Below are 71545 nucleotides of genomic sequence, written 5' to 3' on the forward strand. Positions count from 1 at the left end.
AATGGAAAGAATTTATATACACTAAAAATGACATGTGAAAACCTGTGTGTTAACTGATAGCCTTGTTGGGAGTTCTTTTAGTAATATTGAAATTTAAGATGTGTAGAGGTAAACTGTAAAGATTTATGATAAAGTATTTAAATATTTTCAAGAACTTTTCATAAAAAGCTAATACAGAATTCCAGATTTTGTAAATCCCCAGTTAATGGGAAGGGCTACTTTAGCTCCCATGCTGGGTAAACTCAGTATCAAAGATGCAGGGAAGCAAACAGAATTCTGATGAGACTTTCCGGAAGACGCAAACAGTTCCAAGGTACAAATAGTTATTGGTACGTAAGTTTGGCTTCCTGATTTCCACACAGCAAGAAGCACTTGCTGGTCTTGTGAGCAGTGGAGTAGGATGATCAGTTACATATGTGCTGTGCTAGTATGATGATGTCATCACATCCTGAAATCCGGTTATATAAAACACATGACTGAAGATTTTCTGAATGCTACATGATTTTTAGACACATCTGTACATTCTGAAATATTTAAACATGAATTTTTGATCATTTGCCTGTAGAACTGTATGTTGCTGGGAAGGTTCTATCCTATTCCTGTAGAATCCTACAGTTGTACCCTTTTCCTCAAGGCTCAAAATCTTCATCTCAAAATTTTCTGCTTAACAGAGAAAGTTGGAGCTATCAGTGTCCAGGTTTCTACCTTCTCCTCTCCCTATTTCCGTTGCTCCAAATGCGTTGACAGCTATACTCATTTACATCACTGACGCTCCATCGAAGGTTGTCCCCTGTGTCCCTGATCCAGCGCAACCAGGCCCCTCCCACAAGTACTTTGAACATTTTTCTCCACTAGCACTTTCCTGAAAGCACTAAGGATCCCACGTAATTGAATTTAATGAAAGCAGAAGAATCACGTCCTTGGCTTTTCATAGTCATCTACCCCATTTGTAGATGACATATTTTCAAATTTATAGTTCTCAGTACAAATTTACATTCTGAAAAATTATTAAAGAAACTAATGACAAATCTCATTCATGCGAGTTTCATGTATCGATATTTATCCCATTCAAAATTAAAGCAGGTATTTTAGTAACAATTTGTTTTTCAGTTAGAAATAACCATGTACGGGATAGCTTTTGCACTAGCAATTAAAATACTGGTTGGGATGCCTATGTCCGTTATCAGAGTTCCTGGCTTGGGGCTGCGGATCCATTCCTGATTCTGCCTTCCTCCTAATGCTCACCCTAGGAGTAACAATGCTGGCTCAAGTAGCTGTGTCCCTGACAACCAAGTGGGAGACCCGGATGGAGCTGAAGGCTCCTAGTACTGGTCTGGCCTTTTTCTGGCTTATTACAAGCATTTGAAAGGAAAACCAGCAGATAAAGTCTCTTTCTCCCTCTTTCTGTCTCTATCTTCCAATTAAAATAAATAAATACATAAATAAAGCATGAAATAGCAATGTTAACATGAAGAACATATTTTATTTAAGATACGTTTCATAACACAATATCAGTAAAATGAATAATGAATATTTTTAACGTGTGGCTTGATAAAAATACAGCTCTACTCAAAACGTCTACCTTCAATCTGTTTTCATGTGTTTGCTTATTCTTTTAAGTATATGAAGAAAACTCAGCCGCATAGAAATACATAGAAGATTATTTTATGATCCCTTTGGTGATTATGTATACTCTTTCTGACAACACATCAAAATCTAAAACTTCACCAATTCTGAGAGGCTGCTTACCACATTACATCTTAAATCCTGAACAATGAATGCATGGTACCATCACACTAACATTCATTTTTAGTCTGTCTTGCATTTTGAATGGGCCTTTTCGTCCACGTGTGATTTTGTAGCATCAAACATTGGAAGTTGGGAATATACCAGCTTACTAAGCTATACAGACTTTCCAGATAGACATTATAAAATTCCAATACACATTTGTCGGTTAAGGTGTTTCTGCATGTGTGATTAAAAAAAATAACATTGAAGAAGGTAAGAATAGTTTGGCATGTTTCAGGACAATGAATAAGAAAGCAGGATCTGGGTCACATTGGTGTGTATCACTTTCAGCTTTGCCATTCTTGGAAGAAATACATGACTGCGTTTGTTATGGGTATATAGGACTGTAGTTACGTTAACACACATGACACCTGCAAGTGCTGCCACACATGAATCAGCAAGCATGACTTTTTTTGATGCCTGGGGTTCTCAATGTTCATCTGTGCCTTACATTTTTATCTCAGTTCTATATTTTTACCTTGACCCTGTTCAGGCTTCTAATAAGCGTCTGTGCGGTCTCAGGACAGACGGGAAGACATTTAAATTACACTTAAACTTTAATTAAGTTTAATCTTAAACTTAATTCAAATTGGAGAAGTAGAAAGCAAGTAAATTCATGCTTATTTAGAGATGTTAAAATTTCTACTGTTTGAGATACAAAGTAATGGAGTCCTTTCCTGTCCGGAACCCAAGTGTCATGGGTGAAATATATGACATGGGAAGGCCAGGCTGTTTTGAGGACTCTATCCACCACACCTCCTAAAAACAGTTGAGTTTTGCCACCAGGTACTCTATTAGAGGGATGAATGGTTGTTATCGGGCTCCTCGGCCATAGGAAACTACTTCATTGAGCCATTTGTGAAAAGTCTGGCTCAAATTTGGGTTCAAATTTCTGTTTTGGCTGTTATTACTATGTAACAAATTGCCCCTAAATTTAATAGTGCCGTTTACAACCACCATTGAATTAAACAAAAAGATTCTGGCCTCAGAAATTCAGACATGGCTTCACACAGACAGGTTGACTCTGCCTGGCCCTGGAGACTCAACCAGGCAGATCTCAGACAAAAGAACTGGGCAGAGCTGGAGTCATCCTGAGCCCTCTTCACTTTCACTGCTCACCAGAATATGACCACCTGGCGGAAGCTAATGCACAGCATAGCATGAGGGCCATGCCCCTTGCCCTCCAGAACAGACACTTCGGTAACTAACTATGGCAACCAGTTAAATATTTATGAGAAGAAAGACATGTTTGTGTCTTAAAAAGTTTCCCAAACTGAAAGGCTCTTCAGAACAATTTGGTTAAGAGACCGCCTATTAGAGGATTTATATCAGAGGACAAAACTATTCAGGATTTAAATTCTTGCTGAAAGTCTTAGAGGAATATAAGGGCAAGGGAGTCAAGATGTGTCATAATTAAATTCTTGTCTAAGCCCCTTTTAAAAGCTTTCAAGACGGTGTTTGAAAGGCAGAGCAACAATGTGTGAGAGGCAGAATCAGGGACAAAGAGCCAGCTTGCTTCTGCTTGTTTACTCCTGCAGGAGCAATGTCCAGGCCACCACAGCACAAGAGCCAGAAACTCCATCCAGGCTCCCGTATGTGTGGCATGAACCAAAGTACTTAGGGCCCTCACCTGTTTCCTTACAGGTGCATTAACAAGAAGCTAGCTGGATCGGTAGTGGTGATGGGTATCTTGGCTACTACATATAATAAGGGATGGGGCCATCCCCACCAGGGTTTGAACCTGTTGTGACATACACCAAACTCCATCATTCACTCTTAAATTTCTTCCCTGAAATTTAATTCCTAACTCCCCAAATCAAGCTCGAGAAGCAGCATATGGCAGCCCAAGTATGTGGGTTCTTGCTGTCTAGGCGGGAGACCCAAATGGAGTTCCCAACTTCTGGCTTTCACGTCACCAACCCTGCCTCTTGCAGACACGTGAGCAGTGAGCCAGGAGATGGAAGAACTCCATCATTCTGTCCCTCTCTCTTCCTTTAAGTTAATAAATAAAAATTTCAAAATAAAACTAAAATGTATGTGTGCTTTTAAACATGATCTTCATAGAGAACATTATACTGTTTTGTCAACACTCAATGGTATCTGGTCTGCATATATTTGGTCAGCTTGTTATCACTGTTAGAGACAGTGAACGTGTAAGATAAACAGACCCGCGAGGTCTGACTCTCACAGAATTTGCTACAAACAAACAGACAGATCATGTTTCCGATAGTGCTAAGCAGAGGATGAATTAGGACATTGAGAATGTTTTAGATAGAGGAGCCAGGACATGCCTTGCTGAAGAACGAGTAACTCCAAGAGAGGAGAAAATTAATCTTGGGCACTCCAGAGACACAAAATTTGCTTTATGACATATGAGTGGATGGAAGGCCACCAGACGATTTCAGAGGGCACTAACTTGCTTTGGTCCCTCTCTGAAGGAGGTTTTGAGATAAGCTGAGTGAGTATGGTAGCTGGTTCAACTGAGTCACAAGCTTTAAGGCACAGACAGAGTTTTGTAGCTCAGAAAATGGAGAGTTATTTCTAAAGGATGATTTCTAAAGCTGTGCTAACGAAAGAGACAGGGGCTGCCACTCACCAACCTCACTGTAACGTAGGGCTTACCAAGTACAAATCTTCTTCATCAAGGGCAGCATGTTTTTTGCCAATGTTTAATGGCATTTTTGCCATTATTCATCAATTATTTAGTCCTTGCTTCTTGTTAATCGCTATGCCTCTCATAAACAATAGGAATCTATATATGCATATGTATCAACCTTTATTTCTAAAACACGTTGACTAGATGTTGACTATGTGAATCATACTTAGACAGACAACATGTTTACTCACATTTCATTCTTTTTGCAAAAGCAAAGCATATTAGTTCAATTGTTCAGGAAAATTGCAATAACATAATTTAGAGCATCTTTACATGATTATATAACCAAAGATAGAGGAACCCAAATAATGCAGTCTCTTTGATCTCTAAATACATGCGCTCTGGTTCCTAAATGGAGCTTTAGCTGCCTAGACAAAGGGAAACACAGTCCCCCCACACACTTTTCCCACTTGCTCTATTTCATGGCCTAGACTTTGGGGATCTTCCCGTAAGTTTGTCTGTGATTCCGCTTTAGTCAGATGACTTAATGCTTCCATCCAGCCAGGATGGGAACATGATTATTTAACAAATCCACCATCCCCACTTGGGATGCCAGGAGCCTCCGAAGGGGCTAATCTTGTGGCTTGGCCCTTCTCATCTTGTCTTTGTCCTTAAAGAAACAAGAACCAGTGCTCCCAGTCAGCCTGCTAGCCAGATACCGTGCTGGTATTTCTGGGTCAGTTTGCTTTGATCGTTCATTGCAGAGAACACAGGAACCCAAGTTCCTTTGAACAGAGTTCTATTTCTATACTTCCTTTTTTCTCCCCTTAGCCCAGTGAGGGATGCAAAAATCCAACCCATTGATACATATTATCTTATTCAAATTATCCCCAATAATGGTATTATCAAAAACAATTCAGGCATTACAATTTTAATTTTATAGAGGCAAAAAAGGAGTACAGAACTTCATGTGTAGTTCTTAGCAAGGTGATTGCTGGTCTCAAGTCCAAGCCTGGGCCCCACGATGTCTGGCTGAGGGCTATAAAACATCTCAATGTCTCTATAGAAAACACACAATGCTCACCAGCAATAGACTGCCCTGGCCCCGGCTGAATCACGTTGTGGCTCTCTTATCATACATTTGTCATCTTATAGTAGCAATTTGTGTGGTTCATTGAAAAGTCTTGAAAGTGGAGTTGGCCACCTGGCATTGATAATAGCACTTCTCTCTGTTCAATAGTGTCTACAGAGGTTTACAGAGAGAAACCGTAATGGGTTATATTTGAAACTGACATGGAAAGTAACCCTAAGCAGGTAAGTTGACCAAAATTCCCAGTTTAACAGTGACATCTATACCTGTTGAAACTTACATTTCCATATGAATAAAATCACCTTGAATATGTAATAGGCTCCTAGATATTAACACACACACACACACACACACACACACACACACACAGAGTAGCCCATCTGTGCAGTTATTTTAGGGTGGGGGGATGTCTGGCCTTAAGCTTGTAAGGGCCACAGTCATTTAGTTTGTCTGTGCTAAGGCAACCACAGGCAGGGCAGGAAATTCCATAAATCGCTGAGAGGATAACTTACAAACTGATAATTTTGTACGGCCCATGATAATGTTACAAAAATCCAAATGGCCCTTGGCAGGAAAATGTTCCCCACCATACTAGAAAAACCTGTCCTGTGTGATTCAGGAAAAAGGAAAGGAAAGGGGAGGGGAGGGGAGGAAGGGGAGGGGAGGGGACAGGAGAGGAGAAGAGAAGAGAGAAAAAAAAGAACTAAATAGGCTTAGTTGGATGAAGACTGGAAGGCGTTGGGGGCTGAAGAATCACGAATCAGTGAGGAGTGAAACCTGGGAGTCACTTGCTTACTTACTGAGTTGAGTGCTACAATCCAGCAAGGAAGCCAAGAGAGCACAGAGCTGAAGCCTGGTGAAGAAGGCAGAGAGGGAACAGGTTTTCTGAAGCTTTGGTTGGGGATTAGCAAGGTGAAGCAGTGTTCTCCTCTTGTATCTCATGTTGAGTTGCCTTTTAATGCTTCTAAATAGAAAAAACACACACGATTCTCCAAGGATTTTGAGTGCACCATGTGTTTGTCGTACAGTTGCCACATTTCACAAAAAATAAAAAGGGAAAATTGGGAAGCTTTCCAAATGAAATCTGATTATCCTCAGGGATATTCAGATCAGCAAGGAATATGTCTGTGTGTGTGTAACTAAGTCTCAAATATTGCGCGGGTCATATTTTTCCAAAAACAGAACTCTATAATTCATACCTAGCCAAACATCCTTTGCTCCATAGAGTTGCTTGGCAAAAATGAATAAAATAATAAATTTTATTTTATTACTTTATAAACCAAAATGAGGGGAGAGGAGAGTTTCCTGGAGGGTTTCAGGCAGTATGAGCTGGTGTCCAACTTGGCTGCACATTGGAGTCACCTGTGAATAATTCCAGATGCCAGTTGCTCTGGGACTTGGCCAGCGTATGGAGTCTCTCAAAGCCTTCCAGGTGACCCCCTAATAACAAGGAGCTGCTGACTGACGTCCGATGGTGTTTAACCCGCTGTACACGTGCTAAACACCCAGGAGGTTACTGAATAATTACCACACCATGATCACATCTCAGGGATCAGTGTCTGGGGGCAGAATTGTTACATCCCCACTGTGAAAAACTTTCACTTGATGTTTCTCCAGGGTTAGAGCCAAACAAATCCTATCCTAAAAGGCCGTTTCCCATAGTTCCCAGCTATAGAAAAGGCATTTGCAACTACAGAGAATGTTAAAAAATGACTTCAAGTGTTTTCATTTATGAAAGCAGCATTTATGACCTCTCAAGATTATGCTTTCCACACACATTCACGCAAAGACTTAGATCTCTGTTTTCTATGACATACAATTTTGAAAAACCTCCTAAAATTTTCAGAAACTTTACCAAAATGCAGAAAATAACATAATGAATCCATTTGAACTTCCGTTAAGCAAATTGACAGGAAACTATTTCTAACATTTCTAGTGGAAGCTTAATTTACATACAGTCAGTGTACAAATCTTTTTTTCTTAAGGTTTTATTTATTTTTATTGGAAAGCCAGATATCCAGAGAGGAGGAGAGACAGAGAGGAAGATCTCCTGTGTGATGATTCACTCCCCAAGTGGCCTCCATGGCCAGAACTGAGCCCATCTGATGTCAGGAGCCAGGAGCTTCTTCTGGGTCTCCCATGTGGGTGCAGGGTCCTTAGGCTGTGGTCGTCCTGGACTGCTTTCCCAGGCCACAAGCAGGGAGCTGGATGGGAAGCAGGATGGCTGGGATTAGAGCCGGCGCCCATATGGGATCTTGGCGCTTTCAAGGCAAGGGCTTTGGCTGCCAGGCTACTGCACCAGGCCCAATGCAGGAATCTTAAATGAGTAAGCCAAATACAATGTTTAATCAATAATAATTGACATATTTATGGAGTGCAGTGTGACATTCTAATATATGGATACAATGTGTCCTGATCGAATTAGGTAACCAGTGTTCCCCTTTCCTTGACACTATGTTGAAGTTTGAAACTCTTTTCTTCTATTTGTTAATAAATAAACAATAGCTTAATAAATAATAATGATTTATTGATCCTGATATTGTCATTTATGTTTGGAGCTCTGTTCTTATATTTGTTAATAAATAAATAATAGGATGGGCTTTTTAGGAATTATTTATTTTTATTGAAAAATCAGATACACAGAGAAGAGAGACAGAGAAGGTCTTCTGTCTGCTGACTTCCCAAGTGGCTGCAACAGCTGGAGCTGAGCTGATCTGAAGCTAAGAGCCAGTGGCTTATTCCAGGTTTCCTATGCAGGTGCATGGTCCCAAATCCTTGGCCCATCCTCCACTGCTTTCCCAGGCCAGAAGCAGGGAGCTGGATGGGAAGCAGGAATGTCAGGATACCAACCAGTGCCCATCTCAGATCGTAACACATGCAAAGAAAGGACTTTGGCCTCTAGGCTACTGTGCCGGGAGCAATAGGTTATTTCATTATGCTTTGTGACACTAAGAACGTGTGCCTTCTGAATAATTCCTGTTATTTTAAAATATGATGCACATATCCACTTGTTCACATCCATATGTATCAATATTTCTATCCAGCCAGAATCATTCTCCCAGTGAATTCATCTTAGTATCTTCCAACAAACGACTACTATTCTCACCTTTATTGTCATCCATTAGCTGTGCCTGACATTTAAAATCTTAAACTATACCGCTTTTCACTGAGGATTTGGTTCAGCCGGGTTTATTCCGTTTATGCTCATCTCTCTTTGCACTTTGGTGTTCTTGCTAGTACAGGTATTGTGAACATTCTTGCATGTGTTCTTTGGCAAAAAAAAATTAACTTCTCTTGAGAATGTGCTTAGGAGAAGAACTCCTAAATCACAGAATAAGTACATATTTGGTGTTAATAGATGGTTGAAACATTTTATGAGAGTATTCTTGCTATATATCCTAGGTGATATTCAAGTGGTGTTCATCTGGGCAAGTAATTTTCAAGCAGGTAAAAACTGGTTATGCCTCTGTATGGAGCTTTCCCTCAAAGAATAAGAAACAGTAACTTAGCATGTGGCTTTCAACTCTCCCGCATGTTATTCCAATCGCTTTGCACACCTCAAAAACACTCGGACCTTTCATGGCTTTAAATTGGATGCTGAAAAAATCCCAATGTGTGCTGATCATTGTGAGATATCAATAAGAAGGCAGCAAATATTACCCTGGAGACAATTTTAGACATGTGACTTTGCCCATATTTACATATCGGGATATTTCACCTGGTAGTTGGGAGTTTCAGGCTATTTTGAAGAACAGAGAGCCAGAATGTTCATGAGATATTTGTTCGTGTTGTGTAGCGTTGCATTCTGGGATGTGGTCAATTGCCTTTTCTGCCCAGTGACTTCATTACATCTATGAAACTTGCCTTGGCCAAGAAATTGTCACCACAGGGCAGATGTATTACTTCTGAACAGAAGCATTGTAACTAACTCAGTCTGAGTCGCCCTTCTCCCTTGATTCTTGCGTTGCCATTGTGGCAGTATGGGTCAACACGGAGTCTTTAAGATGGAGTCAAGATATTTCAGCTAGTAATTGGGAGTTTTGGGTTATTTTAAAGAAAAAGAAGCCAGACCTTTCATGAGATGTCATTAATGTTGTTCTGGAATGTGGAAAATTGCTTTTTCTGTCTAGTAAACCTAATTACATCTGTAAGACTTACCTTGGCCAATAAATTGTCAGCACAGGGCAGATGTATTACTTCCGTAAACACTGTGACCCAACCTGAGTTGCACTGTTCACTTGCTCTTGTATTACGATGATGGAAGCATGGACCAGCATGCAATCTTTGCCAACAACAGTCCTGAGTGAATGATGAACAGGCATGTCCTGATGACACATGATCTAAGTAAGGAACAATGTCCTGTACCCATAGGACTGTAGATTAGGGGGCTTTTAGGTACCAAAGCACAGCCTAAACTAACTTGCTGGGCAGTTAATCTATGTAAATTCCACAGGCTAGAGCAGGATCATTTACAGGTGCTAGGTAATAGTGTCTCTCTGTTGAGACTGCATGTTATCTCCAGTTTTCCTCAACTTCCAGCACTCCTAACTCAATGTGTCATTTACAGAAGCCTTCTAATAGTGGGACCATGCATTTTTGACTAGGGCCTGCTGTAAGCTACTGAGAAAAGCTAGCAAACTCAAGACCTCACTAGGTAAATGTTCATGAATTCTAAATAGTAAAGACTTTTTTTCTGATTTCCCTTGCAGCAATCAAGTGCAAATGGACACTACATCTATTCTTTTGTTGAGATAACATCTATTCACATTAGCTTGGAATTTTGAGTGGTCATCTTGCAGCTTGAGAAAATGGGAAAGACAAGTTGATTCATTTAAGACACATGAGAGGGAGAGATATAGAGGAGACAGCCTTTAGAAAAGATAATCCTTTCTATAGTCGAATCCTTTCTACCTGCCAAAGTCTAATAAGCAAGCTCCAAGCTGCAGCTCAGAGTCATCCTGGCCTTGCTGCACCTGACCTGGCTGGGGAAGGGCCAGAGCTGGGGCACTGCTGTCTGTGTCCTTTCCATGAATTGCAGGCTAGTCACCTGAGTCTTCTAGGAACCCTTGCCCTCATCAGAGTTGTTCTTGATGTGGCGGATGACTTGGACCTCAGTAAGCATTCCATGCTTTCATGCCCTATTGGCTTCAGATGCACCAAGATCTCTTGTCTCAAGGACCAGAGCCTGAGGTTGTGTGTCTTATAATTAAGGAATTATAAAACGTGGTAGGTTCCTTCTTAGCACTCCATTTGCAATTTGTTTCGTTCCAGTTTTACTCATGCTGACTGATAAACTTCCTTGTTTATTCAACAAGGTCTCAGAGTAATGAGGGCTGTGCTGGGGACTCAGCTATTGGGATTACCTGGAAATTCTCTGACTCATGAAATGGATCCATTAGATGAAGTAGTGGGAACTTTCTGAACCCAGGATAGGCAAGATCTAAGCCTCTAATCAGCAGGAAGTTGCTACAGAAGACGTGTTAATTCTGCACCCTTCAACAATCCTTAAGATCAAGGGTTAGTGATTTCTGAGGGGTAGGGATGAAACGGGCTAAACAAGTGGTTAGCATAAAGTCATGGGTTGGAAGTCACACACCTCTATAATTTTATCTGCATACCTGTCAATCAATGACCTCTCCCTGGATTGTACTTTTCCTTACTCTTCACCTTGGACGTGGAGATGGTCTCATGTGACCACTCCCCTTCCCAGGTTCATAAGAAGCCTGGCTACAGGGAGAGGTACTCCCTTCCTGTGGACATAGGACAGAAGGTTTATATCATCTGTGACCATGAAATCAAAACAGAATACATTTTCACCACAAGCCTGTCAAACCTGGTTCCTCTGTAGATCCAGAACCCATTCAGTTAAAGTGTATCAAAGATGAGCCCAACATGTTGCAGCAGCTTGGCTCTGCAAGACTGGTACTGGCTCCCTGCTCATAGCCCGCGGAAAGCATCAGAAGATGTTCCAAGCATTTGGGCCCCTGCACCCCATTTAGTGGGCTCAGATGACGTCCTGTCTCCCGATTTCACCCTGACCAGTAGCTGGCCATGGTAGCCATCTGCGTGTTAATCAGTGAATGGAATATCTCTTCCTCTACTCTGTTAACTCTGATTTCTAAATAAATGAATAAATCTTTAAAAAGAAAGTTTTCATTGGTAACTAAGGATGCTTTCACTCCGAAACATATATAAGAAAAGTACAAAGAGAGATCATTGCATTTAATACGTTAGTACTTGAATATATTTTTAAATGAACATCTGGTTCCTGGTTTATATATTCAAAAGCATCTGTGTTGGAAAATAAGTCTTGCATTATCTAATTTAAATATAAGTAACAAAAACCCAGAGGAGGGTGACATTTTATGTCTTACAAGGAAATGTGTCATTGGGTGATCTGCGAATCATAGGGCAGGTCAGTGGCAGAACAAAGTTTGATCTAAGGAGTTCTCAGTGAGCCAGTCCCTTCTTTTATTCTACCATACATGAATGAAAAGGGACTCTAAGTGCTTGCGAACATAGTCACAGTGGAGTCAACAGAAAGGAGGAGCTAATCCCCAGGGATGAAAAGATAGTTATCTTTTAGAGAAATTGAGACACTTCTCCCCTGATGACCAGAACTTTGTCATGTTTCCACATCCAGCTATATGTAAACCTGGTTATTTATTCCAGTATCCTCTGTGATTCAGTGAAATCTGAAGCTATAATGTCAGGGAAGAACAGCGCAAGAGGGTTGAGCAACCAAGCACAAACTTCACCACAATCCTTCCCCACTCCTGACATGTTCATGTTAAATGTCGGCATCAGAAAACAGCCTGGATTGTTTTCTGTCCTTCCAGGGAAATTCATTCAACTCATGAGTTTGAAAGAGGGACAGGCGTTCAGTGGCTCTTTGCCTTGTTTTTGACTGCTTAGTGAGGCAGTCTGTTTGTAGGGAGCACAGCTTCCTAGCTCCTCCACTGAGTATGTTTTGCAGGGAAAGGCTTCCACTGGGGAACCCCTTGATTTCCCACCACTGCCTGACTCAATGTGGAGAAGGCAGGGGTGTAACTCTGGTTTTATATTATTTTGTAAACCTGTTGTTGTGGGGAAAAGTCGCATGCTTTTGAAAGTCTGATCAGGGTAAAAATGCTTTGTTTCCCTTTTGTGTCTCTCTCAATTGACTTCATTCACAATGCAATCTCTTAGAGCACCAGCAATGAAACATAGTTTCTCTTTGAAAATTACAGAGCCTCAGTGAAGAAATACAATGTAATCTCTCTCTCATTGCTGTATCCATACTGGTCCCCTGACAACGTCTCAAATACACACCATGAACTCTTCATCAACTGAAATGTACAAGCCATAAAGAGTGGTGAGACACAAAAGAAACAGAAAACTAGGAATGGTATACCCTCTAGACAAAGTAATGAAGCGTTTTGAAGGGGATAAAACTACCACAAGTATGTCCAGGAATAATCTTTGAAACGGATTGTCTGATTCACCAAAATTCTGAATGAATTAGCCACATTATCTGCTGCCTGCCATTTGTTAGACCAACAAGTCAGGCCACATCAGTGTAACATTTTGTTCCTTTAATCATATTGCCCTGTCGCTACTTGGGTTAGGGTTTGATTCCATCATTGCTCATGTGATGCTCTTTTTACTACAGACAACGTGGATAGGGATAGAGGAATATTGTGAACAAAGAACCAGTTGGGTTATTGCATTCCAACAAATTAATCATCAACATGCGTAATTAGATATTTTTTCATGAGCGGTATTGATGAATTTTCCTACTTTGAAGAAATAAAATTGCCTTTCAGATTCACATGCAAATATAGATCATTTTGCTTCATTTATTTTTGTATTTGAATGCCTGAATGACAGAGGAAGGGAGAGCCGGAGATACCTTGTGTTTGTAGGTTAACTCACCAAATGCCCACAGGAATGGGGAATGGCTCACATTAAAGGCAGGCAGAGACAGAAAATCCGTGGAGGATTCCCATGTGGGCGGCAGGGATCCAAGGACGGGCAGTATCGTTGCTGCTTCTCAAGTACGTTAAAAATAAATCAATCATAAAATGTTCCAAAGAGCTCTTTATTTCCAACACCTTGAGCAGAACTGCCTGCAAAGCCTTCAACCAATAAACCCTTAGAAATAAATTTGCACCTTCAAAAGATGTCCAGCTAAAGGAAAACCAAAATTCAGTGTCATCTTCTCTTTGAAAGAACGAGCTGAATCTCCATACTTCGAATCCATATTAAAGTATAAATCTATCAAATAATTGGGTACAATACATCCCATTTTTTTTCTCTGACAAAAATGAGATAAACGGCCTTAGAATTTTGTGGTTTTCCTAATCTTTTTTTTTTTTACCATGGTAAAACTAATTTTCCGTTTGGTAGCAGAACAACAGTATTAGCTACTATGTGTATTCTGTGAGCGTGCATTGCTGAAATCCTCTGTCTGGTGCTGTGTCTCTCCATAATCTCACGGTGGCATGATTTGTGGCTGAGCTTGTTCAAGACACTAGCCTAAGTGTGCCCGAACCTCCTACAGCCATGCAAGGTGCTCGGCAGTACCTGACTCTGCAGGGGATATTTGCAGGTATTCTGTAAAGCAATTGCATTTGGATGTGAGTGGGGATTACGGGCAATAGAATTGTATTGGTGTATACTTGCATGTACTGATAAACAAAGCAGCTCTGTCAATATTCCATGATGAGGTACACAAATGTCTTTGTTCCCTCCAAAGATGGTCTCAGCAGTGGGGACTGGGCTGTGGCCTGGGAACTAGAGATTCAGTCCAGGTCTCCTCCATCTAAGTCAGGAGCCCAGATGTTTGAACCATTACTGCTTCTTCCCAGGATCTGTTAGCAGGAGACTGAGCCAGGAGTTGCAACAGGGATCAGCTGGCACTTTGCTGATGGGACGTGCGAATCCTAACCAATGTCTACACTGGTGAGCAATTCAGCTACTCTAATATAGGTGACTTCAGTATTTTTCTTGTGGTTTTTTTTGGTAGGATTTTATTTGGTTTATCCGTCACAATTAAGAGACCTCTATATGATTAATTTGTTGTACTGTGAGTATGTGCTTAAAATAACTTTGAACATGAAAATAATTTGAAACAGAGATTTTAATTTTCTGATCACTTAAAATATCTGTTATGAAATATGTTGTTGATTTGCAATGTTTTGTACCTTGTTAAGTTTCTGTTGTGGTGCCAAGGAAATTGGAATAAAGGAAATCTTTGGCCAGTGAGGTAGCCTAATGGCTAAAGTCCTCACCTTGGAGGCGCAGAGATCCCATATGGACTCCTGTTCGTGTCCAGGCTGCTCCACTTCCCATCTAGCTCCCTGCTTGTGGCATGGAAAAGCAGTGGAGGACGGCCCAAAGCCTTGGGATCCTGCATCTGCGTGGGAGACCTGGAATAAGCTCCTGGCTCCTGGCTTCAGATCAGCTCATCTCTGGTCGTTGCGGTCACTTGGGGAGTGAACCATCGGATGAAAGATCTTCCTCTCTTTCCTCCTCTCTGTAAATCTGCCTTTCCAATAAAAATAAATAAGTCTTTCTTTAAAGGCTCATTTCAGAGCTGACGTTTAGTGCAACAAAATAAATATTCTTTTTAAAAATACAAAGTAAAATAAAAGATTTCCTTGATTTCCATTCTAGTGCTAATTCTTGGTGTAGCTTTAGACACACAGCCCGGGTCTTTCTCAGTTTCTGAATGTGTGTGTTGGAACCTAGGGTAGGTAGTCCCTGATGCTCCTTCAGACTCAGAAGTATTTTTGTTGCATTCGTTAAAACAGATAAATCAACACTTAAATATTCTTGACTGAAAACATTATAGGATTTGATGAAGAAATCCATGCGTAAGTGCTGCCCCCTGTCGTCCACTACTTCAGTCAACTTTCTCATCCTGAGGAAGCCATGTGCAAACTAAATATTTCTTCATGCTTTTCTCTGTTCCAGAAAAAAGCAGAGTTTTAAAAGTTAATGCATACTTTTATCTATATGATTTATAGTAAGAACTCGGGTGATGTTTAATAAATGTCTTCTCATAAAATGTAAGCACTTTTTGTTAGATTTGACTTTATTTTTATGTAAAAGAGACATACATAGATCAAATTAGGTAATTGCAAATCTCTCCTTCAAAGGACTCCTGGGAAACACAGTTACAAAAGATCCAAAAGCTGCTTGCATTCCAAATGCTTCTCTGAGAAACGCAAGAGAATTTAGCTGAGACAAAATAAACAAATAAATAAATAAACAACCGGAAGCGTCCGTCACAAGCCTTTGGCTTCCTGGAGGAGGGGTCCCTCATCATCACTCGGTCACGAGGAGCTTTGCTTTCAGTCACCACAAGGAAGCAGAAGCCGAGACACTGACCTTCAGCTAGGTGTGGCTTTGGAACAGAGAAGCTCATTGCAATGAGAAATGCCGAAGGGACACATTGCAGTACAGACAACTGGGATAAAGTTCACTCCCTGGGAAACAGAGTGTAGGAGCGACCTTGACTGTTCTGGCCTTGTTGCACATAGGAAAAAAATGTGCTCAGAAGCTAACATCAAAATTTGTCCACATGGGTTAGGGATTTGTGTTTAAATTACATACATACAGTAGCAGAGTTGCACAGTGGAAGCGTGCTGGGCCCATAAATGATTACATCCAGGACTTGGGAAGCGTGGAGGTAAAAGAACATTGTAAACGGTGGCCTTCACTGTTGACACCGCTGGACACCAGCAGGAGACCTCAGTCTCGTGAGCTGCCACCATGAACCGTGATACCGCAGGACGGAACATGCCACCTTTCTCCTTTCTCTGCTTCCTTGTGTGCAGATATACAAAGTATACAAATATACAAAGAAAACACACTCCCCCAGTGACAAGGGCCTCTGGAATCAGCTTCTTAGAATATTTGTGAACATACAGCTAGCAGGGTGAGGGACCGTGTGTGAGATGATTATCTGTATTCTTTCACCTGTAAAATGGGAACTATCTTGATAACCTGTCGCACAGAGTGTGGGACGCGAGACATGGACAGTCCTCCATGCAGAGCAATGCCTTTCCCATGGGAAGTGCAATCCCCATCTCCAATCTCACTGTGGGTATTATGGGTGTGGGTGCCTCTCCAGAGAGGAGGGAGAGACACCAAAGGTTTGAGGAAGGGTCTTGGGATTTTAAACATTCCCTGACCCCTCCTTGTTTTATTAGCATTAAATATATATATATACTCATATATATATATATGTATATATATATATAAGAATTGAAACAACAAAGATGAGCTTAATAGTTCTTAATAGTTCTTAATAAATCACATAAAAAATTCCAGAGGATAAAACCATTCAAAGACTCAATCTCAAGTCAAAGCAAGCATTCTACTATTAGCCATATGATACTTATTTGAAAATGAAAATGAAAAACTCTATAAGGAGGCATAAAATACACAAATTTCAGAAAGCAGCTTTGTTTTCAATGATTTTTTTAGTTTACCTGATCAAACACAAGGACAAATCATTAAATTTAGAAGTACATGATTTGTATTATACAAAATGCACATATTATTTTTAAAGAAAGTTAAATTATAACTCAAAAATACATGATACTATCCCCAAAAGTTTAAACAGACGTCATAAATGCCATTTATTATATTAAATACACGTAAATTTTAGTATGATGTATAATGCAAACAAGTAAGAAAAAGTTTACATGGAGAAAACTTCTGAATGCCATGAGCCTGATTTTCTATATTAAAGGTCAAATTGCTTATGTAGGAAATACAGTTAGCTATTAATGTTTGAAATGCTAGGCAATTATTATTCTAGCAAGCAACTTTTACATAAAAAAACTAGTATCAGTTTGTAAAAAAGAGTATTACAAAACTTCACAGAAAAACTTTTATTAAAGAGATGAACACAATTGTAAAGATTTGTGTATTTGGAGTGCAAAGTTACAGCGAAAGGAGAGGGACTGAGAGCTCTCTCAGCCTCTGGTTCATTTCCCAAATGTTTACAACAGAACGGCCTGGGCTAGGCCAAAGAGGCAGATCAGTCACTGTCTTCGATCCCGTGGACGGCAGGCATGAGTACTTGGGCTGTCTGGTGTTGCTTTCCCAGGAATGGTCGAAGAGGAGCAGACGGGCCTCGAAGCCATCCCTTTCAGGGTGGCCAGTGTCACGCATGTCACCTCACCCTGCTGCGGCATGATGTTGGCACTCTCCAGTGCCTTTAGAATCTTGTATTGATTAACTGCAAATAGCAGAGAAGCAACATGTTTGCTACTTTTTATTATTCTATTTGTGTAAATACAAAGTTACCTGTCATGGAAATGGAAAGTAGCAAAGCACTGCTAAGCAGTGTCAGATTTGACAGCCTTCTCTGTGACAAAGTACTCCGCACATGTTGTATTTCAAAATATATAGCTCCATTCCTTGCAGTTTCAACAGCATGGTGATTTAGAAGAATGATCTTTTCTTTGTCAAATCAAATGACAGATAAAGAGTTAATAGATGACTGTAAAGGTTGGGCCAAACACATGGGATTCATCAGGCATCTGGGATCAAGACACGTTATGCAGAAAAGGTGTCCACGTATTGAATGCAAGCTTCTTTGAAGGGCACTGATATCTTCCAGTTGCTTCGAGATCTTTATTGACTGTGGCACATCTCAGCTCTTCTCATGATTATCTGATCCATCCTTTTCATGCATTCTGCTGCCGATTGTCCATGCTAATAAATAAGTAAATACGTTTGGAAATATAAACTTTATAATAATAAAGAATACATATTTTATTTTATTATAAAATCTAATTTCTCATAGAAACTTCTATAAAGTGCTCAGAATAAAATTTTAATACATGCATGTGTGTAACATTTTTTTCTGTGATAATAAAAATCTCATTTCTGTGTGTTTTCCTCACTGTTTTAAAGATGGAGAGCAGCACAGTTGTCCACGGGATACAAGTCTGTCTTCTGTAACAGGAATCGGTGAAGAAGCATAGACGCAGGAGAGAAACAGAACCCTTGTGACTGCGTTCCGATAGAGCCATCCTTTCACCACGTTCCACCCCCGAGCTTTGGCTCATCTTCCCTCACCTCCTCTTTCTAGCATTTTCTGTGTCTGCTCACTTGGCTAATAGGTCTCAGGTTTCTGGAAGAAATCCTAGTCTCCAGTGGACAGATGCACAATGGAAACACACCGTTCTGCTTGCGCTGTTGCACAGGTTCTCAGCCTACCAGCCAAAGCTAACATAAAACAGCAAAGCTGAGAAATACAACTGCAAGTGGTTGAGATGGATTGTAGACCCAATAAATGATAATTCTCTGTGCATCTCTAGGCTGACGAATGTTGTGACGGAGATCTTTCAAAGTACATGAAGTCCTAAAATTAAGAACATAATTTAAATGATTACAGAGGCAGGGATACTTTATGTAATGCATACAATATTATTATTCATAATTTATCAGCTGCATATCCTGGTGCAGCAAAAAAAAATCAATCAATCTGATAAATAGTAAGAAGATCTAACGTGAGAAATAACAACAACTACATAGAAGTGTTGGTGAACAATATGTTTCCCAATGAGTAACAGTGAAGTAAATTTTATTATTAAAAGGAAGAAAAATTTAATAACTCTGATGATATATCATAGCAAACTGGCAGAGCATGGAAGAAAAAGTATCAACCTTAAAATTATTATATTTTATTTAAAAATCAGAAGATGGGATATTTCAAATATGAAAATAATAAACATCATTGTGAAATAATATTCAATGATGGTAAAGTGGATGTTTAATATCTCCAGGCATTCTCCAGTACTTTACTTACATAGTTACTGTTAATAATCATGAATACAATATATTGATTTTGATTTTGCAATTCATGCCATTGGTAAGTGGCACAGACAGACTTTGGCCTGGATTTAAAACATATTCCATTTTCTACGGCATTACACTTCTTGTCGTCAGAAAGACAGTCTTTTCAGGAAAACCCAAACACCAAAGACCTACAATGAGGAAGCAGGTTCCAAAAATCATGGCTTTCATCTTCACATCCATGTCCAGTGGGAAGTGAATGTCAAAATGGTCAGCATCCTCCATTGCAGATAACAAACCATTCCACTTCCTGATGATATTGCCAATGTTGGACACGCCGTCAAGAGATTGAACCTGGAATAGCAAGGATGTATGCTCACGAGAAGTGAAAGGTGTTAAAGCACATGAGTTAGACATCTCTGCCGCAGCTGTTTGCACTGAGACAGCACACATAGAATGCAGGAAAGACTATAATTAGACAGGGTGGTGGTGCAGCAAGTTAAGCTACTGCTCTAGACAGCATCATCCCGTAACTCAGAAAATTACAACTTCACATGAAGATTTTATCGCCAAGAAGCGGTCAGGGCCTTGAAACTGGTTACTAACTGTTCTGAGATATATCTTACAGTTCTTAGGGTAGTTCTCTCTCTCTTTTTTAATCTCCAAATGAATTTCAGAAGAATTTATCAGAGCAGCTATGATTTGCATTGTTTGTGTAGTTCTCCATGTTGCAATGGGTGGAAATTTGGAATTGAGAAGTCATTTTCCATCCAGGGAAACCTGTACGAATAAGGAGGGGTGTGGCACCATAAACTTTATATACCGCAAGTTCTGGATCAATCCACCTAGGCCTTGCAGCACATGTCAGAGTTGCAAAGTGCTTCAGCAGTTAATATGGGCACACAGACAACTGCCACGGAGGAAGATCCCCAAGCACTAACTTCCAGTGTCACCTGGGGATAAGAACACACTGACTCCGCAGCAATTGGCTTCTCTATGTTTTCTAAAGTAGTTTCTTAAATAAGGAATGATGGATCACACAGCAATTCTAAATAAAAAATGTAGAAACATTTAAAAGGTATCACAGGAATTCTCATGTGGAAGAGCAGTTTTAGTATATGGTTAGCTGCCGAGTTGCAAGGGACTCCACAAGCACTTTTCCAGAAATCTGAGAAATGTTACTAGGAATCTCAATTGTCAGATGTATAAGGTAACAAATAACAATTTTACGGTCACTGTGGGACAAAGCAAAACAAATCTTTTTCTTGAGAAAATATTTAAAAATACAATCTATTATGTGTTTTATCTACACTGTCAATGGGATCTTATTTCTTGAAAATGCCTACAGACTTTGAGTAAACAATTTATACACGTAATAAGCAACCATGTAATCATTATTTTTTTAAATAATAAATTATTTTTAAAAAGCACTCTATACATCTTATGATATGTTGAGCACTTGTGTTACCTACAGTCTACATTCCTATCTTTGGAAAAATGACTAATTAGTTATATACAATAATTGAAAGCATTTGGAGAGAGAGAGACTTCCATCAACTTGTCACGGGTTCTCTCCCCTAGATGCTTGTGGAAGCCAGAACCCAAGCACTTGAGCCACACCTGCTGCCTCCCTGAATGCTCAAGATGAACTGAGAGCAGGGTAGCCAGGACACTGAACTAGGGACTTGGATACGGCACGTGGGTCTTCCAAGATATGGTTTACCCTACAGTTTCACAGCATCAGCTCTCAGAGTTTAGAATGTTACATCGTTTCTTTTGATCCTCGTCCAGCACTGAAATAATAAAAAAGGAGCTCAGATTCTGGAACTCGTCCACTTGGCAGCTCTTTTCTTTTACCACTTTATTCATTCGTGTGAAAAAGAAAACACCTAAAATAAAACCATTCCGTAGTCTGTTAGGAAAGACTCTGTAAATAATGTTTCTAATTCTCACCTCAAAAACAGAATCGGAACCGCAGCCATACGTTGAGCACGGCCCACGCACTTTCAGTAAGTTCTCTTTCCTCTCGTTTTGGATGCTGTAAACCGCCCTGCACAAATTCCAATGTTCCGCGACAAAGCCAAGGGTGACCCCAGGGGGACACTGCACCTCCAGCTGCAAGAGGAGTGATCAGGGTTAGGAAGCTGCAAAGCCACAGACTTACATAAACACAGACTAGATGTGTTCTTAATTAATGTATTCACAGATTAGAGAAATGACTGTTGAGAGAGTCATCCTCTCATTTTATTGGCTCCATTCTGAGGGTTCTGTATCAGCGAGCCACCTGACATGACGCTTGTTCCTGTCAAGGACAAAGAGCATGCATTATTACTGCTTGCTATGAAACAGCTAGGAGCCCCAGCTCAAAGTTTCTAAGATCTTTCTGTCTCTTCTTCTCTCTATAGAACTGCCTTTCCAATGAAAATAAATCAATCATTAAAAATTGAAATTACGAAATTACAGAGATGGAGAACAGGTTAGTTATTCCCAAGGTCTAAGGATGAAGACAGCGGCAGGATAAAACGGGTGAAAAGGCTTAATAAAAGAGGATTCAAGGATGGGATGTAACATAGCAGTTAAGATACTGCTTGGGGTGCTCCCATCCTAAATCAGGATACCTGGGTTTGAATCCCAGATGTACTTCCTAGTCCAGCTTTCTGCTGAAGCATACTCTTGGAAGCAGCAGAGAGGGGCTCAAGTGACTGGATCCATGCCACCTACCTGACAGACCTAGACTGAGTTCCAGCACCCCGGCTGTGGCATGACTCAGGCCTTACTGCTGGGGGGATTTGTAAGCCGGCTTTGTCTGCCACTCTTTCTCTCTTTCATTAAACATAATTAAAATTGTAAAACAGAAAGTAAGATTTTCAGTGGTGGTAGACACAGGAATTGTGACTAAATAAAGACCATGCACAAGATAATATAAGAATGAAATAATACAAGAATGAAAGAAGCATGAATTTGACAAATTTGGGATGCTGATTTGCTTTGCACTGTTCCTAGCTTTCTGTATTGTCAGAGGGCCTCATTCATAGGTTTCATTTAAAAAAAAATTTATGTTACACATCTAAAGAACAATGGCTATTATATTGAAAAGATCAAAGAGGTTGAGGTTTACTTCAAATACATTTGTTATTGCAAACAGTAAAACTAAAGCAGCAAGATATTTGAGGACAGCAGACCATATTCATTGAACATAATACTATTCATAAGATACTACACACATAGTGTGTCAGGCACATATTTGCTCTCTAACTTCCAAACAATAGACTCTCCTGAGAGATACGCACTGTTCATATTTCCACTTTACAGGTAAAAAAATTTCAGGTAGGGAGATGTCTGTAACTACAGTTTAGCAAACACTGGCCCATAGCACAGCGTCCACCTGTCCCAGTAATCCTATGTGGTACCAGTGTACGCAATTTATAATTCAGAATACTGAGGCTCAAGGAGGATAAGGACCATGTCCCATATAAGTTTTGTATCTAAAATTCAAACTCTGATTAGCTTCTTTTTCCCCTGTAACAGATATTTTCTTAGAACTTCAGAGGTAATAAAAAAGCAATTCAACTATAATTTGGCACATCTATAGTCTAGTTCCAGCTCTGGCTTCTGCCAAATGCGCCAGTCTCATCAAGCTCTTAACCTTTGTGAAGCACTCTCTATCTGTCGAAAGGAAGGATGGTTGAGAGGGTGTAGGAAGGATAGTGTTATACAAGTATTTTAAGATTACCATCCCTACCTGAAAGCATGTGTTTAGATTCAGCATCACCTATGTGGTAACGTGTAGGTACTTTCAGGAAAACCTGGGTGACTACTCCATCAGTCTTGGTAAATTCCTAATCAGTAGACACAACTCTCATAATTGCAATCATTGTCTAAATAACCCTAAAATGCTCGACCCACCAACTTCCCCTTGAAAAACATCATGTTTTGCTCTGACTGAAAGAGCCTGGAAATGCTCCCCTGTAAGGTTTGGAAGGAGTACAACCATGCTTGAAAAGTTGGATCAAGAAGAAAACAGCAGGTTAGACTTCCAGTGTCTGACCTCTTGCCTAGCTGAGGGGCAGCAGAAGCAGCAGCAGGTGCATCTGAAAGGCCTCTGCATTGTCATAATTTCTCGTCCCATACAGTCAGTGACCCGAAGGACAAAGGGCCTTAGTGTACGATAAGAATTCCTGGCATAATCATCGGTGTCTTCAGTCACGAAGTAAACCATCTGGTTGGAGTTGTTTTTAATATCATAGCTATTAATAGTTTCAAAATGTGTTCTCACTGAAAAAGAAAACCATCTTGAGTTAGAGTCAATTTAAATAAACATTTACAAGTCTTTGGTTATTAGGAGTTTAAGACATCTCAAGTGAAAACATACAACTGACTAGAGCATTAAAAATAACCATTCTGTAAATTTTAAGTAATTCTGAATATTTAAAACATTTCTCTAAAGAAGTTGAGTGTGAAGTGATATTTAAAACTCTTCCATATAAAAGCAAAGACTGAGACACTTCTTACTGGAGTATCTAAATTTGGAACAATTATAAAACCATTAAAGTATAATTATACATTGGACCATAGATTGATCATCTCAAAGAATATACCAGAATGACTAATTTCCACACTAATTTCAAGTAAGAAGATTAACCAAGGACAGTGAAAGGCCATATGTGTTGGCGAGACAAACACGTACAGTGAGACTCAGTAATCTTATAAAGATATAATACGGACAGGCATCATTGTAAGCATGATCAGTTCTTTTTTCCTTCCAAAGCAAGGGCACTGAAGCAGAATTAAGCAGCGCTAGGTTCAAATTCAGCCCTGCCCTGTGTGAGCTAGTGTAGTGCCCATGCTAAGTCATTGACCTCTTCACTCCCTTGCCTGGTGCAGGAAAGGTGCATACAAGGAGAAAGAATGGGCATGGGGAACGCCGATTAGACAAAATGAACGTCCTTTTGAAGTATAGGAACTGACAAGTAAATGAAAAATATGTACACAAATATTTAAAATAATATCATTTATTCCTTAAAATATTACGAAAGATTTTCTTGTTGAACTGCTAAAATGACATAAAAGAATTAGATATTGAATACTAAAAATAACCATCTGATTAGAATACTGAATACTAAAAAGTCATACATACTTTCCAGAGGCTCAAAATGTTGAAGAACGTGTATATTGTCCAGCTGTTGAGAAAGAGCAAAGAAATTAGCAATTAGAAAATGAACGGATGTAGCAGGTATTAAAACATATCCCTTGATACCAAAACACATTTTTGAAACTGAACAGAACAGTTATCAAAAGAAATTAGGTAATTTACATCTGATCATATGGGTGACAGTGGACTTATTCAGTCAAGAATAACACTTTCCATGCCCCACATCCGGGACTTGGGGTGGGAGGGAAACCGGGTGGGGCTTCTCCCTCAATATTCCCTTTTACCTCCGATACATGATGGAAACAATATGGACGTAATAGTATTACCCACTTCCCTATACCCCCTGAACCTTTTTTTTTAAAACCATAATTAACTATGTAAACATTGTCAACAACAATACAATAAAATAAATTAAAAAAAAAAAGAATAACATTTTCCTCATGTGGTACTTAAAAGCAAAACCAAAATGGGCAAGTATTTTGCATAGCGACTGAGACATCACTTGAAAATCCTGCAGTCCATATCAGAGCTACCTGGGCTTGATTCCCAGCTCTGCTTCTGACTCCCGCTTCCTGCCAGTGCCTACCCTGATAGGCTGACAGTGATGGCTCAGCCGACAGGTTCTCATCTGCACATGTAGGATGCCAGTGTTGGGTTCCTGGCTCCTGGCTTTGACCTCGTGCAGCTCAGGCTGCATCAGCCATTGCAGAATTGAGCTAGTGAGTGGGAGATTTATCTTTCTGTCTTTATCTGGCTATTTTTCAAATAAGTAAACTAACTAAATAATAACCAGATGCCTGGTATAGCAAAACATCTATTACTATGATAACAGCCTCTCAAAGAAATGGCGTTATATAGATTTTTTTTTCTAGATGATTCCTTAGTGACAAATCTCTCTGACATGAAAGCCACAGGCTGAAGATGTTTAGGAAGTTCAGCATGAGTAAACAGAAAAAGGCCACTCAGAAAGCAATTCTTTCGATAAGTTGGGACAGCAGATCAGATGGGGTAGCTTGCATGGAGTGGTCCATTTTAAATCACTTAACAGTAACCTCTGGGAGAAGTCAATCTATAGACTTGTACCCACACTTGAATAAGGACAGTTACTAAAGGGGGCAGAAATCACATGAACAGTATTAGGAGGGGAGAGAACATTCTTAGAAAGCAACCCAGGGAAAGGGGAGATTAGGACCCCTATAGAGAAATCTGTACCTTAATTTCAGAATCACTCTGGAAATAGTTTGATGGAGCAATTATCTGTTCTGGAACACTCTATCTGAAGAGAAGCAATCTCCTTTAGGCCAAACTGATCAATTCTATGTAACTCTAAATTCTTAGAATATTCCAAAACCTTGAGCCCACAACATGGCCCGAAAATGCCGTACTTCACCAAATACTCATTGAATGCATTCATTTAAATATGTGCGTGAGGGAATGAATAGACTTTTAGAATATCTGAACATGAATGTTTTGTGCCATTATTAATTACAGGATGGTATAGAAGGACACCATCTATGCTTACAAACATTCCTATATGAAAGTACAATTAGGGTAGAAGTCAAAAATGTCTTACAAATTATCAAAATTGGCTACTAAAACATGATATTCTTAACCTCTTGGAGTTTGCATTTCATTCTTCTATAAAACACCACTGATGGAAACTACATGATGATAATGTGAAGTCCAAGAGGTTAGGAAAGTTACTGAAGTTTTAGACTTAGCAGGGGTACCGTTTTGGGCACTGGCAAGTGGTTCAGTAGATTCAGCTGTTGCTAGGATACCCGCATCCCATATTAAAATGCTCTTTGAAATCTTGGCTGCTCTGTTTGAGACTAAGCTTCTCTTAATGTGCTTGGGAATACAATGGATAATGGCACAATTACTTGGGCTCCTGCCAGCCACGTGTAAGTCACAGGTGCAACTCTTGTCTTTGGCTTGGTCCTTTTCCCATTCCTGTGGCCATTTGGGCAGTGAACCAGCAGATATAAGATCTCTCTGTTGCTCTGCTTTTCAAACAAATAAACCTTTCTGGAGTTAGATTTTTTTTAACTGCAAATATGTGATTTATTAGTTTTCCTCATCATTTTAATTAAAAATGTTATTGAAAGGGAAAATAGAACTAAGTGTGTTAATTCAAGTTCAACCACCATTATAGGAGGAATTGAAGAACAGCTTTAAATTGCTTACATAAATGCGGTACACATCTTTAAAAGAGAAATGATTCCTGAGAATATTAAATTGATTTCTCAATTTCTCAAGTACATAAGGAAACTTTTCTAAATTTTATGCATTCTAAATATCTGCAAGCCTGCCAAATAATGTGGGAGTTTATTGTGGTATTTTAAAGCGTTTGCCTAATGCAAAAACCCAAGGTTTTCTTTTTTAAAAGTGTTTATTCTGAATAAGAGAGTTACTGAGCAACACAGGTACACACACACACACACACACACACACACACACCTTTCCTCTGCTGGTTCATTCCCCAAAGTGACTGACATAGCTACGTGACAGCAGCTGCATCTGGTCCTCACATAGTGGTGCAGAGCTCAAACACTTCAGTGATTTGTGCGGCCTTTTTCTGGGTGTTAGTAAAGATCGGGATCACAAATGAAGTTTTCAGGGCATGGACGGGTACCAAGATGGATGCAGATGTCACAGACAGCGGCTTCACCTGCCATACCAGAACAGTAGTTCCCAAGTCTTTTTTTTTTTTTTTTTTCTAACCAAACAGGTTAAGGTGCTTCAAACGTTTTGTGGAAGAAATGAAATTGTGAAGTAATGCACATTTCTACAAACCTTTTGAAGATTCCTTGAATAGTATTTCACACATAAACACTGTAGTATCATGCCAATGAGTTTCAAGGCATAAAACTAACAAAGCCCCTCCCTATCAATACATACAACTGAATGAGAAGTAAGTCCACTCCATGGAATACTCAACTACCTGCAGAGACACATGAAGTGGGACGTTCTGTTGATGATGGTTTTTATTCCTTTTTTAAAATTTACATTTGAAATGTAGAGTGAGAAAGAGTAAGTGGCAGAGAGAGCTACGAGTGAGAGCTTTTCCACGCTCCAGTTCACACTGCTCAAACACTTGCAGGTGGAGTGAGGGAGAGACACAGAAAGAGACAGAGACAGGAGTGAGAAACCAGAGGTGTAAGTCAGGTCTCCCTCTCAGGAAAAAGCCCTAGTTATTTAGGCAATCTTTCTGGTCTTTAAGGGCTTACAATATGAGGCACTCAAGTGTTAGAGCAGAGAAGCCAGGTACTCCAATGTGAGACAATGATGTTCTTAACCTCTTTGGTTAAACTTCTGGTAGCATATAATGCTTGCCAATGCATCCTGCTTTCAGAGGCAAAACAAGATCAAGAAAGGGATTTCTACCACAATTTGTACTATTTTCATTAAACAGTTTTTTTAAGTTTCTGAAATGGATTTTAAAATAATATTATTTGCAAAAGACAACTTTGCGCCTCACCCCAGTTTTTACATCAGAATGTCTTTGCAGATAGAAATTCGTGTTTTGTCAAGGAGTCTCTGGAACTTGGCTTGAAAGAGAATTCTTCTTAGGCCTATTGTTTTCAATTTTACTGTATATTTTGGGGATTGACAGAAGCGGACAGTGACCATTTGGGGAGATGAGGATGGAAGTGGGCTAAAACTGTCTTTAACCCACCCTCTGTCTAATGCTCTGTAATTTGTTGTTGTTGATTTCCTTGATGCTAACTCTTTCCTTGCAAGAAGTCGGCCTCCATGACTGCTTTTTCCTACCGCTGTCACTATTCCTGCTTTTCTATTTCCATCAAGAATATATCCTGAATGTCATAAAACTCAACAACAGTCCTTCATGAAAATTATATTCATTACACAAAGCCACCCCTCTTCACGTTTTGGAAATTAGTACCACAATTCCTGTAGCCTAACAAACTGGGCATCCTGCCATCATTGCCCCATCTCTTTGTTTACTCTACTCAGTCTTTGTCTTCTCTGAGATCCCATGGTCATTCTTCACATAAAATAATCCGTAAATGTATGGCATACCTGAGCTAAGTATTCCAGGCCTGCAGGGCAGTTTGGTATAGGAGCTGGTACTGGCATCCAGGTTACTGCAGCATGCTGATTCAGTGTAGGGTATTTGCCAGGCTGAGACTGGATAAGTTGGGTAGTACCGATGGGCTGGTACAAGGGGAAGGTACCGGGATTCTGAGTAGCATAATATCCTATTGGCAAGCCTGCTGGGTTGGCTATAGGTGGAGGGACAGCTGTTCCTGAGGGACCTGTGTTCAAAACAAGTCAAAGTGTTGAACATTATTATCACTGTAAAATACTGAAAGATAACATGAGCTTTACATGGAGGTGAACTAGACCTTATTGACACACACTTGAGCAGAATACACTGTTCTGTTATCTGTGTATCGTGTCACAGCAATGTACTAAGTGAAAGTTGTACATATACCTTCATTGTCTTCTTAACCCTTGTGAGACAGTTTTTTCTTTCTGATAGATGCAGAAATAAAGTTGTGGCACTAGGTTACATGCTGACCTCTTCATGCATGAGATCCCTCCTTTGGCAATAACATTTTATTAGATTGCAGTAAAATTATCACAAGGCTTAGCACAGAATTCCCATTGTAGAGTTCTGTTATCTTCATTCTTGCTGTTGCTTAAGGTCACAACATTGTAAGCTCACATTACCTCCTCTGTTGGGTTGTCTTTGATTCCGTCACACGTTTCTATCTTCATAATCTAGTTTTCACACTCTTGTTCCAGCCAATATCTTGGATATTACATTTCTTAAGTTTATTGTCTTAATAATTAGAACCGATAAGACAAAAGTCCCAGACTGTAGTTGTTTAAACAAGTATTCGTTCTCCCAATTCTGGGGACTGGGTAGCACAAATTCAAGTGCTTGGCATGGTTATGTGTGATGAGAACCTTGGTCTTGATTTGGAAATAGCCACCCTCTTCCTATGTCCTCACTGGCTAGACAGAAATGACCCCTGGCACCTGTCTCCTTTAAGGGCACTAATCTCATGAAGAGAGATGAAGGGCTCACTCTCATGACCTAAATGCTTCTGAAATCCTCATCTATGAATAATGTCATGTGGAGAATTAAAGTTTAATGAATTGGATTTGTGGAGTGGTGGATGGTGGGAGGGGAGCTGTATAAACGTCCAGTTCATAGAACTCATCTTTCAGTTGAATTTCTGTGAATGCAAGAGCCAGAAGCAACCCACAAGCCTTTTTTTCTGAGCTGCCAAGAACATCACACCTAGATAAAGACTTCCTTCTTCAAAACATTTTATAAAACAAGGTCTTATGGGAATTCTTGTGTTAAAAACAAATTACATGATTACATAAGCTATTTTGTGTTAAGATTTTAATATTAATGTATTTCAGTTAAAATTAAAAAGTCAACTTGGTATTGTCAGAATGCCCTAGATGGGATCTGACCTTTAAAATGCGATGAATCCTTGGTGGTTGGACATGAAGGAATTTAAAAATATAAAATGAGATTTTCTACATTTTCAAAAGGAAAAATTTAAATTTGCTAGTAAATTTAGAAAAAAATGTCAATATAGTCTTAAATTACAGCTCAGCATGGCAGGTGTTTTAAAGTAATCAGGAAGTTGTTCATAAAGCTGCAGGTATCTGGACTCCAAGCAGATCTACTGCGTGAGAAACCATGCAGCAAAATGTGGTAAGATCTCCTTTTACTGATTTTTTTTAAATATGCAATTCAGTGGCTTTTAGAATATATACACAAAGTTGTACAAGCAAAAGTATTATTGAAATTCTGGAAGTTTCATTACTCCAGAAAGGACACATTCATATCCTGCTTCCCAGAGTTGCCAGAAACCACTGTCCTTGCAGCTTTGCTTAAAGTGGACATTTCATGTAACTGAAATAAATCGTGTTGTATGGCCAGTTCCTTTCAATCAGCATGCCTTCTGTATTTATCCACATTATAGTATGCATCGATACTTCATTTATTTTTATTACTAATATTTTATTATATGTGTATAGGAACACTCTAGGTATTATTTATTTTGTTAAATTTGCATCTATTGATTTGTTTATTGGAAAGGTACAGAGACAAAAAGCAAAATACAAAGGCAGAGACATGAAGGCAGAGAGACAGAGAAAGCCTACACTCATCCAACTCTTCAAACACCTACACAACCAGGGCAAGGCCAAGCTGACACCCACAGGCAAGAAGCAAATCTATGTGTCCCATGTGGATGGCAGGGCCCGCTCCTTCATCTGTCATCTCCTTCCTCCAAGATACGCACCACAGGGCTGGAACTCAACAAAGGCACTCCAATATGGAATGTGGGCATTCCATGTAGCATCTTAATATTTTTTCCAGATGCCTTGCCTTCTATGCACTCTAATTAGTGACTGGCATTTGGGTTGTCCTCACTTTGGCCTATTGCAAATACTTCTGCAATGATCCATGTGCAACTTTTGTGTGCGTACATACTTTCCATTCTCTTCTTATGAGTGAACTTGGCTTGGGATTGAGCATTCTGAGGAACTAACAGACTGCGTTTCCAAGTGACTTCCCTATTTTCCATTCCTGTCTGTAGTGTGTGTAAGCGTCCTACTCCTCTACATCCAGTGCTTGCTTCTTGTTTGATTTTCATTTTAATTAAGTCAATGGGTTGAAAGTGATGTATTACTATGACTTTAATTCTGTTTCACTGAAGATTATTGATGTTCAGCACCTTTTCACGTTCTTGGTTATCTGCACATATTCTTTGGCGAAATATCCATTTGAATACTTTGTCTGTTGTCAAATAAATTCGCCTTTTATGCTGTTGCATTGAGAGGGGATATTCAAAATAAAACTACCTTGTCAGACAATTATTTCATAAGCATTCGGTCTCATTTTGTAAGCTGCTTTTTCTTTTACTTGATAGTGTCCTTGATAAAAATAACTAAGTTTTGAGACAAGCTTAATTTTATTACACTTTGCTTCATTGCAGTTTGCAGATTATTTTTAAAAAGAAGATGTAGGGCAACCCTATTTGCTCTATCTTCCCAACAGCAAGTGCTCAGAGTGTCTGTATCACATGTTGTTGATTCTCACAGTATTCCTAATGTCCTCATTATTATTATTGTCTCTGTTATGGTAACCTGTGATCAGTGCTGTTTGATATTGCTCTTGTAATTGTTTGTGATGCCATGGATTATATCCTTATTAAATTGTGAACTTAATTGATAACTGTTGTGTTCATTCTGACTGCTACACTGGCATCTGTTCCTTCAGGACTCTGCCTTTCCTCTGAACCCTATGTTCCCTAAGATAGAACAATATTTAAATCAAGGCAGTTAATAATTCTATAATGGTCTCTATAAGTGTTCAAATGAAGAGTCGTATACATTCTACTTTAATCAGGAGTGGGAAATCTATTTTCTGCTGAAAGCCATTTGAAAATTTACAACATCATTCAAAGACCATAAGAAATTACCAACTTCAAAATTAGCCTGCTATATATTTGTTTAACTTTGAATCCTGCCTGTGGTTGCCTTTGCAGAGCCAGAACAAATGATTTTGTGGCTCTTACACCGCCCACAGGCCTAATGTGGCCCACCCCTGCCTTAAATTAAAAGCTAAGAATGATTAAGTTTAAGAAGTAAGGCATGCTGAAGCTGAGATAGGCCCAAAGCTGTCTTGTGCCAAACAGCAAAGCTACAAATGCAAATGAAAAATTCTTGAGGGAAATTAGAGTTCTGCTACAGTAAATCTGCACATGCTAAGATAAACGGTAACAATGCCAAGCAATGATATTGCTTTCATAATTTGGTTAAAAGATCAAACCATCTGTAATTCCTTATGCCAAAGCCTACTTCAGAGCAAGGGCCTACATCTCTTACAGTGTGAGGACTGAAACAGGTGAGGAATCAGCAAAACAAAGTTCCAAGCTGGCAGCACACTTTCCTGGGTTTAAGCAAGTAAGTCCATTACATGTCATACTAGTGTAAGATAATACAGCAAGTGCTGATGTAGGTGTTGGCAACAAGCTAGCCAGAAGGCCCAGCAAACACAGTTGCTGAGTGTGGCTACATTGCACAAAATATTTTTTCAATGTAGGCTGAACACAGTTATAGCAATAGAGATGAATCCATCTTCAAAACTTTAAAGAACAGGCTGAGACTCTGGTTATAGGCTAAAGCAGAAGTTTGTTTTAAGTTGAAGCCAACACCCTTTCACCATTCCAAAAATCCCAGGGCTCTCAAGAATGATATGAAATTTATTCTGCCTATATTCTATAAGTGGTATCAGATATGATATCATATATGTTTACAACATGGCTTATTGGACTATAATAAGACCACTATTGACATTTACTACTCAGAAAAAAAAAAAAGAATTATTTAAAAGCACTGAGGGCCTGGCACGATGTCTCAGTGGCTAAATCCTTGTCTTGCAAGCATCAGAATACCATATGCACACCAGTTCGTGTTCCAGCTGCTCCACTTCCCATCCAGCTCCCTGCTTGTGGCCTGGGAAAGCCATCCAGGATGGCCCAAAGCCTTGGGACCCTACACAATGTGGGAGATCCAGAATAAGCTTCCAGTTCTTGGCTTTGGATCAGCTCAGCACAATGAATATTACCCAAGATTCCCCTGCAAAGGAGCCAAAGCCTTTGCCAACCTCAGAGTTTAACTAAGGAATGCATTGAGAAAATGGGGGATACAGAATTCAGAAAACTCATTATAAAACTTCTTATCAACAATTCAGGAGTTCAGGGAATTTAAAGAGAATGCCTCAGAGAAAACAGCAACACTGAAATAAAATCAGGCTGAGTTACTGGAAATGAAGGATGCATTAGAGCAAATTAAAAATTCAGTGGAAAGTCTCAACAATAGAATAAAGGAGGCAGAAGAAAGAATCTCAGAATTGGAAGATATTTCACGTCACAATTGGGAAACAATTACAAAGCTGGAAGCAGAGCTGGGTCAAACTAAAAAAGTATTCAAGAATTAAGAGACACTATTAAAGGCCAAATATTAGAGTTAAGGGAGTCCTATAAGGTACAGAAAGGGAAGCTGGGTTTAAAACTGTATTTAATGAAATAATAAAGGAAAATTTCCCTAATCTGGAAAAAGAATTGGGAAACAACATCCAGAAGGGGCACAGAACTCCCACCAGGGTTGACCAAAACGAACTTTACCATGACACGTGATAATTAAGCTCTCTGATAATTAAGTTGAACATAAGGAAAAGATTCTTAAATGTATAGTGAAAAAAATCAATTGACATATGGAGCAATGGCAATCAGACTCACGGGAGACCTCTCACAGGAAACTCTACAGGCCAGAAGAGAATGGAGCGACATATTTCATATTCCAAAAGCAAAAAAAAATGTCAACTGAGAATAACATACCCAGCAAAGTTTTCCTTTGTGTTTTACAATGAAATAAGATCTTCCTAATAAAGAAAAGTTCAGAGAATATGCCTCTTTCAAATCTGCCCGACAAATGATACTTGAACATGTTGTCTTCACAGGAAAAAGGAATAGCATCCTCCAAAACCAAAGACAAATGTGAAGAACATCCCAGGAAAATAACAACAGAAAACTAAAGATGAACAACCCATTGTTAAAATGACAGGATCGAATTACCACACATTCATTTTTTTAATAAAGATTTATTTATTTTTATTACAAAGTCGGATATACAGAGAGGAGGAGAGACAGAGAGGAAGATCTTCCGTCTGATGATTCACTCCCCAAGTGAGCACAACAGCCGGTGCTGCGCCGATCCGAAGCCAGGAACCAGGAATCTCTTCCTGGTCTCCCACGCGGGTGCAGGGTCCCAAAGCTTTGGGCCGTCCTCAACTGCTTTCCCAGGCCACAAGCAGGAGCTGAATGGGAAGTGGAGCTGCCGGGATTAGAACAGGCGTCCATATGGGATCCCGGCGCGTTCAAGGCAAGGACTTTAGCCACTAGGCCTTACCGCTGGGCCCTACATTCATTTTTTTAAATATTTATTTTTATTGGAAAGTCAGATATACAGAGAGGAGGAAAGACAGAGAGGAAGATCTTCCATCTGATGGTTCACTCCCCAAGCGGCCGCAACAACTGGAGCTGAGACCATCTGAAGCCAGGAGCCAGGAACCTCTTCCAGGTCTCCCGCATGGGTGCAGTATCTCAAATCTTTGGGCCGTCCTCGACTGCTTTCCCAGGCCACAAGCAGGGAGCTGTATGGGAAGTGGGGCTGCTGGGATTAGAAGCGGCTCCCATATGGGATCTCGGGCTTGCAAGATGAGGACTTTAACCACTATGCTATCACACTGGGCCCCCACTCTTTCTTATTAACACTGAGTGTGAATGGCTTAAACCCATGAAACATTATACATTAGAGAATGGATTAGAAAATAAAACCACATCAATTTGTTGCCTACAGGACACATTTCTCAACAACAAAGATCAACAGAAACTATATCTCATGGATTTTGACGTTTTAGCTTTTAGTTTCATTTCTTTAAAACATTTTTTCTCATTATATTGTTCCCTGACAAGTATTACACATTAGCATAATTTTCAAGAAGGTTCTTGATTTTCTTCTCATTTCTTTAGCGACACATTAGTCATTCAGTAGCATGTTGTTTAATTTCACGGTGTTGTAGATTTCTATTTTTCTTCCTGTTGTTGATTTTGTATCGTGGTTTTTCATTTAAGGGGATAGATAGTAACTGTGTAATAGAGACTGTCATATCCAGATGTGAGGATACAATGCAGCAAGCATTTGTATTGCCAGATCAAAAAATGGACTCCCAATGAAACTGGTAAATATACCTTAACAGTAGGATGCTGGGCTCTTCGTCATTATGGACTTATGACTGTTCATGAAGAACTATGCTATTTTAATAATATAGGGAAAATCAGTCGGGTTAGGGGATGGAGGGAGGAAGGGAAACCCCAGGGTCTATGCAACTGCCTCATAAAATAATAATGATAGTAATAATAACAGATGGAAAAGAAAACTATACACAAATTTTAGAATGATTTTCATTTAGATATTTATGTGTACATGCTGTCTAGAGTTATTTAAGAGGAGAGAAAGTTGCTCAAATAATATGTTGGAAACTGGAATATCATCTCCCTTCCGGGTTTTGAAGTTGCAGTTTACGGTTCTGGAAAGTTCCACAGGAAAAGAGAAGACAAAAGCCACACTTGACACTGTAACTGAGTTATCTCACAGTTAAGAGCTGTCTACTGGAGCACCTGCCTTACATTGGGAGCATAAGCAAGACGTCACCTCGAAACGTGAGTTGTCTTAGTTATTTCAGTCAGCTATTTTTAGACATTCCATTTCTTTTGAATTTCAAGAAACCATGTCAGTTGCTTTTTAAATAGATGGCCTCTAATGACGATGTCTTTAGTAACTAGTCTTCTAAACACAAGTAATGCAGAGTCGTTTTCAGTGTGAACAAATTCAGTACAATTATTCTAATGAAATTGTAATTGAACAGAAATAAGTTAATTAAGGCCCCACTCGATAGCCTAGTGGCTAAAGTCCTAGCCTTGCACACGCTAGGATCCCATTTGGGCTCAGCTCCAGCCATTGCGGCTGCTTGGGGAGTGACTCGAAGGATCTTCCTCTCTGTATCTCCTCCTCTCTGGATATTTGACTGTCCAATAAAAATAACTCTTTAAAAAAAAGAAATAAGTTAATTAAAATAAAATATTCCATGGTGAATATTTTCAATTTCTTAATGTGAATTACTGGAACAGTTATCCTATGTGGATAATCCAGCCACTAGGTGGCAATCACACTGAAGCTTTTCTATATTTCATAAGTAAAAATTAATGTTCTGCACTGCATTTTTAAACAGTCGATCTGAAAGATGTTTCCCCTTTTGCTAATTTTCTGACATACAGAACAAATAATTTGCCAAAGAAGTAGAATATGATTTACAACTAGTGCTTGCTCCTTAAAAATGGTGGGTTTCCTATTTAAAAGGAATATAGATTTTTGGATACCAGTTGGTTGATTGATTGTGATTATGCTGACAGTCATGCAGAAAAACAGAGAAATATTTAGATACAAAACAATAATTTGGATTGTTACTACCTTTGATTTAGAAAACATTGAACCAGTAGAGCTATAATATCTCTTACCTGAAAATCATTCTTACAAAGTGGAAAAGGGGAAAAGAATCCTGCTATTTTTTTTGAAAGATTTATTTTCTTTCTATTGGAAACCCAGATCTACAGAGAACAGGAGAGACAAAGAGGAAGATCTTCCATCCTCTGGTTCACTCCCCAAGTGGCCTCAATGGTTAAAACTGCGCTGATCTGAAGCCAGGAACCAGGAGCCTCTTCTGGGTCTCCCATGAGGGTGCCAGGTCCCAAGGCTTTGGGCCGTCCTCGGCTGCTTTCCCAGGCCACAAGCAGGGAGCTGGATGGGAAGCAGGGTGGCTGGGATTAGAACTGGTGCCCATATGGGATCCCAGCGCATGCAAGGGGAGGACTTTAGCCGCTAGGCTACTGCCCTGGACCCGAAGCCTGCTATTTTCACACTGTAGGGGAAGAGACTGAAGTCCATGGGCCACATGTTCAGAGTAAAAGCTTTTTTTCTTTTTTAAACCTGTAGACAGGTTTCCAGAACTTAATACAGTATCTTCCACCTCTAAAATATCCTTCAGTACATATTTAAGGAAACATTGTTGTAAGTTTTGTTTTTCTGTCATTAAAATGTACAACTCCGATTAGAATATTTTCTTGGTTAAAGTCAAGTGTAATTTTAATTTTAAAAATTTTGTGCACTGTACAATTTTTTCCCTAAAAAGAAATTTACAGGAGCGGAGTGTTAGTATCTACTGATCTGAGTCACCACCAGCGGTTTCTGCAGACTTTTAGAAATTTCCAGCAGAAAGCCAAGCTCCCTCAGCAGCATGCAACGGCGTTCACTTCCATTCTCCGTGATGTTTCAACATTTTCCCATGTGGGTTGCATGTCAGACCTTTGTGATCAAATGATTGGAGACATGTGGTTCCTTCTGCAAGATACATTTTCTCCTCTTTCTTTGACTACCAGATTGTTTTGCTAACTGCCCCATTTGACTTCCTCAGCCAGGCTTTTCTCAGATGCTTGACAGGCACCGTCTCAGCAGCATTACAGCCTGCCCCTCCTGTGTCTGCCCGGAGCGCAGAGAGCATCAGTGTGTACACAGACTTTCGTTACTGCAGGAAAACAGGGATGCGCTCTCATTGCCGTAGACTGCTTAGAATCTGGTCGCATTATACTTGCAATGATTATTCAGCTCATTAGGTTAGCTTAAAAAGCAACGTTAACTATTGATATGGCTTTCTTGAGGGAAAAAAGATATTCTCTGAGTTTTAACCAACCTGGTACAAAATGAGAACTGTAGTCAGGAGGCGAAGGTGGCCTTGGATCTGGCGATGTGACTTGACCCTCCACTTCACCTGCAGGCTGCTCAGGTGCTGTAGCATCTGCCCGTTGTCGAGGGGAAAGAAGGGGACAGGATCACAGTGTAATAGATTTTAACTTGCTGTGCATCAAAGAATAAAGTCAAGATGAATATACTCATATTTCATACAAAAGCATAATTCATCATGTGACTAACACTCTTATTAAATTGTATATATTTTCAGGCTGAACATAGAGTTAAAACAATAAAACTAAAGAATTATACTTGCTTGTCGGCAAAGCAGAGACTTGTTCAGCTGACCTGATGGTCAGTCCTAACTACGTTGTAAATTTCTTGAGTAAGTAGCAGGGTTTTTTTTTTTTTTGTTTCCTATTATATCAGTACAACATGGAAAAGACAGATCTATGAAGAAGAAAGGAATTTGACTTATTTTCCTAATCCATTTTAGAAAATGGTATCTAAATACATTCAAAATATAACATTGTACTTAGTGATTTAAAAAATAGGGGTACGTATTATATGTGATGCTATTACTAAGAGGTCAGTCTATACCTGCAGGTGACAATCATTTTCAATAAATACTTTCTAAGAGTGACCTGGATCACAGCGACCGCTTCAGAGCAGGTGCTATGGTTTGGACATTACTGGATAACCCACAAAAGCACATGAGTTGAAGTGTTGGCCTCTGGGGAGCTGCTTCTGGCAGATGTGGGGACCTTTGGCAGGTGGGGGCAGGTGCCTTCAGAACGCAGGCCTGGCAGGGCTCGCTGGAGTTCTCAGACATGTTGTATCTTGTCCTTTTGTTAAGATTATAGAAGTGCCCCTCCAGACACATGGGAAAGCTCTGGTTGATTCATCTCATTGAAAACGCAAATTCCATAATTATGTTTCTCTTTAAATTACTAGAAAACGTAAGATTCAGCTTCAGCTCTCCTTCATCAGACCACGGTTTAGGACTTAGTGCTGAGTAGTAAGTACTACCCAAGTAACTACGTACTGTTACTTAGCACTACCACTCCATTTGCAGAATGCTTCTCCTATTCTTCTTCTCTTTCCCTGTTTCTCCCTACATGCTTTAAAGAACTCCTCACACATTTGTGCCAGTGCAAGTCGCCTATAAATTGTTCTCTGATCAGGACAGATAAAAATGTCCTTGTGTATAAATGTGTACGCTTCTTCACATATTCGCCCACATTGATATTTATATTGTCCAAAGGGAAAATAACTCCCAAACAAATACAATTTCTTTTTTAAGTAAATAGCTAAAACAATTCACATTTTACAATGAAAAATATCCAAATGAATTCACAACTACTTACCTGACATTCTGAAGAATTCCAATTAACCCTGAAAATAAAACATTTTAGTGACTTAAAAATATACAATTACTGTTATGCACAATATATGGTGAAGATGGCAGAAATTGTGTAAACTTTAACCTTTTTTTCTTTCATTTATATTTTCCACTAATTAACAAATACTTGCTGAGTATGTATTATGCACCAGGCAATGTTGCAGAAGTAAAAGACATTGCATTTTTCAAAAGATTTATACATTTTCAGGCCCAGTGCGATAGCATAGTGGTTAAAGTCCTTGTCTTGCACTCCCCGGATCCCATATGGGCGCCGGCTCTAATCCCAGCGGCCCTGCTTCCCATACAGCTCCCTGCTAATGGGAAAGCAGTCAAGGACGGCCCAAAGATTTGGGACCCTGCACCCGCGTGGGAGACCCAGAAGAAGCTCCTGGCTCCTGACTTCGGATTGACTCAGCTCCAGTCGTTGTGGCCACTTGGGGAGTGAATCATCAGTCGGAAGATCTTCCTTTCTGTCTCTCCTCCTCGCTGTATATCTGACTTTCCAATAAAAATACATAAATCTTTAAAAGATTTATGTATTTTTATTGGAAAGGAGATTTATAGAGAAAGATAAAAAAATGATCTTCGATCTGCTGGTTCATTCCCCACATTGTCCCAAGGCCTATGATTAAGCCATTCAGGAGCCAGGAGCACTCTTGGGCTCTTCTGCAGGGGCCAGGATCCCAAAGACGTGGCCTATGTTTGACTACCTTCTTGGCCACAAGCAGGGAGCCGGATGGGAAATGGAGCAGTCAAGACTCGAACTGGCACCCGCAAAAGATGCCCGTGAAGTGTTAGCCTGTTGAGCCATTGTGCCGAGCCCAAGAATGTTGCAATAAATCAGGTAAGACACTCTGCTACCCACCCTGCTTGACTTTATATTCTAGTGGGATGAGATTTTTTTTTAAAAGTCAATAAATCCATAAGTTTACATTTAGATACTATTAGAAAAAAGAAAAGGAATTTTTAAAAAAGAATAATGAAATAATGGAGTCACTTTCTCAGAAAAGTGACTTTTGACCTGCTGGAACAATGAAAGAAAACATTACATTAAAATTATAGAGAATCAGGAAAGCATAAAAGTAAGTGGAAAGTTCCAGAGATGAGAATGAGCTTGGGATCCTCAAGGGAGAGGATGAGAAAGAACCCAGATGTGAATGGGCCACGGTGCATGAACCAATGTGATACAGACAGAGGTGTGACCCCAGCTGAAGCTCATGGCAAGGTGCGTGGAATGAGCTGTGACTGTAACTGGAAAATCACTGGAGGATTTGCAGCAGTGCAGCCATCAGACCTGATTTACAGTGTTGCTGGCATGGGAAGAGTGCAAGCAGGCATTCAGGGTGGATGGCATTGGGCATTCAGGTGAGAGCTGATGCTGACTTAGAAACGGGAGGGTGACAAGCCCCCAGCGATGTGAAAGGAGGAGGGACTGTTGGACTAGGGAAAGGAGCAGTCTTGGGCTCTCGGTCTTTAGGTTAGGGTGACTAAAGTGCGGTGATGCCTGTAACTAGACAAGAGGGGATGATGGTGGCCACTGGAGAGCAGAAATAAACAAAACTCAAAAATGAAACTTGGTTGCGTTACATTTAAGAGCAAAGGAGAAGAAAGTAAGACATTTAAATGGACAACCTGCATATGTGAGCATCATAAAAATAAGTTAGGGGAGCAAACAGACACTAAAATGAAGTTTCATATAAGGGGTATCAGACTAAGGAATGTGGGTATTTCTGAGTTATCATGATGATAAGTAATAAGGCAAGCAGCATCAACAAAGGCTATCATTGAGTGTTCATCATGTGACAGCAAAGAGCCCAGCAGTTTTTCACAGATCATTCGCATTATAGTAACACATTTTAAATGTGTTATTGTAAATAGCCAACCTATGTCTAACTCTGAATGCCACTCTACTGTTGGAGTAGAGGATCTGGTTACTCGTGTTATCAAAGTTGAGTAAAAGGCCATCAACCTAGAGGAGATAAGAGAACCATGAGTACAGAAATCCAGCACCAATAGAATCCTGAGTGAACGCCATGAAAGTTTCCTGGGTATGTGCCTGTATGGAGAGGCATATCTCAAATGATTTTATTGTCAAGATGCCCCAGCATACAATCAGTGTGACACCATCTCAGCCATGGGCAGCTGAAGTTGGTTTATGCAATGTCGTTCGTTGTGAGAGATTTTAAAAATAAAAAATTACAGGGTACACCAAAAATGCAGGCCCATGAAGTTGTGGTGAAGCAGCTAAAGCTACTACCTGCAATGCTGGTGCCAGTTAGTGTCCCAGCTACCCTACTTCCAATACAGCTTCCTGCTAGTAGCCTAGGAAAAGCTGCTAGTAGCCTAGGAAAAGCAGAGGAAGACGGCCCGCATGCCTGGGCCCCTGTCACTCACATAGGAAGCCGGGAAGAAGCTTCTGGCTCCTTTCTGGATTCAACCTGGCCCATTGCTGGCCACTGTGGCCATTTTGGAGGTGAACCAGTGTACGAATTTCTTTTCTTTTACTCTCTCTGTATCTCTGATTTTGAAACAAATAAAGAGATCTTTTCAAAAGCCAGTTCTAGTTGTGTTCCAAAGTAGTTCAAACAATTGGTCCTATTCCGCAGTCATGGTAAACACTGCTGTTTATAGACATGATTACAGCTTTCCAGAACTTTAAATCCCAGGCATTCCCTGCTGGGTACACGTGAGTGACTCTGGTACATCAACATAGGATAGAGCAGAAATGTTCTTGATATCATTGTCTATATCAAAAGCCGAAAACTTCCCTAATGTCCATTAATAGCAGACAGCTATAGAAACTATCGAGAATGTATATCGTATAATGTATATCATATAATATATATCGTATAATGATACGTGCACATGATACAGCCACACACATTAATAAAGATAAATCTCAAAATCACATCATGATAGGAATGCCAACTCACTGGAGAACACATATAGTACAATTCCATTCGTAAGCAGGAAATCTAAATAAAACTCTATCTGAAATATTATGGAATAAATATACAAAATTCAGGAAAATGGCTGCAGGTAGAGCAGAAACGTGAGGAGTCAATATTTAGCAGTGACCCACGATGAGCTTAAAGATACTGAGAATTCTAGTCTACCAGGATGATGGAAAGAACAGTATTCTCTAAAGACATCCTTACATTCTAACTAGAACCACTTAGCTGCTATATCATGCATATGCCCTTCTAACTACAGGTTTGCTGTTCTTTTTTCCTACCTTAAGTTCAGGAAAATTACCCCAGAGCTACAGTCAATACTAATCCGAACACATAGTTAGGTGCTGTAACGCAAAGGGCACAGATCATCTGCCCATGCACCATCCTGCTGGGGTCCGTGTGGTGGGTGTGGAAGACACAAGAATGTCAAGAGAACTGTTCCATTGCAGGCAAGGTCGCAAGGAATTTCTCGCCACATGGCAGTGCCCAGTGGATGTCTCTGCAACCACCTGAAGTCATTTCCGCTTCCCTTTGCATGGACACCGTATAACCCAGCTGAGATGTCTGTAATCTATTTAGCCATTGTCTGCCACTGTGGAGTTGGTCTTTACTGTCAATCTGAGTTTGGAAGTTGATGTTGTTGGTAAGGTCTTAGCAAAAGGCCTTTTACTATTCATGCTGTCTCAGCTGCCTCCATTGACCATAATCAAGGGTGTTAAGTCCCTAGGTGTAGTGGGAATCTAGTCTTTCCCTCTTTCCTTGATCTTTAGGTCCCTCCTTCTGTGATGAATTTCTCCATTAACTGATTCAACACTATATTGTAGGACGAGGATTGTAATAAGAATGTGTTACTGATTGATATGTGCCATCTATTGAGAACTTCCTGACCTCAGGATTAGGACTGCTGATATCCTGCCTCAAGGTGAAACAATTGGCAGAACTATCCTTAGGAATGCCCACTTGACCAGGTGCAGAAGGTCTGTGCCAGCCTTTGTGACTGCTTCTGTATAAATAAAGCAGACAGCTTTCTTGCATTGTCCATTATGATGCTGAAATTGTAATGGTCTGTTTCTTTTCCCTACGCCTATTCCACGCACCCTTCTCGAGTTCTGAACTTGGCTGGAGCTGTACTCCAGCACCACCCACTATCCATGTGGCTTCCGATAGTTCCTACTAGGATGAGTTTTAACAACTGCCAAATCTAGGTGAACACATAGGTTCGAATATTATTACTATTAAAATATTTCATTTTGAAAATAAAACTTGATGGAAAAAATACAGAATTTCCAGCCTGAAAAGTATCAACTTTCACACAGTTCCAGATGATCCTCATGTTTAAGTATTTTTGAGACTAATAAAATGTAAGGAGGAATAGATCTCAAGGATTACAGGCAGGAATTATGAATTCAAATAGGACTCAAGTGATTTAATAAAGTTAAAACAATAACAACCAGTAAAAGCAAAGCATCCCTGCGCCTTACTTCACAGTCTGCAGGTTCTAAGTGCTTTCCTCTTCCCCCACCCTCGAACGCTTTCAGCATATGTTCTCTTCTTTTTATTATGACATTTTAAAATATGGTTTTAGTGGAAGTGTGAATCAGGATACTATCCAGCTAGTACAATATTGTTAACTTAAACCTATCTTATTATTTAGTGCCATCTGTTCAGATTTTCTTGTCTTTCCCCAATAACAAAACTTTCATATTGGAAGAGAATGACACACACATTCAAATAGATTGACACACTTAGCAGACTCCTCTTAAAACTAGAAGCTCCAAAACTCCACACCAGAGATACCTGTAACTTCAATCGCAACATCCAGAAGGCAAACTTTTCACAGCCAAGCATTTCCTGGACTCTGCATCTCTCTTGTCTTTGAAGCTAGGAGAGCTCCGGCATGGTGAGACTCTTGGGACACAGGCTCGGACAGCTGCACCTGCTAACACCCTGGTTGTGCCTGCATCCGGTGCCTTCAGCAGTGAGAGGACAGAAAAGAAACCAAGCCATGTTCCGGACATGCACTGCTTCTTGTGCGGGAGAGAGAACACTCCCAGCAGCTCCCTGTACCACTGAACGCCACCTCCCATCTTTCTCTATGAGTTCAATAGGAAAAGGCATCTTCACACATCCATCTCCCCTTAAAGAAACCCAGAGGAGCAGAAGAGTTGGAGGTTAATGAAAGGCATAAAGTGGCACGTTTATACCGCATGGAGAGTGACCTATAGCATGGGTTCAAATCCTACCTCTGTCCCTGGTACCTTTGTAACCTGGAGTGATGTGTTTGTTCCTTAAGCCTGTGTATCTGATTGTGTTGACAGTAACATTACTGAGCATCACAGTAACAGAAATGTTACAAAGACTGGCTAGCACTTAAAGCATGCCAGGACAAAGCAACTCCTCCATAAATGTGCCTCAATAAAATGATCTCACTAGTAAAAAAAAAAAAAAAAGCCAGCTGATGAAAAGATCAAAAATTTCTGTATGAAAAAGTAATGTAAGCTCAGACTCTGTGCCGCTCAGCTGTTGGGCATGCACTGTTGGTCACTCATGTGCAGGGTCGTATGCTGGCCTCTAGGCTGACACCACCTCCACCTCCCAGCTCCAGACACGATGTGTGAGCCATGTTTACATGTGGAAAAACCTCTGAAGGGAAGAAATGAGCATGCTGCTGGACGCCTTCATCTTGTCGGCAGCAATGGTGCTAAAGGAGTTTAAGCGACTCCAGGGTTTAATTCCTCACGACAACGACATTAGCTATGTAATACTTGTGAATGGATTTATATTGGAATAGACTTGAAGAAGACAACTAAAATTACACTAAGGACCTTTCATTATATTTTAAACAACTAAAAATTGAAAATTTTTAAAAATAATTCCACAAAAGGGAACACTGAATTCTTAATTCATTGTTAAGGCAGTGCTTTATAGTATGAAAATTAATAAGATGAAAAAAAAGCACTTCAAAAATTTCTTGGAAATTGAATAAAAATGTGTTAATCTTGGTGCAAAAGACATGAAACCTATGAATAAAAGGGGTTTTTAAAATGCCTTGAAAAATACATATTATGAAAAACTATACATAGATACAAAAATATGCATAGAAGTAAACTTATTTTTTAATTCTATTTCCCCCAAACATTTAAGTACCCTTTTATAAGTGGGATACTACATTTGATTTACTGGACAGCAGTGATAAAATTCTTAACACATAAAAATGATGATATTTTTCAAATGTCCAAATTTTAACTCATACATTTCAAATGATCCAAGCTATGTGAAAATAAGCTAGAGGTGTTAGTAGGCTAGTAGTTCTAAGAAAATACATAGGCTTTTTATTTTATTTTATTTTTATTGAAAAGTCAGATATACAGAGAGGAAGATCTTCTGCCCACTGATTCACTCCCCAAATGCCCACAACAACTGGAGCTGAGCTGATTCAAAGCCAGGAGCCACGAGCCTCTTCAGGGTCTCCCATGTGGGTTCAGGCTCCCAAGGCTTTGGCCCATCCTTCACTGTTTTCCCAGGCCACAAGCAGGGAGCTGGATGGGAAGCAGAGCTGCCTGGATTAGACCCGGCGCCCATAGAGGATCCTGGCGCATGCAAGACGAGAACTTTGGCCTCTAGACTATCGCACTGGGCTCCATAGACTTTATTGAATTATCCATCTACCTTTGCTCACTGCCTGATATCAATCATGTTTTACACTATTTTCCTCTGTCTCCGTAGAACGTGACAGCTATTCAATTTTTATTGTGATGTGAGTCATGTTGTTAGATAATAACAACAACAAAATTACCCAGTCTTTGTCCTAGATTCTGGGTAGATGACTTTTTTGTTTTCAAATTTCTTACCAATTTTAATATTTGTTGATAATATTCATTTTATTGCATTTCATTTTATGACATTGTTTCATAGGCTCTGAGGTTCCCCCAACCCCTCCCCTTACCCTTCCCCATGGTGGATTCCTCCACCTTGTCATGATTCTTTCATTGCAAGCATGTACCATGCATAGAGTCCAGCATCTTATTGTCCAGATCAATTCAACAGTTTCTTGGGGAGACCATCTCTGGTCTAAAAGCAGAGCTGGCAGAATATCATTCCGACCAATTAAAAGCCATAACATAACATCAACGACAGTTTACAACATTATGGAGTTAATTGACATGGTATTGAGTGATTGATATGTTAGAAAATGCAAGTTCTTAACCACATCCTGTGACTGCTTCATTGAAATTTCAATTTTAGTTTATATACAACCAGCTTCTATCCACCTTAAAATGGCTATAGGGTACTATTCAGCTGTCTCGTGTCTATTTTCATTTTAGTATTTAGCAGTTTATAGTGTTGAAGCATAATTTTTACTGAACTTGACAGATTTTAGGATAGTCCAAACTGGCTTATAACTTTAACAAGGCATATGTCAACAGTTGAGGCACAGAACAGTTTTAGGAGCAGTATGCAGAGAAATCTACAATACCCCAGTGAGGAGTAACTTATTTTTCATGTCCTACCTAGTAAGGTATATGTGAGTCCCCGTTGACCGTTTCCTGTCTGGTTCTAAGCTATCCTTGTTATTCTCTATCTATTCTAAATTTTGTTGTTGTTTTGTTTTGTTTTGTTTTGTTTTGGGGGAGGAATTCCGGGGTGACCCTGATGGTCATTGCAGGAGAGGGTGGGGATCCAATGTTGGAACTAAGTAAGGACGAGAGAAAGCTCCTCTCCCTAGTCCCAAAGAGAATTAACTGTTCTTCTGTTTCTGCAGACCGCTCAGGGCTCCTGGCTGTTGTTCCGATGACATTGGATCCTGAGAGGAAGGATTTGGGCTCTTCCATCCCATGTAGTAGATCCAAAAGGGAGTGGATGACCTCAGAGTTCTCGGCCTCCGAAAGCATTCCGATTCCCTGTGGTCTCCTTGGCAGTTGGGATGCAGTCCTTGGTGCCCGTACTGATAGTCCTTGGTGGGGATCTGGGAAGGTAGATGACTTTTAAACCTGAGAAACTGAGCAGTGGGAGTGTCTGTGGTTGTTCCCAGGGGCTCCTTGAGTCTCAGTTAGGCTGTGACTCAGGACGGAGGCTGCCCCTGCCAGGAAGACCAACCTTGTAATTTGGAGGGGACAGCTTTGACTGTGTTTGACTTCTAGGGAGGTGGGCGGCTGGGAGACTAGTTCAGGCAGTGGCCAGTGACTCCAGCACTCACGGCTTTGTCATGAAAGCTGCCAGCAGCGCCAGACACTGGGGCTCAGATGGGCTTCCTGATTGGTGAACACATGGGTGCTGCTGGAGTTATACATTCTAACTTCACAAGGCAGAGCGCAAGTTGTGTGCATGCGTGTATGTGTGTGTGTGTGTGTGTAAGACATATATAATGAATATATATATGTACATACACAAAAGTATGTGTGTGTATGTGTGTATCCAGAAAAATTACAATTAGATAGAAATCCATATGCCTTTTTTCTTTGGTGCCCCTAGCCTGATATTGTTGTAAGGTAGCCCAAAAGGCAGCAACAGGCCCCAGTGGCAAGGACAGCTCCAGGAAGCCCTCCAGTTCTGGCTTGAGCACAAAGAGGGATTCACAAAGTGTAGAAAGAATTGCACAATTCCTCCGTCCCTTTTCCTTTTCTCCATCCCATCATGCGCCATGTCAAACTCTCCATGAAGAGAGTAAAGACTATCAAGGGATGCTGAGGGTGCAAAACACAGAGTGAGGGGCTCCTCCTCTTGCTACAGAGAGCTGTGCTCCCAAGAACATGGGGTGAACCCCTCTTGCTTCTTTTATCTCTCTGCCTTCCTGTGACTTGGGCTTGAATGAAAGTAAATTTGTGAGAATTATGCAACAGAAAAGGATAGACAAAAACTCAGTGTCCAGGATGCTAAACAAAAAGACAGAGGCCTAGAATACTGATAAATAGCAAGGATATCATGAGCGGGCAATTTGGGAAAGTGTCCCCATAAAATTATCTATGAAATCCTGGTAGCATCGTGAGTGGTGGCTGCATACACTTGGCCCAAAAAACATAGTGGGAACTGAAATGAAAGAGACCACTGCCTTGGTTTCAGACGGGCCACTGGGCTGTGTACACATGAAAGAGAACTGAATAGCACAGAATAGACTTTTTAGATGAAACAGACATTGCACAACACACAGAACGCTGGCCTGAACCCAACTGGGTCAACCACTTGACAAAACCAAAAAAAAAAAAAAAAAAAAAAAAAACCAGAAGAAAAAAATCATTTTTTTCATGGCATTTAAACAAGACTGAAAAATCTCAAAAACCCTCCAAATGTCAAGGATAAAATATAAAATTATGACATATAAACAACTAGAAAAATCTGCACTCACGTGGGGATGTAAAATGAAAAGACGCCAATTCCAACATGATAGATACCTACTTCACCATCAAATGTAAAAGCTGTGATGTAAAAACACTCCAATAAGTCAGACGGAGGAGGAAAGGCTGAAGGAATCAGCACAAAAGCTAAAAGACGAAGGAGAGGATAACTCTATCAATTAGAAATGCAGCGAAGCTACCTGTCCCTGCCTCCTGACCCTGTATGGTGTAGTCATTGGATTCAAACACTGCTGGCAAACAGGAAGAAAACAGAGAGGAGCAAAAACTCCTGAGCAATAGAGAGCATCCTGATGTCAGGATGCAGGTGCCGAGCCGAGCTGCACTGAGCCGGTCCTTCTTTTGCTCCTTGTCCTCCTCTTCTCATCCATGCTCACTGTGCATACACACCTGAAACTAACGGGTTCTTATTTGTGTCTCCGTTAATTCGTGAGCTTATCAAATACATTCTGCATGGAATACCCTCTATGAGGCTGCAGGCTTTCAGAGTTGAATCATGCATGGGCTCTCTTCTGGCAAGCAGATGGAATGAATTCATCAGTTGCTGGGGTCTAGCTTATTATGGCCTTTGAATGCCAGAGAGGATGATCCTCTTCAGGTGTCCTGGAGGTGACGTTTTAGCTTGACCTTGACGGCTAGGTACAATGGGGTTCGGCACCGAAAACAGAAGACACGGCTCTGCCGATAGACTGTGATGAGTTTGATCTCTCTTTCTAATCACTTAGTTGCTTGAGAGGCAAATCATTTGATCTTTATGTGCCTCAGTTTCCTCATCAACAATATTACCCAGCTCATAGGAATTAATGATGTCAAACTCCTCACTGGAACACCTGTCTTCTGAGGAGCCCAGGAGATGCTAACTCCTAGAAACACAAGACTTTTCATGTCAGAATCCCTGAGGTCTGATGATCCTGTCTGGTAGACGCAGAGACACTTCCAAATCTGGGGGATCCTACATGCCCTGGTTACTGGGAGAATTCCGGGGTACTGATGAAGTTGACCTTGTAAGTGGAGGACCTAAGTGGTCTCTAACTTCAACCATACATGACAATAGGGTGACTGTGCCACAGCCTGGGTTGCAATAAAGCAGGGGAAAGGTCTCCTGGGCCACTCTTGGTGACTCATCATTAGCGGTAAGGACTGTGCCGAGGCAGTAACACCTGCTCTGACTTCATAAATCCCATCAGACGTTTGTCTCAGCATCATCTGTATATCACGTTTCTTTTTAAGTTAACGCAGTTCTGATTACGTAGGTATTGCCTGATTCAACTCTCATCCGACTGCCGACCACTTGCCTTCTTGCTCCTTCTCCCCTTTCCTGTTGTTAGCCTGGCTGTACTTCCAACCAGATTAAAAAAAACCCTTTGCAGACAGGGCAGGCATCTGGGACAGGGGTGGACTCTGCCTGGGCTGCTCAGCTCCCTATCTGTTTCTAGGTTTGAATGCTGCTTGTGCTTCCTGTGTTAACCACGATCCGATGTTCTCCCTGAAAAGCAGCAAGGGACGATCCGAGAACTTGCTTCTCTGCCTTTGGCGCCACTCACACCAGAGGTGCACTGACTCCTTAGCTCTGCTCTTCCGGCTTTCTTACCAACGGATAGACTATCTTTCACTCACTCCGTAATCCTGAATTAAAAATAAGTAAATAAATCTTTTACAAACTGAATATGAATCTTTCCTAAATCCTTTCTTCCTACAAAAGATTAACTCATTTTTTATTTGTAAGGGTGATTTACAGATGAACACAGAGGAAGAAATCTTCTATCCTCTGGTTCATTCCCCAAATGGTTGCAACGACTGGAGCTAAGCCCCAAAGCCTGGAGTCAGGAACTTCTTCCTAGTCTCCCACATGGGTGCAAGGTCACAAGGCTTTGGTCCATCCTCTGCTGTTTCCACAGGCTGTAAGCAGGGAACTGGATTGAAAATGGAGCAGTCAGGATAGGAACTGTTGTCCATACAGAACGCTGGCACCACATCCGGAGGATTAGCCTGCTGATCCACCAAACCATCCCCTTTTCACAATACTTTAAAGAAATAAAAGAGGACTACATCTCAGTTTATCTAGTCACAACGATTCCGATAAAATCAGACAGGCATTACAAGACAAGAAAAGCTAGGTTGGTATCCCTACAAATCCTCAACAACAGACTAGAACACCAAGTTCAGAAACATGTAAAATAAACTTTGATGAAGTGTGACTTATCTCAGTAACACAAATCTTTAATCATACCCGAACAACCAATATGCCACAATAATAAAAAGAAGAAAAAATGTCATATCAATGGATTGCACTGAAAGTACAAGAAAGAAACCCTATCATTTCACAAATACAACACCCAAAAACCTAAAATGTGAAATGCTTAATCTAACAAAAGCACCTACACAGCACTCCACAGCAAGACTGAACGCATTGACTTTTCAGACCAAAGACAAAACAGAAGCATTCACTATCACTTTCCTAGCAAGCAGTGTAGTGAGACTCCAGCAGGAAAATTACATTAGAAGAAGGAAAGTGGCATCCACGCTAAGAATTCAGAAATGTGACATTTCTGGGCCATACAATGGCTCTACTGACTAATCCTCCATTTCCAAGAGCCAGGATCCCATATGGGTGTCAGCTGATGTCCCAGCTGCTCCATTTCCCATCCAGTTCCCTGCTTGTAGCCTGGGAAAGCAATTGAGGAATCGCAAAGCCTTGGGACCCTGCACCTGCATGGGAGACCCAGAAGAAGCTCCTGGCTTCAGATCAGAGCTCAGCTCTGGCCAATGTGGCCATTTTGGGACTGAACCAGCAGACGAAAGATGTCTCTGTCTTTCCCATTTGTAAATCTGCCTTTCCAATAAAAATAATGAATAAATCGGTTTTTTTAAAGATATGTGACATTTCTTGTTTATGAAAGTTGCCAAAGAATCCACAAAAGCTAACTGACTTAGCAGCAAGCATTTTGCACAGTGCAGTTAGTGTTTGGGACAACAACTTCCCACATCTGAGTGCTTGGGGTCAAATTCTGACTCTCTCTGGATCCCAGCTTCCTGCTAGCTCTGGGGGGGTGCCAGGTAATGGCCCATGTCTTTGAGCCTTTCTATCCATCTGGGAGATACAGATTGACATACTGGTACCACAGGCTCGAGGATTAGCCTGTGTGTTACTGCACCACCTCCACATTACCAATTATTATTTATAAAAATATTATGCCCTGGGCCCGGCGGTGTGGCCTAGAGACTAAAGTCCTTGCCTTGAAAGCCCCAGGATCCCATATGGGCACCGGTTCTAATCCCAGCAGCTCCACTTCCCATCCAGCTCCCTGCTTGTGGGACCCTGCACGCGTGTGGGAGACCAGGAAGAGGTTCCTGGTTCCCGGCTTCGGATCGGTGCAGCGCTGGCCCGTTGCGGCTCACTTGGGGAGTGAAACATTGGATGGAAGATCTTCCTCTCTGTCTCTCCTGTTCTCTGTATATCCAGCTTTCCAATAATAATAAATCTTTTAAAAAAAATATTATGCCCTGTCACAAATGGAGGCATATATATATATATGTATATTTCTATATATTCTGATTTTGAATTTGTTTTCATTTCTTCTTGTTTTAATTTACAGTACACAATATAGGTATGCCCATGCTGGACTGTTTAGACCTCCTCATATTTTGAATCACATATTGTTCCACCTTTTAATGAACTGTAAATGTTATAATCAAATCTCATGTAATGGTTGTAAAATTGTCTGCATATTTTCTAGATTAAAAACAATACTACTCCTAACATTTTGACACTGTTTTCTATTTGCACGGTGGGTGGTATGGTTTGTGGGATAAATTGCACTAAGAAATGATTATTTGGAATTTTCAGTAGCTATTAAGAAAAGTTTGACCAAATCACATTTCCAGCAAGTCTGTAAAAGTATATTTCCTCATCCAATTATCAACACCAAATATTCTCAGACTTTTGAAATCAGTAAAGCAGGCAGCAACTGCTCTCACTTCAATTGCATTGCTTAGGTCATTTGTTTGGCTGGATTTCTTCATTACGCTTATCATTTGCCTCTCTCGCTTTGATGGGCTATCATTAATTTGGTTGTTAATTTGAAAGTTCACTGAGAGCTCTAGCTATATTCTGAATATTGTCATTTTCTGTTCACAATGTTCTCCTGTTTGTATTTCTGTATGCAAATGTTCATTTAAAAAGCCTATCCTTGCATGGGTTTTTGTGAAGATTTGTTTGTTTAAAAGGCAGAACGACAGTTCAGGGAAAGAGATGGCAGGAACAGCCATATGTGGAACAGGCTACAGCCCAGAGCAAGAGACCTCAGCCTGGTCTGCCAGCCACTCTCTTGGCCCTTCTTCTGCCTCCAGGAGGAGGCCCAGGCCTCCATCTGGTCCTCTGACAAGGAGGCCGGGGACCTGCACAGCAGTTTCACCTGCCGTACTGTCACCTCAGTCCCCTGGAGGTCTTTGTATATACATAGAAACGCTTTTCCTACATTTCCTGTGCACAGTTGCTCATTCAAGTTTTCCTTTTCCCGTTTTAGATTTTATGTATGTTCAAGTGACCTACCTGTTAAATCTGTGTATCACAAGTAAGAAAACATTCCATATTTATCATTGGTTTTCCAAATAAATCCCTGGTTGTCCAGGCACAATCAATTCAATGTCATGTTTACCCTACTATCGTATTTGCAGTGTATACTTATCAAATGTAGTCTTCCTTTAATTTTTTTCACTCTTAAACTAGCAGTTTGGTTCTATTAACACATCTGATAGCTAACTGCTTCATTGCCCTAAGCATCATAGATTTAACACACATTTTACTACATAGTAAAGTTCCCATATACACAAGAACTCACGTCATAACTGAATTGTCCCTGGCTATTTTCTAGTGTTTACTTTCAACAATCCAGCTTTTAAAAATCAAACACAATTCTATTTACCTAATATGTCATATTACCTAGATATATGTGATCTATTTTATTGGATTCATAAATATATATATATATATATATATATATATATATGCGTGTGTACTTTAAAATATCTTCATTTAAGTAAGTCCTTAGACTTTCATGTCTTTTGTAAGACAGGTTCTTATACTTTTGCATTGCCTCATGGTAACCTGAAGTCTAATTTTCTCTATTACCTTTCCTAGCTTATGCGCAGAACAGCAGTTAATTGGTTTTTATCAGTTAAGCATAATATACTAGGAAATTTTTCTAAATTCTCTTCTATGGCCTTTAAAGGTGTGTCCTGGGAACGGTGTACCATTGGCGAGTGGAAAGATCAACCGTGTTTTCTCTTTTCAACAGGATGTGTTCTCCTGCCTGATGCTGCTGGCCAGTAAAAAAACACAACAAACCGCAGCGTGTTTTAGACTGCGTGGAAGGATGCATGAGTGTTAGGACTGGTCTGTTAGAAGATAGATAAATAAGCGCATCTACCTACCCACCCATTGACCTGATAACACGGCTGCACCATTCATCTTTCCATCCACCCATCCACCCAACCACCCATCCACCCATCCACCCATCCACCCATCCACCCATCCACCCAACCACCCATCCACCCATCTACCCATCCACCCATCCACCCATCCCTATAACATAGCACAAACATAACACACTGCATCAACAGTTCTTTATAAAGTTGGTTAACTCTCTTCACAGTATTTTCATTTCCACTTGTTTCTGAGGATCCATTTTAAACGTCTAACAAAATTTAAAACAACTAAATTGCAGCTTCTAAGAAAAGATGGACAGGACATAAAATACAGAATAAAATGTCTTGAAATAACATTTTATGCTTTAGAAACAACGCAAAAACTTCACTCCTACCCCTTCCCCAGACAGATATATTACATCTCACTGTCTGCTCAAACAATCTGAGATCTGGGATCTCTGCAGTGGCTGACCCCGCCAAACCTGCGCAGAAGTTGTCGCGCGTTTTTACCTGAGTTGTTTGGCCGAAGTCTGTGAGAGACGCAAAGTTAAGCAGTCACGCGGGCCGGTCTCCACCTTACAGCAATGTGAGGGTAGTTCGGGCAGTAGGGTGAAGGGCTCTCACCTCTCAACGCGGCTCCAAACCTCCTCAGCCGACTGTTGCACCCCGGCCTCTGCTGCCTCCTTCACTTCACCGTCCCACTTGCGGCGGGCCACCACTAGACCAGGGTAGGAAACGACTTGCTGCCACCAAACGCGCCACGATTCCGCCCTGAAACTTCCACAATACCTGAAGGTGCAGAGAGCGCACTGTGGCCGGCCCGAGGCTGCGTGCCCAAGACGCTGCGCTGTCCCCTGCGCTCCCGGCGCCCCACGATTCCGCCCTGAAACTTCCACAATACCTGAAGGTGCAGAGCGCACTGTGGCCGGCCCGAGGCTGCGTGCCCAAAACGCTGCGCTGTCCCCTGCGCTCCCGGCGCCCACCGCTCCGGGACCTGAGCCCACCTGGTCCCGCTCCGCACCCGCTTGGCCGGCTCCTACTCACCGCTGGCCGGCTGCGCACCAGCTGCGCCAGATGTGGAATCCTAATGTTATCCGTGGAGGAAAGGGAAAGATGAGAAGGCGGGAAAAGGAGACGGAAGAGGAGGATTTTTCAGATTAGAACAGAGTGAGCTCGCGGAGGGTAGGGCTAGGCGCGGGATCCAAGGGCGCGGCCCTGGTTCACTCGTACTCTAAACGCGATGCTCTCCCGCCCGCCGGTGCGGCGTTTTGCAAGGGGTGGAGCACCCTGAAGTCGGCAGAAACTCAAATCTCTGGGAGGAAAAGCAGAGCACAGTTAGTCACTGCCAGGTGGAAGAACACGCTAAGAGCCAGCCCACAATCGTCTGCACGGGGCAGATTCTAGAGCCCAGGAGAGCTCTGCTAATGGCGCGTTACTGCCCTGGGAGGGAGAAGAAAGCGCTCTTATGCAACAGCCTTTTACTTTGCATTTGCTCCCACCCCGGACCCTTGGCTTGGAGTGTTGGCCTTGGCAATGCATTGATGGCTGGAAACACTGGGCAAGTGGCCCAGGCGTTTTGTTTTCTTTTCCACAGGACTGAGGGAGGCCAATTCGATTCTGCAGTGAGGGAGGATGGAAGGGACGCCAGGAGCATGAAGTAGCAAGCAAAGGTTGCCTAATGTCTTCAGACATTAGGAGAAATATGCTCATTGTTAATTTTGGTGGATGGCCACAGCTGCTTCATTCATATTCGTGGGATCCGCGTAAGACAAGCAAACGCTGGCGGGCAGTGGGTAAACCTGAATACCCTCTGCCTTTAGGAAGAGCCAGAAGGGAAGAGAAGATCCTGTGAGTGCACGGGAGTACTTGGTGCTGCTCCACGGTGCGAAGAGTTTGAACAGGAGAAGGCATGTGGGAGTGCAATTGAGGAATTTTCCATTTTCGTGTGTTTGTGTGAAAACAGCTTTAAAATTCACATTGTGTTTCTTTGAAATAATTAAGGGAGACATTTCTCCAACACAGAAGTAATGTTTTATTGAAAACATAAAACGGAAACCGGTGACAAGGCCTTGCAAAATATAATAGTGCTTGTTCACATTGTTACAAAGTCATGAGAGAGAGAGAGAGAGAGAGAGAGGCAAAGAAAATTAAATTCATGACTGTAACCACCCACAGTGGCCACATGAAAAATACCACCAGAGGCAAGAGCCAGATGACAGTTTTGAATTATAGCTTAGGACGAAAAACAAATAGTTAAAGCCATGTCATAGACCCATAAACCCAAACCACAGGTTTTTTTTTTCCTTTAATATGTATTTATTTATTTATTTACTGCAAAGGCAGATTTACAGAGAAGTAGATAAAGATGCTGCATTTGCAGGTTCACTCCCCGAGCGGCCACAATGGCCAGAGCTGACCCATTCTGAAGGCAGGAGCCAGGAGCTTCTTTCAGGTCACCCACACAGGTGCAGGGTCCCAAGGCCTTGGGCCGTCCTCAACTGCTTTCCCAGGCTGCAAGCAGCGAGCTGGATGGGAAGTGGAGCAACTGGGATCCAAATTGGCACCCATACTGGATTCTGGTGCTTACATGGTGAGAATTTAGCCACTATGCCATCACACTGGGCCCCCAAAAGTGGGTTTTGACAGGAAGAATGAACCAACTCATGTCTTTCTGAAATGCCTGGCTTGACGTTCTTGGAGGTGGAATAGTTTCTGTGATGGTAAATTCACGATTTTCATCAGGATCCCGTGTTTGTTTCTCTGCTGCTGCATAGCTACCCTTCTTTTCACTAGTTCCTTTCATTGGTTGCTTTGATGTCTCCACAGAGTCCCGTGCCACCAAACACAAAATTAAAAAAAAAAAATATGCAAGAGCGCGTCTCATCTCCTCTATCATATATGCCATTGCTATTATTTTTATAAGCTATTCAAGGAAGTATTATGGGTGTGGCTTGAACAGCCAGTAATTTTTTTTCCCTGAAATGAAGGTAGGAATATATGATACCTAGTGCGGTCATATGGTACTTGACAATGAGGACATGTTTTGAGAAGTTAAACATCAGAAGTAATTGAGCCCTTTGTGCTGTGTAAGCTATACTGCAAGGCTCTGCCGCAGCGCCAAAGCTGTCAGCCTGTGGAGCTTGTTCCAGAGGTCAATGTCATTGGCTGCTGTGGCACAGTAGTATTTGTGTGTCTGAAGGTTTATATGTGGAAAGGGTGCAGTAAAAGGTGATGTAAGTTGGAACATGAATGGGGCTTATAGTATTGAAGATTTCTCTGGGTAGGTCAGTGAGTCAGTGGTAAGCAAATAGTAGAGCCTGACTACATTACATGTAAGAAACATTAAATTTATTTTGTTATTGTGTTTCTTCAATAAAAATTTCTTAGCTTACTATAATGTGTTTATGTAAAACTGCAACATTTTTTGAACTTTTGATCTAATTGCATCAACAGTCCTTAAGACACACTGTGTACAATTATGCCAGAATACTGTCTGTATAGAATTTTTCCCACTTACTTATTTCGTTTTATTTGAACTTTTTTGTTATGAATGAAAGTACAAATGCAATGACCAGCCTAGGCTTCCGGTGGACATCGTATCCTTGTACCGGGAGGTCTTCGGGGCCAGTTGTATCACGTGGCGATGTCATTTCCGGTGATAACAGGGCTATTTTCTGGCATGTCTCTTGTAAGTTCTATGCACATCTCTACAAGAGAATACAGACCTTACTGATATACAGGCTTGCTGGGTTTGTTCTTTTACTCATAGACTGTCCTGTAAGCAGATGTTATACTGTATTCTCTAGTAATGATAAGTATGTTTTCAAGCTTTTAAGGAAGTGACTGAGGTCTACAAAAGGTTCTGATGAACTCTGAGTTTGTTGGAGATTCTTTTTCTTTGGCACTTGCTATTGCTTCTTTTGAGGCATGTGTGTATTTACTAGGTGGTTGGAATTCTTCAGCACCTTTAGAATGAATGAAACTATTGCCCTATTTGTAGATGTGAGGTTGACTCGAACATTGCTATGTGGTTCATTACTATCTTCAGCTCATATGTACACAGTTTCATGTGTTTTTCATTTTTTCCTGTAGATCTTAGTTTATGTGTGGTCATGTCCCTTCAAGCTACAGACTTTCTTTTAACATTCCTCTTCAGGAATGTTCCTGACCAAAAAATTTAAAAAAAGACATGCTGTCATGTTGCAAACTAGTTTTTCTGGCCTATTACTCAGGAAAAAGATTCATTTGACTTTAAGGCAGAATGAGAGGGGGAGAGGGAGAGAGACAGAGAGAATCTCCCATGTAAGTGAAGGGGCTAAAGGACTTGAGCCATCCTCTGCTGCCTTCCCAGGCTACCATCAAGGAGTTAGATTGGATGCGGAGCTGCTAGGATGCAAAGTAATGCCCACATGACATGCCGGCATCTCAGATGGAGGCCCAGCCTACTTTTCCATGGCGCCAGTTCCCAAAACAGAAACGTTTTATAGTGAAATCATTTCTCTTATGAGTGTTCTGGCCAATTTTGTTTTGATCTAGCAAAATAATTGAGGCTTGTTACTTCATAAAGAAAGTTTACTTGGTCTACGATTCTGTTAACCGGGAGTCTGAATTGCGTGGTGTTGGCATTCTGGACAGGGCTTTCTGATTGTGTCACAACATTATGGAGTAGTGGACAGGCCTGGCCATGAGCACATGCATATGGCCTGCCTTGCAGTCTCTGCTTCCCTCCCTCCCTCCTCATACGTGAAAACAAACAAAAAAATTTTAGAAGTCTGGGTAATTATGATTAGTAGTCTCAGCAAACTAGCACTCTAAAGTTACAAATCCATCTTTCTGTATGTTCAACTGATTTTTTTATTTTAGAAGAAGACATTTGAATTGTGACTGTGCAAGTTCGTTTTCATCCTCAAGCCCGTTTAGCTTCTTGGATTTCTGATTAAAATTAGATGTGACATGTAAAGTTTATTTTGAATCTTTTCAGTTATCGATCATGTTAAATTTTTCCTTAGATTTTGCCAAATGAAATTGGGTAATCTTTTCAAAAATACATATTTGAAATGTAAGGTGAGAAAGAGAGAGAAAGAGCGAAATCTTTCTTCCTCTCATTCACTTTCCCAAATGCCCACAACAGCAGGTGTTTGGCCGAGCTGAAGCTAGACCCAGGAACCCATCAGACATTCATCATTTGAGGCAGGGACCTAGGTTTTTGGACCATCATCTCCTGCCTTCCGAGATACAATAGTGGGAAACTATATCCAATATTGAGTAGCTGGGATTTGAATCAGCTTTCCCATATGGATTGCAGGTGTCCTAAATGGTAGCTCACCCGACCGCATCACAAGCCATGCTCTGAATCTGTGTGAATGTGCGTGTGTCAGTGTGCACACACATTCCTGTTACTAATGCAAATGTTGAGCCAAATAAATGTCCCAATAAATCATTTCAAGACACTAGCCTCCAAGATGACAGAGTGTTGCATTATATGATAAAAACTTCCTGTAATTTTCCAAGAAGCTAAAAGCAAGAGGTTGTCCAACCATGTAAATCTACTTATAATTTCTGGTCCACAACAATAACAACTAAAAGTCCTGCTAAATGTGTGTTATAAATGACACGTAGAGGTGGGTATTTGGCAAAGCAGGTGAGATGCTGCCTGGGATGGGTGCAGTGCTATTCCAGTTTCCTGCCTCTGTGTGACCTGGGAGGCAGACATTTAATGTCTCTGTCATCCAGCAGTGCAATCTGAATTGAGTTTTCAGCTCGTGTCTTTGAGCTAAGTTAGCCCCAGTATTTGCAGTCACTTGGCAAATGAGCCAGTGAATGTAAGATTTCTGTCTCTCTCTCTCTGTGCCTTCCCTTGTCAAATAAATAAAGTACAAATCAAACAATATGAAAACATGAACACATTTTATGACTTCTGTGTGCCATGAGTCCAAGGAAGAAGATAATTCCATTTAGGAGATGTGACATTTGAGAAAACAAAGCTGTTAAAGCTGTTTACCACTTTCTTCAATGAATGCCTGCATGCAATTACAAAATTCACATTGAAATGTATTGAATTAAAATTCTCCCTCCAAAGTATCTATTGAATCTCCAACACATAGATATAATCATGTTAAAATGAAACTAGACTAATTAGGGTAGTCCCTAGTCTAATACTTAGTTCTTGAAGAGGAGAAAATTTGGCTATGAAGACAGATACATAAGGAGAGCATCGATAACAATGGAGTCAGGGCTTAGAGTACTTTTCCATAACAGGGGTTGCCAACAAACATCAGAAGTGCGGATTTCTTTTTTTAAATGTTTCTGTGCTTCTACAAAGTCAATACCGCAGACCTTTCCTTCAAGCTTACTCCAACCTGTAGTGGAATAAAATTGTTTGGTTTAGAAGTGATTCAGCTTGTGATAATGTATTAGGATAGCACTAGGAAACTACAACAAGTCTCTGTGTGTGAAGGGGATGAAGAGAAGAAAAGCAAGGCAGAGAAAAAATGAGTTTAAGTGCAATTCTCAAAAGTCAATATTTTCTTCTTTTGAAAATTGGGACAGTTTCCTTTCACTACGTTCTAAATCTTCCACTGTGTAACTCAGAAAATATAATTGCTAGTAGTTTTCAATAGATATTTTTCATAATATTTTGTGCCTGTGGAGGTGATTTATACAACATTAAAAGCTTAAAATGATTTTTATTATCTGGATAAAAATGACTTCTATATATGGAATGGAAACTGAGTTGCATCTCCAAAAACACAAGAATAAAGTGTATGAAAGAGAGACTGAAGAGTTTGGAGAACACATGATACGCCCATAAAAATAATTTAAATATCACTTCAAGAAGCATAATTAGAAATGATTACTTGAGAAGAAAAAAAAGGTAAATGGTTCTCAGATTGTTTTGAAATGAAATTGCCCTGCAAAACACAATGAGTCATTTTGTTGTTGTTGTTGTTGTTAAAAAAAAAAAAAAGGAAAACTACATATGAGGGTGTCTCAGAATGCTTGGCAAATAAATGTTGCCTTTTAATTCCAGTTGGCATGAACTGTTGGAAGGAAGCTCCTTTGTAAAAAAAAAAAAAATATATATATATATATATATATATATATATTTAAACATGGATATTGTTGTGATCTAATTGCTAATCTACCCCCAAATTCAGGTGTTAAAAACTCAGTAACTACGGTGATAGTGCTGAAAAACCAGTCCTCAGGACAGACAGGTTACATCTCTGCTGTGAGATCAGGATCCCACAAGGGCACCACTTCCAATCCAGCTCCCTACAAACGTGTTTGAGATAACAGAACAAAATTCCCCAGTAGCCACTGGGGAGTGAACCAGCAGATGGAAGATTCTCTCTCAAATATCTCCAACTCTACCTTTCAAATAAGTAAAAATAAATCTTCAAAACATGAAGAATTTACCTTCATGAGTGGGATTAATGTCCTTAAAAATGTTACATGGAGAATCCCTAGCTTTCATGATATGAAGACCAAACATTTGTCCCTTGTATCATCTGAGAACACAGTGTCTTCCACCTTCTGCCACATGACCACACAACAGAGGGTGCCATCTGTGGAACAGAGCAACCCATCAACAGACACTGAACCTACTGGCACCTTGATCTTAGAATTCCCAAATTCCAGAATTGTAAGAAACAGATTTCTAGTCATTTATAAGCTATCCAATCTTTTGTTAAGGCAACAAGAATGCATCAAGAAACAAATTAGCACATGGAAGTCGAATTAGCCTGTAACAAATATGTAAAGATGTGGACATGGATTTAGATCTGTGCAATAGCAGAGGCTGGAAGACTAAAACACATGTGCGCTGATGACAATGGACCATAAAGGAAGATTCCAGTGAAGACTCAGAAGACAACTGTAGAGAAAGTCTTCCTAAAGTTCGTGTAAGTATTAGTGAACAGAATGTTGGTAGAAAACCGAATAGTAAGAGCCACTATAATAAAATATCAGAAGGAAAGGAGCAACTTTGGAAACTGGAGGAAAGACTGTTCTTCCTGTAAAATGGCAAAGCACTTTAAATTTTGTTCATGTCTGCATGTTTTATGGAATGAGGGAGTTATGAGCAACTAAACAGGATATTTGGTGAAAGGAATCAGAATGGAAAGTGTGGAAGGATCCGCAGGATCTGTTTGGGTTCTCTTGACTTCCTCTAGCATATTGCAGGAAAAGAGCAGTGCTGGAATTTAGACTCAAAAGAGTGAATCAGAACAGTTTGAAAATTCTCAGCCTGTCTATTCATGTGAAAAAATTGCAAAACCTGCTTGAGACTTAACACCAAGCATGTGACCAACATTTAATATGGATATTGGTATGAGAGATAAGAGCTTGTGTTAGACTTCCATCGCCACATCTGAAATAATTAAAAGAAACTAAATTATAAAAGACTTATTTTCATGCACAGTTTTGGAGATTCATAGTCTAAGATGGGACTTCCCATTTGCTAGTGTTTGGGTAGAAGCTAGCAATGGTGGACTGTGTGTCAAGAACTGATCGCCTGGTAAGTGGAAAGCAGAGACAAGCGTGTACTGTTGCGTGTGTATGTGTTCTCTGTAGCATCTACCACGATTAGGTCCTAACAACCCAATCTATTCCTTCCACATCCCCAGACCCTCACCTTCAGACATCATCATTGGATCAAGTGTCCACCTGTAGTATATTGGCCATGAACACTAACTCATTAATCCTTAATATGAGACTTTGAGATCCTTAATATCTGGACCTTCAAGGGCCACCCAAACTAGTGCTCAAACCACAGTGGTGCTATTCAAGATGGTGGACAAGTGCCTGCAAAAGCATTCTAAAGATTTTCAGTGCTCTCTCTCCTGTCAAAAACCCAGAGTGCCAAGGCAGGGAGATTAGAACTATGTCAAGAGAGGGGCCTTGGGCACCCAAAAGACCTCAGAGCAAGCTTCTTGGCACTGTCCCAAGACCATGTCAGTATTTACCACATGTCACTCTTCTGATTATATTGTGGAAGCACAATGTTTGATTTAGTAGCTGCAGAGCATTTTTGTTCAAGGTGTCTCATACTTGGAGTCTTATACCTGTCACATTTATATGATATTCTGTTGAGATTTTGACGTTTTAGTTGGTATTTGAACTAGTTACAACTCTGAATAATGCCTCTAGTCTAGCAATTAAGACACTTTAAACATTTCCTATGGAAGTGCCTTGGTTTGACTCAGAGTTTTTGTTCCTGAATCCAGCTTCCTACCAATTCAGACCATGGAAGGAATGATGAAGTACTAGGCGATTGTTTCCTGGAAGATCTGCATTCTGTCTCCAGCTTCTGGCTCTGATCCTAACCCAGCCCCCCAGACTTAGAGCACTTAAGGAGAGATGAAACAACGAAAGCTCTCTTTCTCTTTGTCAACATTTCTTTTCTGTGTTACTAAAAATGCCAAAACAAAACAAAACAAAAACCTTTGCATATACATGGGATGGCATTAATGCACTTTTCTGGAACAATGATATAAGTTTTTTTATGGAGTTTGGGCAGAAGCAGGGGTAGAATTCTATGATCCAGGCTTGGTATCCCCTCCCTACCATCAAACGCAAGCCAAGAGGACTAAAGAGTCAAATTATCATGTGAATCCCTCGGGTACTTTCAGAAAACTTGCCTGATTCTGCCTCAAGATTCGCATCTCCATGTTCAACTCATCAACATTTATGTAGCTGCAGTTGCAGTTCAGCTGGACCAAACTGTGGTCCTTGGTTAGGGAAACCTTGGGCTTGTCTCTGAGATCCTGACTTTCCAGGACTTCAGGATGCAAGTTATGAGATCATTTCAGCTTCCACCCAAACTTCAAGGTAACACCTCAGGGGTCAGGATGATTTGTGCTGTTGAACTGGAGCCTGGGCATGCAGCCCTTAACAGCGTGATACCTCGTGATGTTGTTGGAGTCAGCCTGTTGGCACGTGGGAATGGCAGAAAAACAAGGCAAACAGTCAATGAACACATACACACTCAAGAAGGCTGTTCGCAGCAGCAGGCAGCCACAGAGAGCAGCCATGTGGACAGAGAGCTACTGTTGTGGAAGACAGAAGACATCCTTCTATATGCCAAACAATGTTTTAGAAACCTGGAAGGCTCAGGAAGAGACATGTCTCAGGGATGGAGTTCCTGTAAAGGGCTCACAGGGCAATATCAAGAAGATAACGTGCGTTTGGAACTGCTTCAGAGTCCTCATAAGAGTCAAATGCTGCTGAAATGAAAACCCAATCAGTGAGGATTGACGCATGTGCTGTGGGCAGCAAAGCCACACGGACCCTACAGACCAAGTCTTCAGAGGCTCTCTTGCTACAGTGTGCTCAGTAGGCAAGACTTGAGATCGTAGGAACTCATATGCACTCTGATGAGTTTTGGACTTAATTTGGGCTCATTATTCTTCTCCTCCACATCTCTTGTCTTCTCCCTTTGCAACGAAAATGTTGCTCTATGCCTGTTCCATTATTACATCGTGGAAGTATGTAGCATGTTTTTGATTTTGCAGAGGCTGACAGCTGAAATGTTTGCCTTAAGTCTCAGATGAACTCCGGCTTTGGAGTTACTAAGACGGGAATGATTGCATGTTACATATGAGAAAAACATGGGTTTCTGGGACGTAGTGGCAGAACGCTATGGTTTGAATAGAATATGGCTTTCCTACCCTGTAGATGTTTAAGCTAATTAGTCATTAACTCTAGAGAGTGGAAACTTAGTGTGACTATGGCTTCTAGAAGACTGGCTAGTTATGGGGTCCTTAGGTTTGGGGGGTATACCTTTGGAAGGAAGTTTTGGGGGGAGAGTTGAATATAGACACTGGTCTTCAGTTCTCACTCAGAATGCAATCCTGTATCCTCACTATGTCACTGCGACCCCAAGACTCAAACTGATAGGGCCCATCATATCTTGGACTGTGAGCTTTCAAAACTAGAAGTCGACATAACCTTGCTTCTTTTAAAAGTTCTTTATTTAAGCTTTCAGTTGTGGTAACAAAAAACCAACACAACAACAAAAGAAGTGTTCTCTTTAGAATCCATAGAAAAAATAACAAAGCATTATTCAATGCACTTGAGCCTTCTCTCACACCTATGACGGTGCGTCAAGAAGCCCTGGGTTGGGTGCAGGTAATGGACTTTCTTGCACACTTATGCAAAAATCACTGCTCACTTCTGCAATAACTTCCAGCTGCTTCGACAGCACCACAATAATCCAGTATGCTGTTCATTTACATCAGTAGTGCCTTGTTTCATATTCTTCCAGATTAATATTTTCCTATTCATCTGTGAAACTGCAGGCAATGAATGATTATACCATGTTTGAAAATAGAAAGAAAAAACTAAAGAATTATGATTGTTCTTAACTCTCATTTCTCTATGAGCACTTTAATGTCGCCAAACCGGGAGCAGAGATTGGGAGATAAATAGCCGAGAAGGGAGAAAAGGCACTAAAGGATATTTTGATGAATGTTTATGTTTTTCTCATGGTCTAAAGTGGTTAGGAGTCTCGAAAGGCTCGTGTTCACACCGAAGTGTAAGTAGAACAGATGAGTCCAAGGAAATGTCTCACTAAGTGTACTGCTGTGTGCATGAAGTGTGTGATGAACGCTGTGAGGGGAATGGGCAATGATTTTTACAATGGAATAAAGATGGTGTATGCATATTGAGTAAACTGCAGAGTTTCCTGTTCCCTGGCAATCATTTTGAACATTGCCTTAACATTGGAGTTATTACACTTACGTAAAAGTAGAGAATTCATGCCATATAGTTTGTTAGATGTATTAAGAGATGAAAACTAGGGTGGAAGGCTTAGTAGGAAAAATATCTGATTTGCTCTGGATAATCGGTGGTGACTTTGGCTATCTCGGCAGAAAGCTGAGTGAAGTACATCAGTGTGCCTGACACGCACCTGACACTGGATTGTTTTCAAAGGGAAGAATGAATCCAAGCGTAAAATTAGAAGCAGTAAGCACAGTTAGCATTGGACAAATTGCTTAGGCAAGAATTTGTCATTAAATAAACAATCACATTATATTCATTTGCACTAAAAATTATTTAACCTAAAAAGAATAGTAAGAAGATGGTATCACTTAAAAGTTTTTTACTTAAAAAAATATTTTTTTCTTGTTTAAATTTCTTTAATTTCGTAACCATAATGTTTTTCATTAGAATAAAAGTGTGTTACTAAAGTTTTTTTAAGTCCACTGAAGGGGTCCAGTGCAGTAGCCTAGCAGCTAAAGTCCTCACCTTGCATGTGTCGGGATCCCATGATCCCATATGAGCACTAGTTCTAATTCCAGCAGCTCCACGTCTTATCCAGCTCCCTGCTTGTGGCCTGGGAAAGCAGTCAAGGATAATCCAAAGCCTTGGGACTCTGCACCCCTGTGGGAGACCCAGAAGAAGCTCTTGGCTCCTGGCTTCAGATTGGCTCAGCTCCAGCTGTTGCAGCTGCTTAGGGAGTGAATCAATGGACAGAAGATCTTCCTCTCTCTTTCTACTTTTCTTTATAAATCTGCCTTTCCAATAAAACTAAATAAATATTATTTTTTAAAGTCCACTGAAAAAGAATAAAGAGGTTGCAGTTCTGCTTTGATCCACGGTAGCCCATCGAGTCTTTATTCCTCTTACTGTACAATAACTCCCATCATCCTCTGTCACAGAAACGTTTTGATGGTTAAGACAGGAGCCTCAGCTCGGTGAAGGCGACTTCTCCTTCTGAGGCCTGGAGCAATCCCTGGCACAGCGTGCCACTAACAGGCTTGCTGGGCGTTTCACAGTTGAAGTCTTACTCAAACGATCTTTTTTTCTTTTTAACATTGAAAAATTTTTTTTTTGTCTTTTGACTCTTTCTTGCTCACTCTTTTGCCTCATTCTTTTACTTGTTTAGATTACCTAATTGTCATTGTTTGCTGAACTACTAGACAAGATATTTCTGCAAAGTCTTACACACCCCAACCCTACCCTGGGAAATTAAATTAAAACTTTTCTTGTTACAAACTTTGACTCATTTCATCTTCCACCTTATTTGTAAACAGCGAATCTGTTCATTTAATAAAATGAAGGAATTATTTCTCTATCAGTGTGTTCTATATCTAGGGAATAAAATTGGCAGGTAAGCATAAATTTTCTGAAACACCTTAATTGACATAAAAATGTAAATATCAACCAATGGAACAGCAAGACAGAGTTATGAGAAAGTAAAACTAACAAGAGACTATTAACAGGGTCGGGCTATTCAACAAAACAGTAAAGATGCAAAGGCTAATGAGGGTACATTTAAAGAACAATTTAGTTAGAAAAGTAAAAATGGCTCTAATGCTACTTAATGGCTTCTAAGAAATCCTGGAAAACTGAGTGAAAAACTTATGATTACCATATATCATGGAAGCTAAAATCACTGTATAAAAACAGCCAACCAATAAAACTAACAGTAGATGAAAAGGATCTGTGAGGAAAAGATTATTACATATGATGTAATTCAACTTCAAGGTAGAAGACATATTTAGGGAAGTTGGTGTTGTTTTTATAAATGTTGTTGTTGGTGTTGGTGGTGGTGATGGTGTTGCTGAATAGAGAATTGGTGGAAAAAAGGGGCAAGGAAATATTTAGACATACTGGGATTATTCAATAACCATGTAAACGTCTAGATAGAACATGAGCAATCTTTACTGTATAGAGATATTATTTTTTTCAAGTATAACTCTATTTCTTGCTCAGAAGTAGATTTAAAGACAACAAAATAACAAATTTGAATGATGTTACTGCTGTTTCTTTTTAATTTGTACATAAAGAAACACACTACAAACTTAGAATCCGTTTATAAAAGCAAAGAAGCTATATCAAAATCAAGTTTAAAATTCTAGCAACCGATGTATATCTTATTAGTTTGGAGCAAATGCTATAGAAAAAAAAAACACAAAGAAACTAATCAAAGAATCATTGAAAAAATACAAAATTTTGGCCCATAGTTTGAAAGGGAAAAAAGAGAACCAAAGATGTTTTCAAGAAAATTAGTAAGATGAACGTGTTGAAGATTACCCTTGTAAAGAAAAAATATTTTTTTCTTAAATTCTTGGTTCTATTTCCAACATAGACTACCTACTTATTTCCTGCTTAAAATATAAATGGGGATGCTGACAGTTGGCACGCCAGTAAGATCCCACATGAATCAACATCCCAAGGCATCTCTCTGCTTGTGCTTCTGGCCTCCTGACTCCTAAATTATGTTTCTGTTTTTTTAACTTGTGAACCTTTAAGATTTTTATTTTATACTTGCTTCTGCAAGGGAAATGATACTTCTATCCAACTCTATTTTTTTTATTTTGCTTCTTTTTATTATTATCATTTTATGATGCAGATCCATAGGCTCCTGGGATTTCCTTTAACTCCTCCCGAGTTCCCCACCCCCACCTAGTTCCTCTGTATCATTACTAACATATAGTTCTTCATACACAGTCATGTGTCCATCATTGCGGGCATGGACAATGGCAGAGAGTCCAGCATCCTATTGCTAAGATACAGTAAAGTTTCATTGGTTATCCATCTCTGTCTGGAAGGAGAGACACATACTGCATTGTATACTCACATCTGGATATAATAGTCTACATTACACAGTTACTGTACATCCCCATAAATGAAAAGCCATAATACAAAATCTACAAGAAGAAAAGTAGAAATTTACAATGCCATGAAGTTAAATAACATGCTACTAGATATTTAACCATTTCTAATTTATGACAGCCTGCCTTCCTTCCTTCCTTCCTTTTTTTCTTTCTTTCCTTGCTTCCTTCCTTCCTTCCTCTCTTTCTTTCTTCTTTTTTTTCTGCCTTACTTTATTTTTATCTCTTTTTTAATTATTTATTATTTTTAATTCATTAATTACATTGTATTATGTGACACAGTTTCATAGGTACTGGGATTCTCCCCACCCCTCCCCAAACCCTCCCACCATGGTGGATTCCTCCACCTTGTTGCATAACCACAGCTCAAGTTCAGTTGAGATTCCCCCATTGCAAGCATATACCAAACATAGAGTCCAGCATCTTATTGTCCAGTCAAGTTTAAAGGATCTACCCATGTATATAGCCCACCCCAACCCTCCAGCCAGGTTACTGAAACATTTTACCTTAAATTATGTTCTTTGAAATTCAAGTGCTTGATGAAGCTAGAATATAATGACAATCTCAGATTCTCCCTTGAAGTTGACAGAAAAATAGAGAGCTCGTTTTTGAGAAACTGAGGGAAAGCTCTCAGGAACTGAGGAATTTCTTTGAGTATCTGTGAAGCTGGGGACATGATGATATGAATTACATCCTAGTGAAGTGCAAATAAATCGCCTGTGAGTCTTGATTCTCGATGACCTCTCGAAGACTCACATCATGATTCTCATCAGAGAATGAACCAGTTTGTGGAGTTCAAATTGTAAATGGGAGAGAGTGTGTCCAGGAGCGTTTGTAGTTGTTACTGTGAAAAGAATCTTCTAGCAACTGAGATAGTAGATGCTGGACTTTCTGTAATATACAAGGTTGTCTTGCTCAGTGTTGAAGGAGTCCTGCGTGACTTTGAATGCATAATGGAGGACATAAAAACAATATGCAATTGTTTAATAAATCTGACAGCTTCTGCTGCACTAGGCTTATACCCTGCCTTAGGTGGTGACTTGGACTGTAACTCCTGCCTTACCTCCCAGGGACATCCTGCACACAGCCTGACCTTTAATGGGACATGCTTGTCCTACCTTTGCCGTAGAAGCCATTCATGTGGCCAGGAACAGCTCCGGGTGGGCATGCCCCCAGTGTTGGGAAAGAGTTTCTGTGTTTTTGGGTGTGAGTCACAGGTCAGTTAAAGTGAGAACGCTGATTTCGGATCCAGACTGCTTGGATGTGAACTTCCACTTTCCAGTCCAACAAGGGTTAGGTGACTTGGAGGAAACCACCAGATTTCTTTTTGTCTGTGATTTCCACAATAAACGAAGGGTCACGTCAATACCCGTCCTAGAGATTTGTTGTGAGATCAAATGCACAGTAAGTGTAAAGTGCTTGTGAGAGGATCTCCCATAAGCAAAGTAGTATGCAAGTTACTTTTAAAAAGATTTATTTATTTATATTGCAAAGTCAGATATACAGAGAGGAGGAGAGACAGAGAGGAAGAGCATCCGTCCAATGATTCACTCCCTAAGTGACTACAATGGGCCGGGGCTGCACTGATCTGAAGTCAGGAGCCAGGAGACTGTCCCAAGTGTCCCACATGGGTACAGGGTCCCAAAGCTTTCGGCCGTTTTTGGCTGCTTTCCCAGGCCACAAGCAGGGAGCTGCATGGGAAGTGGGTCCCCCGTGATTAAAACTGGTCGCCATTTGGCATCCTGGCAAGTGCAAGGCGAGGACTTTAACTGCTGAGCTACTGCGCTGGGCCCATGTTAGCTACTTTTTTGCAGAAGCCTGTAATGCTGAAGATTTCTCTGAGAATAAGAAAGTTAAATGCTGTATCAGTTCTAATTAGTGGATTTATGATCTTGGTAATTCTCTTTATCCATTAGATGTTGTTTGTCTCCAATAAAATGAGATTAATAATTCCTTGAAGACGTTGTGCTAACTGAAATAAGTCACAGGAGGACAAATACTGCATCAGTTTTGCCATTTGTTTAAGATGATAGCTAGAGTAGGACTCCCTCTGTGGGGATGGGGTAAACTTTTGTAGAATTGCATACACTTACACTGTCATGATACATTTAAATAGCAGAATGCTGGACTGTGACTGTTGTTGGAAGATTACATGGTTGTAATAATATGGTGGGGGCAGTGCAGGGTTGGAGAGATGGAGAGGAAAGAAAAGGAGTCAGAGGGAAGGAAATCCTTATACCTAAAAAAAACATGGAAAATAATTACAATAAAAACACAATTAAAAATATGACAGAATGGTATGCGTTGCAACATGAACATGAAATCTGCTGTAGGAAAAAAATGAGTATAATTCATAACATTGTATTAGACATTTAAACCTCTATTAAGAAGGATAGATTTCATATTAAATGTTGTCGTAACAATTTTTCTAAAGGCCGTACCTGTTTTCTTACAATGGCTAATCAGGTCTCACTTGCGAAGGCTTGAGACACACATGCAAACGTCACAAGTTACAGGCAGGAACTCTGAGAGAGAGGGTTACCAGCTGGGGTTTCCCTGGCTTTCAGTGTTCTAGAAAACATGCTTGCAAGTGGGATGGCAAGCTGTCAGAGAAATTCTACCCCCATTCTGCTTTCTCTTTTTAAAATTGTGTATAAGTGGCAGCGATGTTGCACTGGGGGAATAGCTAGAACGTTACTGCCAGTCTCCTTTTTAAATAACTTACTTCATTTATATCAAGCCAACAAATGTCATGTTTTTTACAAGACAGGTTTGTGGAAGATTTATTACTTGTGGAGGTCTGTGCCCTGAACCAGAACACCAAATGTCTAAGGGACCCCAAATCTCAAACATTCTCATTAGACTAAGAAGTGACTGCTTGTGATGGCTGAGTAGTAGCCACATTTTCTTTATCCAATCATGCAGTAATGGGCAACTGGGTTGATTCTGTGTTTTAGTTTTTGTGCACTGAGCATCAATAAACATGGCTGAACAAATAACTCC

The 71545-nt window shown here is 40.4% G+C and overlaps 1 protein-coding gene across 1 annotated transcript; it reads right to left on the minus strand.

Annotated features, from left to right (window-relative positions):
* Positions 1-18506: 18506 nt before the first annotated feature.
* Positions 18507-39162, minus strand: PLSCR4 (phospholipid scramblase 4). Its single transcript, XM_004597765.4, has 8 exons — positions 39156-39162; positions 37793-37897; positions 28471-28706; positions 24412-24454; positions 23323-23549; positions 21228-21389; positions 19470-19628; positions 18507-18840 (listed from the first exon to the last, which is right to left on the minus strand). Exons 1-8 carry the CDS (start codon positions 39160-39162, stop codon positions 18793-18795), a joined length of 987 nt encoding a protein of 328 aa, XP_004597822.2. The 3' UTR covers positions 18507-18792.
* Between the last annotated feature and the right edge of the window lie 32383 nt (positions 39163-71545).

Source organism: Ochotona princeps, chromosome 3, assembly GCF_030435755.1.
Source record: "Ochotona princeps isolate mOchPri1 chromosome 3, mOchPri1.hap1, whole genome shotgun sequence".
In the NCBI taxonomy this organism is placed as follows: domain Eukaryota; kingdom Metazoa; phylum Chordata; class Mammalia; order Lagomorpha; family Ochotonidae; genus Ochotona; species Ochotona princeps.

Coding starts and splice junctions, on each gene's coding strand:
- PLSCR4 (XM_004597765.4), bottom strand. Junction 21,390..23,322: donor GCCCCTCAGCTAGGCAAGAG/GTCAGACACTGG, acceptor CTCCTCTTGCAG/CTGGAGGTGCAGTGTCCCCC. Junction 18,841..19,469: donor TTGGAACCTGCTTCCTCATT/GTAGGTCTTTGG, acceptor TCTTAATTTTAG/GACTTCATGTACTTTGAAAG.